This window comes from Crassostrea angulata, chromosome 7, assembly GCF_025612915.1.
Source record: "Crassostrea angulata isolate pt1a10 chromosome 7, ASM2561291v2, whole genome shotgun sequence".
NCBI lineage: Eukaryota > Metazoa > Mollusca > Bivalvia > Ostreida > Ostreidae > Magallana > Magallana angulata.
The window spans coordinates 14,702,339-14,761,586 of record NC_069117.1 but is presented as its reverse complement, the minus strand read 5'-3'; the positions used below and the strand labels follow the sequence as shown (position 1 = coordinate 14,761,586).

The following is a 59,248-nucleotide window of genomic DNA, read 5'->3' as shown; positions in this document are numbered from 1 at the left end:
ATTTATGAGTAGCCGTTTCCATTTTCATGGGATAATTTATAGAGACCGCTGTTCTACAGTGAGTGAGTGAACTACGGCGGCCCTTTCGACACATCTCTTAAACTACTTATGAATTTATATCTGAGGGTGATCCTGGCAGTTTTACCAACTTATAATCGTCAATGCAGATACGTGCTTTGAAAGTTTGATATTTATATAATTTGTGTCATTTGAAAACTTATATTCTGCATATTGAGTTTATTGAAAGAAACCTCCAATCAGCGTGGACGAGGCCATGGTTATTTACATTTCCAAGGAAAACTTTCGTCTAATGAAGCCTCGATAGACCCGTGCAGCATGTGAACTTTCTACATGCACTTCAACTTAGTTCTGGTGGTTGCCGATATACCTAAACCTGACTGTAACCACGTGTTCACCTGAGGGTTCTTCAACACCACGTGCGCCGGAACCGGGCTGACCAAACAGACTTTATTTCTTCATTTCATTATTTAATTTGTATATTTTTGTTTGTTTGGTTTTTTTTTTCTTGTTGAATTTTCTGTTTAATTTTATTTTATTTTGTTATTAAATATTTAGTTAAAAATGTCATACTTGTTCTGTTGATTTATGTACGTTCATCAGGATGCATAATCACACATCCTCACATAAACATATTTTTTACTTAACACATACTTTTACTTTCTTGTCATAGTTTTTTGTTTTGTTTTTCAAAGGAGGTGGTATTTTATTTTTATTTATGTATTTTTTGATCTGTGTTACAGTGCCTTAAATAATAGGCATCCGGTTTTTGGTGGCTTTGTTTATATTTGTAATTTTTTTGCTTTTTTTAAGTTTGGTACAGCTTCTAGTTCACTTTATTTCATTGTTAAATGGGGCAAAGGTTGCCATTTTCAATTAGCCTAAATATTTAAAAAATTTTAGTTGTATTTTTTTTTATTAAGTTTAACTACTCCAACAAGTAGTATTGTGCGTAAGAATGTTATGAATGGATGGTAGCGTATTCACGCAGTTATAAATAAAGCTAGGAATGTTGTAATGCTGTCTCGGCAGACGAAGTATGCAATTAAGAAAAATTCATTTATTATTTCTTTTAAAATGCAACCTGACACGACAATAAATAACCACGACTTGATAGTACGTAGTTACCCAAACAACTGAAGCTTCCCCTTTCTAAAATTACAACCGTGCTTCCCCTTTCGGTAACTTACACGCAATTACCCGAGTCTAACCTCAGTGCATTTGTAATTAGATTGCAGATGATTATCATTTTGTACTAACGTGTCCATTTTTTCTAATTTAAGACATAAGTTTATACATATGAATAAACTACTCCCGTAGACCAAGTGTATTCAAATTAATTCAATTAATTGTTTTGTGGTACAAACGCATTTTAGGAAATAAGCAAAGGGAAATACAGGTATCTGTATTTTGTAAATAAACTTAGACCTTAATATTTAAAAACTACATAAAGTGTGTAGTTATTATGTCAATATGAATACGAGTATGTACCTTCTATAATTAATATACTATCTTTTGTCAGTCTATGATGTATGTACTCATCGTTATTTTAAAAATATACAAAACCATTGTTTTACGGAAATAAAGAACTTGCACTTCATAAGAATATTGTCAACGAATTTATGTATTCTTAAAACATCTCTACTAAATTCGCGAGAAATTGATGCCTACGATTATTAATGAACCTGTAGGGTTTACGTTAGCACTTCGGGGTGTTATACGGTCATTGAACACTTATCATTGTTTACAGAGGGCGCAGCTCGCCTGCGCGAAGCGCCGATGAAACGAAGAATTTTGAACGGGGTTGAAAATTAACCCAGAAGTCATTTTTCCAAATTGAATTCTGAGACCAAAGGTGTTGAATAAAGACCCCAGTCCGTTGAAAATTGATCCACGCCGTGAAATTTTGATAATCAAACCGGTTAAAAATTCTAAACTCAACAACAAATAAACACGTATAAAAGAATTGATATTTATATTTTTGATTTTTCAGTAAAAAATTACAGTTTATTAATGTTTATTCTTGAGATTAATATGTTTTAACACTCTCGAAAACGTCAAACGTTTTCATAATTAGATCTCGAATTATCTGATTTACCCTTCATATATGTACATAGTTTTTTTTAAGTATACTGAACTTTAAGTGTGTAGTCGCTATGTTTTGTGATATTCATATTTGAAAATATGTCTTAAATACTATAGTAATTTTTGTTGGTTTACATGATTACACGAGATAAATGTATTATTTTGTTCAGAAATACCATTTTTCATGAATTTGCTGAAGGGATGATAATACAAAATTTTCATTAGGTTATATCATATAATTCTGTATTTACCCAATAAATTGAAATTGTCATATTATAAATTTTTTGGGGGGATGAAAATACAAAATTTACAGTATACATCAATGTGAATTTTGTTCTTACACCTACTAAGTATTGTCATGTTGTAAATTTCGAATTTAACGGGTGACAGTAAAATACAATATTTACAACATGACAACTTATTTACTGCCACCATGTAAATTTAAAATTTACAACATGACAGTATATCTAAATAGTATTTTTTTTTATATTTTATTTACATCATCCAAATAAATTTACAGCAAAATTTACAATACGGCATATTTACACCCACCCAGTAAACTTTGCGGTATGACAAAAGGCTAACAGTATTGAATTCACTAAAGAAAAAAAGTTTTACAGCAATCATGTTTAAAAGTTCATTTTCCTGAAATTCGTAATTTTATTACATCTATTTTTCGGATACGTTAGTGGTTTAAGGCATGATGCACGTACATTTTCATGCATACTAAGTAATTACTGTACAACACCGTGGCAAATGTACATGTAAGTATCAATATCCATCCTTAAAACCGGAATTTTTCAGTATAAGTAATTTATTTTGTTGTTTAAATGTGCTAATGTGAAAGTTTTGCATGTTACTATAAATATGTAAGATGAACAGGATTAAAAAATAAAAAGTTCATTTTTCTAGAAATAAAAATTCTGCTTAGTGAAATATATATCAACCGTACTGTTGTGCAGGATGATAATTATGTAATTTTGCTTCAATTTAATCTTTAAATAGTTTTTTAATACAAACTTGACAGCAATCACTAAAATTTTTGCCGCTGAATATTCCAGTGTTACAATGTAATGTTTCATTTTACATATGCCACAATATTTCAATAAAATTTAAGCTCTTATTGCTTTGAGTAGATGGTTAATGCGCAAAGGTATAGGTATTGCAGTGTAGGTGCAGTCCCTCCCTGTAGATTTTTGTTCATGAAATTTTATATCTAGTGCTTCGGAAATGTCCAATACCCCCTAACACATCCACAAAAAAGTGTCTGAAAGTTTCAAGCATATTTATTTAAATTGCGTAAAGCAAGTTCCAGTTCAAAGACAGTTCAAAACTTTGTAAATGGGATAAGTTTTTAACATGATCATTTTTCTACGGGTGCAATCAAGCTGTTAAAAAAATGACTCCGGGTATAAATTTGATGGCTTTTGGTTTAAATTTCCAAAGGTGAAAAAGCACCCCCCGATCAATTTTTAACGTTGAAAATGACCCCAGGTCAATTTTGAACCCGGGTCAATATTCTTCGTTAAACCGGCAAGCCCCGCAAGCTCTAACGCCAACGCCTGGGCAAAGAGATATTCAATTTCCCCAACAGGGTCTGACCTACAATTCCATGTATATTGCATATGGCTTCAATTTCGCAAAGATGTACTAAGTATTTCAAGAACATAATGCACTAGAAAAAAATAAACAATTCTATTGCTCGTAGTATATTTTCAGGGGAAGTTTTATTTACTGGGATGAAAGAGTTATGAATAATAAATACAAAACAGAAAATATCCGTCAATTTTGCATCCATTTGGTAATCACGCTGATAAAAAACGGGAGAAAATTTTATTTTCATTTATATTTAACTCTGCATCCATTTGGTTAACCAAGCTTATTTAAAAACGATGCATATGCGCATTTAATAATAGTACAGGTATATGTTCGCTCGCCCCAACATAATTTTTTCAATTTGAGGCCGATAATTTTCACAATTAAAAAACATGCTGGAAATATCTGTGTTTTATAGTTAAGACACTAGTTAGTCGTTAAGAACGACCGCAGTCACCCAGTCAACATAATTAAACTACTACAATGGGATACGTCTAAATAATCACAACATTGTCTGAAAGACCAGATGGGGCACATTTTTAACGATAATGCAATAGGTGGAATGCTTCTTCATACACCTGGGAAATCTGGTGGTGGTGTACATATTGGAACAAAATACCATTCCAGATTTGAAATAAAAACAGGTTCAGTTGTAAGTCGGTAAATTGAAGGAAAAAATCAACTCTTTGAAGCCTTTGTCATTTGCATGATGACTTAACCGCAAATTTGTTTACAAAATTGTGAAAACAATAGTTTTGGCCTTGAACAGAGATCTAATAAACGCCTTCCTAGATTCGTCGACATGACGAATCTCTCCTCCCAAACTGGGATTGACAGCCGAGATGTTTTATTTTCATTGCTTTAATTTTCTTCCCACTGTCAGAAGGCACCCAGATTGCGTTTTATCAGGAAACAATGCGGGGGTGTGAGAATGAAATGACGGAAAAACCATCATCGCACCAAAGTGTCTGTCGAAATGAATCAAGATTTGGCAAAATTGGGGTTTCTCGGGAGGGTTGGACACTTGAAGGGTTTTTTTCTAGGTTAATTGATACGTTTGGCAGTCAAAGTTATAACGATATCTGAAGAATGGAGTGGAAAGAAAAAGAATTTCATGAATCACAGGTTACGCGAGGTGGGGGGGGGGGGGGGGGTATTAAAATTGCATATAGCCCCTGTATTACGAAAGTAAGCTACCACTGTAATGTCTCTCGTGATTTATACTACATTATTTTTTTCATATTTGACAACACGTATCTTAGATATCTTAGAAAATGACCGAAGATTCCTTATTTTACGATTCAACCGGGTTTTTATTTTTATCAAATCGCGAGAATATGAAATTGCGAACGTCGATTTTTATCTAATCATGGTTCATTTAGTTTACGTTTGTCCAAAAATTAATGCGAGATTTTAAGATATTTATCATTTGAAAAATGTAAATTCTCCGCGTTGGATATGGAATCTACAGTATCATCGAGTGTACGTTGCAAAAACGGATGATTGATGCGTAACGTATTAAATACGCTATTACTGTACTTAGATTGTCAGTACAGAACAAAACTATACAGTACAGTATAATGTAGACTCACTAGTATAGTGAAGTATGGTATGGTATGGTATGGTATGGTATGGTACGGTACGGTACAGTATAGTATAGAATAGTATAGACTCGTTAGTATAGTATAGTATAGTATAGTATAGTATAGCATAGCATAGCATAGCAAAGCATAGCATAGTATAGTATAGTATGATATATGGATGGTTCTGCCAGGTATGGTATGCCTCACCAACTATAGCTCTCTCTCTCTCTCTCTCTCTCTCTCTCTCTCTCTCTCTCTCTCTCTCTCTCTCGTGTTGTAGATATAATGTGTACTTTACGTATGATTGTCAGGAGTGTCAAGCGGAATTCTGGGATAGTACAAATCCCCTTGAAGTCTTCCAAACCTATTACTAAAAATGTACGATTCTACTTTAAGGTTAACGATAAAACATCATTAAATATTCAGAACGTTTGGATCACATGGAGATCGGATTAAAAAAAGAACTTCACTGTTGAGCCAAATGCATTTGTCAACTTGTGGAACCTGACATCCAATTACGCCGTTTCCCGAATAACAGGAATTTCGTGAGGAGAAAATATCTTCCCAAAACATTAACGTAATACCTGCCAAAGTCCAATCACATCTATCTGAAATTTCAATTGAATTTCTCAGACTTACCATTAAAATCAAATACTAGTACAATTCATCAAGTATCGTAATCTTTCTACGTTTTCCTTTGACGTATAAAAAAAAGATAAATAATGATGACTGTAAAATTTCAAAAAATGATTCCAGCAATTTTTTTAAAATCCAAAACAAGGTAAGTGGAGGCCGGTGAACATCGTATATATATATTCCAGAAAAATCACTTCAGATGCAAAGAGTATTTCTATGGTATCTGGATAGGGACATTGCAAAATCCCAAAAGCGCATTATGAGTCCCATCATACAACACGCCGTCACACTAACACAAATTTACACTCCATCGCGCTGTCACACAATACGATGCATGTCGCGCTTTACTCAACTTTGCGAATCCCAACATCGCAAGATGTGCTAGCGCGGCGGCGTATTGTGCAAAGTTGTGTTAGCGCAACAGCATTTTATGTGAAGTTGTGTTAGCGTGATGGCGTCACGGCGTGTTGTCTGACAATTTTTTTTTGGATTGTCTTGCCTAGATGGCGGAGTGGTTAGTGCTAGTGGGTTCCAAAGGTTGTGAATTCAAGCCCGGGCGGGGCGGATCGAATTGGAACTCAAACAAGGTGAATTCCTCTGTGCTTTATATATCTTATATCTTCAGTTTGGGCAGGTTTATATTAATTTGAGAAAAGCTAGCTACTTAGATATCCGCATGAACCACCAAAGAATGCAATTTATTATTAAAAACAAAAAAGTAGTGCGTACTTTTTAGATATCTGTACTACATAACACACTTGATTTATACACGGAAGTGGTTCGTACTGAATTACCGAAGTGACCACATGGTTTTGACACAATCTAAAAAAATATATATACATGTATATACAGTGTATAACGTATTCTCTTCCCCCTTTTGTAGTTATCCTGTGGAATTGACGTCCCATGAGAGAGTTCTCTTCTTAGTGCTGGGGTTGTTTATGAATCGCTACATCTGATCTATCAGACTAAACATAGCTTTGTGTAATAGCAAAGAGACACAAAATCGATGCAAATCGGAAGGACGCCCTACTCATGTCCAGAAATACATGCATCAATCCATTTCAAAGTTGTATTGAATCGGAAATGAAGAAGATTGGTAAATATTGTTCCATGTGGAATTTAATGGCGTTGTAAATCAGATTTCGAGTCAATGACATTTCAAGTGTTCAATGCCCTAAAATTGGATAAAATAGCAAAATCGGTGTGTCATCGCTGATGATTGCATGCTTCCAAGTTACGGAGCAAATTGTTTATCGCTTACTTATACCATCCTTCTGTCACTGACATCAAAGATACTACTGTCACTGTCAAACGTTTCTATCCTCAAAGTCAACTGTATCACCGTGAAAACGTTCGTTGTGTCACTGCTACTATGATACTGCCGTGCATCAAACTGTTCAATGTCTCGAACGACGACGCTATGCCATTGATTAGTCAGCGTATTGTTGTCATACATAGATGTACTAGTTATTTACTGCTAATACCTGTCACTGTCAACACCCATGGTTTGTCACTGTCACTGCCATCACCCATGTTTTGTCACTGTCAACACCCGTGTTTTTGTCACTGCCAACAACCACGTATATGTCACTGCCAACTCCCATGCTTTTGTCATTGTCGACATATACTTCTGTCACTGACAATAGTTTTGAAAATGGTCCATTGGATGCACGGTCAGACAGATGAGTTCACAGACCCCTGTCAACCGGTGATCAGTTTCTAAAATGTTGAGCTGTATTCAAAGATTAACGGAGCATTGATCCCGTAACAAATTCTGTTTTACTTCTGGTATCAAATTTCAATTAATGCTTGCTGGTAAATAATGCAAAATAAATTTCATTCAATATATTTAAATGCAATACTTTATTGGTTTATAACATACAACTGTTGTATTAACATAAATTTGCTGCACCCATTTTTGTACATACAAATGTAGAATTTAAAAACCAATTCAGATTTAATTTTATCACGTAAGAAGAACACTTCACTAACAACATTATGTAATAAAGGCAAGCAATGAACAATGCAAACAATGGCCAGCTGAAACAAACAGACGATGATTGCCTCCATCTAAATCCGATACAGAGTTTGTCACATTAATGGAAGCATCAAGCAAATCATGTTCAGCCATGTTAAATCATCGAATGATCTATCACTACGGTAATTGGAGATTTTATCTACAGATACTAAACCATTATCATTTTAAAACTCACAAATACAGTAAATTCAAGGTTTTTTAATGTTTCTATTACACTGGAATATTTATAACTGAGAAAGCACTTTTAGCAACGCTAATATAAATAAACATATAAGCTGGGTTTTTTCTCAATAAGATAATTATACAAAATGTAGAGGATTAATATCTTTGTAATAGTGGTTAATTGTCATAGTAACATACATGAAATACCATTGAAAAGTATTCTATTTTTTATGCACAACCAACTCAATTTCAAGAGATCATTTTGTTGTCTTAAACATGTCTCAAAGTAAGATGACATCTTGAATTTTTCATATATCATCTAAATTTTATAATTAAATAGGTTACAGAGTGACTTTGTGTGTGGTGTTTCTGTTCAAAATAAAACAAGTGTACACAAATTAAACATTAAAAAAAAACAGGACAAAACAACCAACACTGAAACTCGGAATTCCTCGAAACGCAGAAATAGAACAAAAAGTCGGTAAACACGTCACAGTTTTTTGATATTGTCAGATAATTCTTAAAAATCAACTGAAAAAAAAAATTTGAAACCCACAAACCTGTTTATCATGTCAACCTGTTTGTCTTATTTGGAATCCTAATTATAATAATGCCAAAACTATTTTTTATAATGTCATCTGGTGCCTAAGTGCATAATTACTAGTTTACTTAAAATAGAAATTATTGAAGGGCAATCATAATAACTACAAAATTTTCGAATTTCTTCATTTAAAGATATTTTAATTGATCAAAATCAAGTAGATTTGACAGATAATGCACTATTGCATTGCAGTAACTAAACAAGAACAGCTTTCAAAACACAGCAGACCACATTTCTGCTTAAAACAAATGAGTCACAAAATCCATTTTTAGCTACATATACGCATAGTAGTAGTCCTATTACAATCATTGAGGATGACATAACTTTTGTATGTACAAGTAGGCCACTGAGTAAATACAAATAATAACAAAATAATAAGCCAAGGTGGGTGTATATTAAATCCAAGCAGGAAAATTACACTTTCTTTGTTTCTCTATTGTATTTTGCTGACCGTGTATTGCATCATGCCCTTGGTCCAATGACAATTTATTTAGAAACACAAAAAAGCATTTCTAGACATGTGTTTGGTGACTCAGAATGCTCTGAATGTGCAGAAGAAAAAGGAATATTATTTGGAATATATCTGCATTTCTTTTTTAAACTTTGGGTCATATTTTGGACAGAAATGCAACAGAATCTTATAGAGAATCAAAAAAAAGAAAGAGTATTGATAATGTATCATGCCTATAAGAAACTGATACAAATAAAGGAAAAAAGAAAACAAGTTTAATCTTAAAAAATAAACAATAAGAAATAAATAAAATACAAGTAAATATAATAATACATAGTTACACCTCTATACAAAATTAACAAAGAAGTCTGATATGCAATGTTAAAAATAACTTATGCAGCACACAGTCAAGGGGACTGCATTACAGAAACAAAGGCAATACACTGTATGATGATACATGTATTTTATAGCATTGTAAACCCTAAATCTTTACTTTTTTTAAAAACATTCATAATATTGTGAAACAAGATACAATTATGCTTGCATGAATGAAATGTACATGTATTACATGTAGGCATATAGATTTATATTAGATATTTAAAACACTGTCACATTCTTCATTTGGAAAAGCTGTTTGCTACTTTACCATATTGTAAGACTTATCATAATTTGTTCTATGGACATTTACAAGTACATGTAGATAATTTCACACATTCTTAGAATTCAGTCTAGAAAAAAAAACACACTTCAGTAATTGACCAATCAGCTGTCTAATGCATCCAATACTTTGATAATCTGTTGTTTAATGATTTTAGTTGCCTCTGCTGCCTGTGGGAGCAAGAATCTGTCAATGTCTGTCACCTGGATTTCCTCTCCATCAACCGAACCATATTTAAAAGTCACAAAGTCTGGGTGTTTCCTTTTCGATGTTATTTTCACGACACTTCCTAGAGCTCGGCGTGCTTGAATGTGGGCCATGTTCTTTCTGTTTTGAATTTCTCGGAGCACATATAAATGAGTATCTGTTACCAGTAAATGGCTGCAAAAAAAGCATCCAGATTAAAAAATATTATTGTTAAACATCAAACAAGATTTAACAACCTGTGATAACTATATTCAAAATACTTTTAAATAGATAAAAATTTGTCGAAAATGAAAAAACAACCTATTTCAAACTGATGCTTGATGTGTCATAACACCCCAAATGGCCTCGCAGGAGACAAAATTTCAAATGCCAAAGTTAGAACATGTATAACATTTCATTGATTGCAGAATAAGTTATAAATCCCTCAAAATTACTCATTTTCTTTTCAGTTCAAGAGACATAACTCTGTCAAAAATCATGTTCAAACTCAATCTGTATATTCATAAAATACATCCATATATAAAATTTCAGTTGAATGTGTGCAACAGTTGTTTAGATAATGATCAAAAAGTGAATGATGACAGAATGACAGAAGGACAGAATGACATAACAGGGTCACACTATATGCCCTCACCATTTCATGGCGAGGGCATAAAAATAATATAGAATTATAAGTAGTTCTAGCTTTGTACCATTACAACAAAAGGTACTGGTTAATTGCTGATATCTGTCATGGTAATATTTTTAATGTTCTTCCACGATTGGTTGCAGCTAAATTAAATGTTTTACTGTGATTCACTTAACCTTTAGCAACATGACTCAATGAGTCAGGATGACTGACCTTGGAAACATATATCCATTCCCTATGACCTCTTGACATCTACAGGAGTACTTGATGTCCGGTTTCTTCAGCCAGACTTCTACATTTACAACCTCCTTTCTGTCATCATCTGAAGAGTTCTCACCTACGTCATCACCTACAAAACACAAAGAAGCAACCATACTACACAATCATCAGAGACAATTTAAAATTTGTTCTATTGTAAAGTATTTCAATGACTGTAGTGTAAAAATTTTACCATCGTCATCATCTCCAATAGAGAAAACATTTGCCATGTTTCTATATCTCTTGCCCACACGATCTGTATTGCTGACATGCCTGCTGAGAACAATCACAAAACAAAACATGAACTACATGTACAAGTTTTGTCCAAATATGTATCTTATAAGTGTGAAAAGACATTTCCATTCTATATGGACTCATCAGACGTTCAATGCATTTCAACAATACTGATTTTGAATTTTGAAGATCATATATTATCAAACAGATAAATGCTTATCTTGCTACATGTACAATCATTTTCATATTCTGTGGGAACTTAATAAAATCAGACATGTGCTTTGGAGTTACCTTTTTTACCTGCTTGATGGGGACATTAAAGGACTCACCTTTCTTGTGTTTGGTGTTCATTCTTTATATAATCTGTTAGCTTTTGCTTCATTACAGCTGACTTGCTTTTGACAGTAGAGGTTAATTTTCCAAAAAATGATTCCCCATTTTCTTCCTCCTGCAAATTGAGCGATTTGTGTGACACTGTAAGCTCAAGACTCTGCTACACATGTAGACCTCTGATATCATTATTGGCATATTTATATAAGGTTTCACATTGATTTTTATCAAGTAAAAATTTATTAATTTTCATTTTATCAGGAGTTGCATTCTTCATGACATCACATTCTAAATTACATCGTATGCTTTAAAGACATGAAGGTTTATCAAGGAGGAGCTAAGGAGCTTTGCTGTAATTTTTTACCTTTCCTGATCTGTGAAAATCCTCGCCATTCTCCAAATCACTAGAGTTGTGTGATGCATCGGGGTTACAGACTATGCAGTGTTTGGGATTGTGACTGGATAAGCCTTCAGAGAGTCTATCTTTTAGCAGTTCATGTAAACCTGAAAACAGAAATGTTGTGATTGTAATGCTGAATTTCAAGTTTATGATAAGGGAATTTCATGAGTGTGTGTGTATACAGTTTACAAAGATTGTGTGTACAGATTACAGAGATTCTTAAAGTGTTCTCTCTCTCTCTCTCTCTCTCTCTCATTAATGTGAAAACACACTTGAACAAGCAAAACATTTCACCAGTTTTAGTAAAATCACAATGTACCTTGCAACAATAAAAATACAGATAAATCAACTGTAGTCCAAAAATATGCAAATTTTTCACATTGTGCAAATTTTTAAACATGCAAACTTTTGAGAGAAGTTGCACATACAAAGTAGGATAAAAAAGACTTGAAGATGAGTGCAAAATTTTCATCTGTATTAATAAGATGCAAATCAACTTTAATCTAAAAGTAAATATAGTCATACATTTAAGAACTTAAACTCATGGTTAAACGATAGGGAAAATTCTTCATCTTCTGCAGTATATACCCATACCAATTCACATGCAGCATAGTAAAGTGTTTGAAACTTGTCAGAAAACTTGCTTGATATCCAGGGATGACATCTAATAAAAGTTGTCAGCCTTGCCAAAGATGAAATGTTCTGAGCAAACAGCATTCAGATTTCTTTAAAAATTTGTATTTAAGGCACACTGACAAATTTAATGCTTAAAGGCTCTATTGATTTGTTTAAATGCTTGCTTATTACTTTTTTAGGGCTAAGATTGCCTGGCATATGTTGAGCGACAAACTTTTCAATATTTTTCCCCTCATAAAAATGGGCAAAAAATAGACTTGAGTGAAAAATATCTTAGCTCTCATTCACATACATGTATAAAACTTCACCAAAAATAAAGAATCAAAATTCCTTCCTTTATAAGTTACATGTATAAGGAAGTTTAAAGGTTGTGAACAGAATGACAGATGGTCAGACAGGAAGTTAACAATATACTCCTTGAATATACTCCTCGATCATTGATCAAAACACTGACACATCTGGTGTTAAATTCGCATACTGTACATGACTGTGTAGGATTTACACCCTTTTTTGTATACTTGACATATTGTTGCTGTGCATACTTTGATAGCCTCCCTTTGCAAAGCTGACATACTGGTAGTGTTTCTGCAGGAAGTTGGCTATAACCATATGAACATACTGGTCCTCCTCCTCCCTCCCACTGCCGATAAAACACAGGTGTTCCCCTCCCGCAGCAGAGCCTGAAGTAACGAAAATCCAAGGTCAACCACCAAATAAAGCAGAAATATCAATACCATACACCTCTATTCTATCAGTATTACTATATCAAGATGTTATACTTTGATTCTGTTGCTTAAGTATAGAAGCCCTATGACTTGAGATGATATGTGATTTTTTTTCCTTAAGTTACCGTAAGTGTTTTCTATTCCTGAGCATTGGGGAAGGGATTAGAAACACATTGTGTTGGAGAAAAAACTATATACTAGTATCATTACAAACAGTAAGAGGCTCTTTACCCTTGCATATACAAATTGAATTTCATGTTAAATATTTACATTTTCCAGTGTCTTTATCTGTGATAACACTGTGAACTGATTTTGTACTATGTAGTCCAATTAATTTAAAAGACGTATTGTTGGGGCGCAAGCACGGTTTGCATACTAAATATTCTAATTTGAATTGTACAACTGCTGAAATTTATATAAATATAAGTAATAAGGAATCATTCTTTGAATATTATGAGGTGATAATTTTGGTCGGGGTGTGATCAAATCTATAATAAAGCCTTTCAGGCTTTGTTGGATTAGATCAAGCCCCAACCAAAATTATCACCTCATAATACTCAAAGAATGATTCCTTAAATAAAAATTGCTAATTGGTAGGCATAAAGCTGCAAAACTATTAGAATTTATTGATGAAATATCTCTTACTCATAAAATATTGTCCTGTACTCCAGTGAAGTTTCCTTAAACAAAGTCATAAGAAGGGGGGCATTTACAATATGTCCCCTCTCTATATCTATTTAGGCACTGACCTGAAGAGATGGACTGTTGCTTGGCAGCAAGTAATGCCTGTACTGCAGTGCTGAACTCCTTTGGGTTTTGTAGCATCTAATTGTATAAATCATCTAATTGTATAAATCAAACAAGATAACAAATCAAATCCATTAAGAATTATATCTACCGTAATACAAAATATAACATTTTTTTAAGAAATTCATTTTCATGACATCCTCTGAAAAAAAGATTGCAATCTTCTTCCTCTGACAAAGAAATCAATTTTTAAATTATAGAAAACCAATCTGCAAGTCATTAAAAAATAAACAAATCACTTACAAGGTTAGCATCCAGATGAAATGCGGTGGACAAATGTCCACTGTTGTACTGGTCAGCGGGACGACAGTCCACCACGAAATACCGAACACCATCACCCTGAACCAAAAATAACTCATTTTATTTTTATTGAATTACCAGTACTTCTTTGGGAGTTATCACCTCCACAACATACATAAAATTTTTCAAAAAATTATAAATATCAAAATTTTAATTACTTTTCACCTATTGTTTGAATTTCAAGAAGCATAATTCTGAGCTGTCATGTACCGATAACTAATCATTTTAGAAATTAGAAATTCATGTAAACAAATAGTTTTTAAGATAAAACATGTACTTACCCCTGCGAGGTTGTTGTTTTGGAGAAGTTCTGCCACAGACACAGGTAAACACAATGCCTGTGAAACTTGTAGATCCTCTTTTTTTCCAGGTATCAAATTATTACCAAATAATGGACTCTGGTAATCCTGCAAAACAAAATCCATTATCTGTACAGGTTACTCATTTTATCAACATCCACAAATGAGCTAAATATTATATAGAATGCATGTGAAAATGATCTAAATGTATCTTGAGAATAAATCAAACTGAGAAAACTATGGCATGTCCAATTCACAAAAATGAGCTAAACATAGTTTAACAGTTGATTAACTACATGTATGTTTATCAACAGTAAACTACAGTTTACAAAGCATAAACTATGTAAACCACATAGTTAATGATTTGTTCTCTCTAGTTTTCACCAGTAACACCATATTTAATGTTGGAAACTATAGTTTATGAATGCTAATCTACATGTATGTTTATCTGTCTGTAAATAAACATTTATGATAGATTTTGCTGATAAATATAGACAAACACCTGTAAACTATAGTCTCATTCCTTAACTATAGTTAGGAGCTGTTAATCTTAATTTAATCATGTATATCAGGCATAATGTTAATTACAGTTTTGAATTGTTAACTGTAGTTTACAAATGGTGAAACCATATATATCAGATAAACTACATGTATGTTTTGCAATTGCAAAGGATTGTTTTCAGTGTTAATAATAGTATACTCTTCTGAAACAGATTACTGGTAACAATGGTCTACTGATATGAAATATAGATTAACATCATTAACTATGGTTTACAGTCCATACACTGTGAAACTTATGTTTAGCTAATTTTTGCAAATTTGGCATGCCATATTACACATATCATTTTATAATATACTGTATATTGTGGTCTGGTTAATATTTCTAAACATAACTTTAAGTAGGAAAACTGTTTCATACACAAAATAAATCCATGATTAAAAACTCAGAAAAATAATTCATTCATTGTAGTAATCTTTACCCTTCTAAACGACTGTGGGGTTTTAGAAGCGTAGTATTGTGCTAAAGCACAGAAGTCCTCAATGTCTTCAGCCTCCAGTCCTGATGGAAAGGATGCCAGCATTTCTGTATGAAAGGGGAAAATATTATACTACATGTATCATGTAGGTTAAGTTTTATTCATACAGGTAATGGTATTGTTGAATTCAGTCTTCTGTTACCTGCAATTGATTGTTTGGACTCCAATTCTCCAGTCAATATCTGATCTCTGAAAAAGATAGTGATACCAATATAACAGACAAGTGAATGAATAAATGAAAAATTATATTTTTTTGGGGAGACCTAGACAAACTTGTTCTGCTACAAAAAAGGTTCACCAGATTCTGAGTACCAACCTTGCATTTACCAAAATGACAAGAGCCATGAAAAAAGTTAGAAACTGGTCCCCATGTTGAAAGTACACATCCCACATCACTTGTATAACTTGTAGGTCGCATGGTGCAGAAAACAAACTTCTGAACTACAAAGCAATTTAAATAAAAATTAATAATATGAAAAATATATTTTCTCTTTCTCAGCACTAATGAAATACATGAAACTACATGTATAAATGCTCAATCTGCTTTTGAAATGTTAGGCAATGATTTGTACATGTATATGAATTTTCATATCTATAACCTATATTATACTGTGTATATTGAATCTAGTTTAAAGGGGCACGGTCACGATTTTGGTCAAAAATTATTTTTTCAATTTGAATGTTTACAATGCTTCAGTTAAGCATTTTCAATAGGCAACCAAAAGTTGAGTGTCGTTTGTTAAGTTATAAGCGAGTTGCAGAGCTTATAATTCTCCGCTATGTAAACAAAGCTTTTGTTTACATTTTGAATGTTGAAGTGAAAATTCCAGTCTTAGACCTAAAATGAATTTGTTTATCGTAAGGAACTGTTTATTTATGCTTAAAATGAATAAGAAGATAGAAAAATCAGCTTGAAAAAGATTTTTTACCGGTATATTGAACCTATGTAAACAAAAACAGGGCACGAGCCTTGTTTACATGACAAAGAATTGTGAGCCCTGTATCTTGCTTAAAACTCCTCAACTGGCACCCAAATTTCATTTGATCATTATAAATGCATTCCTATAGCATTGTAAATAATAAAAACAAAAAAATAAAATTTGATCAAAATCGTGACCATGCCCCTTTAAAGTTCTTTATCATATTGATTTTTACTTCTTTATTTTGTAACAGTGTGTTCTTCTTTGTAAATCAACTAATCAATAAAAGAATCAAGGAAATCATGACACAGAAAAACCAAAGTTTGTGACCACTATACATACATTAAATAATTCTTCTGACAACACAAGCACTTAGTCTAACAAAATCACTGCCTTAGGCTAAACACTATGCAATGGAGAAATAACATTTCACAATAACATGTTACATGCACAAAAACATGTAACATGCACTAGTTACCCAGGAGTGACAGTAGAGGTCGGGTAGTATCCTCTTCGTGTCCAGGAAAGAGCTCAGCTCGGGGTCATGGTACTGTAGAAGCAAGCGAAACAGGTGGAAAGGTTTTCCTCCCTTCACACAATCTCTGTCAAAATAAAATCAATCTTTGATCTTCCTTAAAACTAGATTTGTCGTAATGCCATGAATATCACCACAGGCAACAAAATTGTCAAATGTCATATTTAGTTTAACATTTATTTGCACAGAAGATTGTTGTTTGCTTTTTTTTTTGGTTCAAAGGGCATAATTCTACTAAAAATCATCAGACTTGTACAAAATTTGAACTTGACCAGTATTTTCTTGTAAAATACAGTTATATCTGCATATGTAATTTCAACTTTATAAATAGTTCAAAAGTTAGTGCAGGAAAACTGGAAAATTCTTCTTTTTTTCTAAGTTCAAGGGGAATAACTCTGTCAAGAATCATCAGAGCTAGACCCAATTTAAAATTGACCGGCATATTACTATGACATATCCATATATCAAATTTGAGTTGAATGTGTGCAACAGTTGCCGACATCATGAACACAAATAATGGAAATGATGCCCCAGGCAATTATATGTTGGAGGCATAAAAATCTATGCAAAGTATCTTTGCTCTTATTTTGCATAGATCACATTTTTAAATCTCTAGTGCTGTTAAAATTGAAATTGAAGGACTACTGGTATGCAAAAAACGTTGGCTTTACATGTAATTGTTTACCCTAAAAAGGAGCCATATTCAAATTTTGTTTGTATCATATACCTGGTTGTCTAGATGCAATTTTATACTAACAAGAATAGAATTCCTGGGTCCCCCGCCGGTCAGGCAAACTAGTATCAAGTCTATCGACCAAGGCTGGTTTTCGAACTTGACCAAGGTATTAGTGGTATAAACATTTGGTATAAATTTAATGAAAATCTGTCAAAATTTGTAGGCATGAGAGCGCTTACAAGGTCAATTTTTGGATAAAACGGAGTCATTATTGTGGTCAAAGTCCCATAACTACAACAGAAAGTATCGACCAATGCTGATTTTCAAACTTGACCAAGGTATTAGTGGTATAAACATTTGGTATAAATTTGATGAAAATCCGTCAAAATTTGTAGGCATGAGAGCGCTTACAAGGTCAATTTTTGGATAAAACGGGGTCATGATTGTGGTCAAAGTCCCATAACTCCAACAAAAAGTATCGACCAATGCTGATTTTCGAACTTGACCAAGGTATTAGTGGTATAAACATTTGGTATAAATTTGATGAAAATCCGTCAAAATTTGTAGGCATGAGAGCGCTTACAAGGTCAATTTTTTGATAAAACGAAGTCATTATTGTGGTCAAAGTCCCATAACTCCTACAAAAAGTATCGACCAATGCTGATGTTCGAACTTGACCAAGGTATTAGTGGTATAAACATTTGGTATAAATTTAATGAAAATCCGTCAAAATTTGTAGGCATGAGAGCGCTTACAAGGTCAATTTTTTGATAAAACGGAGTCATTATTGTGGTCATAGTCCCATAACTCCAACAAAAAGTATCGACCAATGCTGATTTTCGAACTCGACCAAGGTATTAGTGGTATAAACATTTGGTATAAATTTAATGAAAATCCTTCAAAATTTGTAGGCATGAGAGCGCTTACAAGGTCAATTTTTTGATAAAACGGAGTCATTATTGTGGTCAAAGTCCCATAACTCCAACAAAAAGTATCGACCAATGCTGATTTTCGAACTTGACCAAGATAATAGTGATATAAACATTTGGTATAAATTTAATGAAAATCCGGCAAAATTTGTTGGCATGAGAGCGCTTACAAAAAAGTGTGACGGACGGACGCACGGACACACGGACGCACGGACCCACGGACACACGGACCCACGGACCCACGAACACACGGACCCACGGACACACGGACGGACGCCCGGCATTTCTATGTCCCCGCACCGCGTTGCGGCGGGGGACAAAAAGAGATGTTATTTTACTACATCTCTCCATCTTCCCTTTGAATTAAAAGTCTATAGGGATTTTGCTATGCAACAGACATAAAAGTACCCGGACAATATCGTTGAAAAAACTGTGAAGTATTCCAAGTGACTTCTGAGTGGAGAAAAATTGTCAACATTTCCCATCATAAATTTCTGGAAAAAATTTGTTTTCATTTGTGTGAATTTCTCTAGGTGAAAATGTAGATGAGCCAGAGGTGTCAATGAAGGAATCTTTCATTTTTTCTCGTTCATTGGTTTCAATTGTACATCTTTCACAGGTATTTTTGTAAAAATTGAAAAGAAAAAAAGTGGCGGAAACATTAACTTTGGGCACAGCATAGACTCATGTAACATTTATCCTTGAAATATTATTCAAAACCTTCATATTTACCTAGGAATGAACTTGTTCACTATGGAATAAAAGCAGTTGTAAATCTGGGCTCTTCTTAATTTAAGAGCTAACAGTGGCTGTATGACTTCAAGCCATCCATTCTCTGATGAATATTTTTCATTTCTGGATTTTGAAAAAAATGTCACAATAGATTCTAGATCACTGACTATTGACACCTTGTCTTCCTCTTCATTGCCCAGCTTGTCTGTAACAAATAAAGCAAAAAATACTGTAACTATTTCATTCTATCAATTTTCTTTAATCTGGAAGGTGCCATCTTTGCTAGCTAAGGGTTTTCAGTCCATGTTTATGGGGAGTGGTGTGGACTGAAAAAAATTGGCTAGCAAAGATGGGAAGGTGCTAATTATCTTGTATAAATTTAGTAAAATCTGACATGTTCCTCAATATAATATAATTACTACGCCAGTTTGAAATTTTTGGTATCTTTGGTTTTTTTGTTTGATAATAAAGTTACAAAAGTAACTGTCACATTATGACCATACCAACTAGAGCTCTGCAATCTTCTCTGATAATTCCTTGTTCATCCAGATCATACAGTCCATCAAATGCACTGAGAGCATCCCCTTTATTTTGGACATTAAGGCAGATCTGAAATGACCAATATAATATTGTATGTTATAAAAAAGAATGACCAACTTTAGTTTGATTTGACCCACCATTAAGTCTTAAACCTAAAAAAAAATTTCTACGTATCGATAGTTGTAAAAATGTACTATAACTTCCAGGCTTAGGTTATTTGTGTTTGTACCAATGAAATCTATGATATCAAAATACAGTCAAACACAGTTATAGTGAACACGCTTATAATATATTGACGTTTACAGCAAAGTGATTTTCATTCCTTGTGAATTAATTACGTTTTAACTTTTATACTTGACAGATATAATGAATTACGTTTATAATGAAGCAAAATTGCCTGTCCCTGGCATTTCGTTATAAGCGTGTTTTACTGTATTTAATCATGTAATGTAATTTGCAACAAACATATCACAAAGAAGACCGTCTCCTAAAATATTTCTAAAATGTCACAAGGTTTTAAAGAAAGATACTTAAACAAATTGCACAATTTTTCACACTGTCTCAAGCCACATTACAGTCAATAAACTACCGGTAATAAATATTCATTACCTGCCAAACCTCTGCTCTCAGATGATCAGGAACAGTCCGACATTTACAGATATTTCTTATAGTTCCAAAATCACAGCTTTCAACTAGTGCTGTTTCAAGGTCTGTTACCCTATAAACAATAAGAAATAATTCAGCATACAATACTTATCAACATAGCCAATTTTTTAAGGGACATAGACAAGACATGAGCTCAAAAATTTTTAATATTTTTTCCTTTTATTTTTAATTATAGAATGTTTAACATTGGCATTTCCAATGCTTCAGCAAAACATGACTGTCATTAGACAAGAAGTTACATGTGTGAAACAGAGTTCAGAATTGTTTGTTTCATTGGACACAAATGTTTGAGTCTTCTTTGTATTTACATATGTGTTACATTGGTAAAAGTTTCATTCAAATCTTGCTTATTCTTGTTTACCAGCATAAAGTTTTATGAACATGAAGACTTTATCTTGTTTGTCACAATTAAGTTATTTTGTTTAAGGCATGGTTATAGCTGTACTTATTATTTGTAAACAAAAATAAGTTAACATAAAAGAGAATTACAAGCTTTGTATCTTGCTTGTAACTTGACTTCTGGCATAGAAATTTTTGTAACGCAATTGAAATGTCCAAGGTCATCTTACTAGACATTACCACTAATTATTGAAAATAAGATTTTTAAAATTTGAGCTAAAAGTGCATCTAACTATGTTCCCTTTAGGTACTATTAACATTAAAGGGTGATCTAAAAGAAGCATGGGACGTATTGCCTGTGATGTCTTGCTTTACCTTTTCACAGATATTTTATTATCCAAACAGTTATTTGAGAAATTATTCATGAAATAATTAGGGCTGCTTATTACAAGTAAGCTGAATAAAATGTGCAAAACAATAACTCCAATGAAGTTTTAATTATCTATTAAATCCCTTTCTTAAAGGGGCATGGTCAGGATTTTAGTCAAATTCAATTTTACTGTTTTTATTATTTTATACAATGCTTTACTTTAGGAATGTATTTCTAATGATCATGTGAGATTTGAGAGTCAAGGATAAAGTTATAAGCAAGATACAAGGCTCAGAATTCTTTATCATGTAAACAAGGCTTGCGCCCTGTTTTTGTTTACATGTCCCACATTGTTTATAATATATAAAACATCCGAAAATAAGGTAATATCTCTATAATAAAACATATATAATAAAACATAGGCTGAAACAGCTAAGGACGTAACTACTAAGGGCCGTAGCTACTAGGGTCCGAACATATCGAGGGTTAAACGTGGGAAAGGCCGAAACGACTAAAAATCTTTTAATAGGCAACCAAAATTTGAGTATCATCTGTTGAGTTATAAGTCAGTTACAGAGTTAACAATTCTTTGCTATGTAAACAAAGCTTTAATTTGTTTGTTTATAACATTTTGAATACTGAAGTACAAATTCCAGATACAGACCTAAAACGAATGAGTGAAACATTAGGAACTGTTTATTTGTGCTTAAAATGAATAAAAAGATAGACAAATCAGCTTGAAAAAGATTTTTTACTGGTATTTTGAACCTACGTCCTGTGAGATTATTGAACAATTTTGTGAAATTTTTGGAAGGTGGTGTGAAGCAGTCAAGGTTTGTTTTCAGAAGAGCAGATAATTGATTTTTTTTTAAAATAAATCTTGACAATGTTTTAATTATCCTACATCATATAAGTACATGTATTAATCAGCTCGTTAAATTTTATTGTATGTCGTTTCTGTATGTATTTTGTTAGAGTCATATTTCTTTGTAAGGATTTTAAAATTTGCTATTCTCGTTGCCTTTTTACCGATGATTTCAATACACTTGCATGGACAGAGATGTTTATTATTCATTTTTTGATAACATAATTGCACTCAACACGCAATGATCCGAAACACAGGTAACGGGTAAACTAATGAAGCTACTGCTCCAGACACATGTGTATCTGGGGTATGTATACACATGGTATATGGGTCTGGTGAACAAAAGGGGAGGTTCACACCTCTTGACTGGTAAATTGATTTCTGTATAATTAACTACTCGAATATTATCAGATAAAACCAAAAAATAAATGAGACTGTGTAAAATCAGGCGTTTATTATACCTAATTCATGTGTATAGTCCATCAATCAATGTTTAAAGAAACAAGCATTTGACTTTATCGAAAAGTAATTAATGTTCAAATGTTCAAAATAAATGTGTTTGATACTGTTTTTTTTTAATGGAGTGTGTGCCCCATATATTCAAAAAAGCAAATTTGAAATAATGGTATATGTAAAGTATATTGGAAATTCTTTAAAATACCTGGGACGTTTATAACTTTATACTTATATATTATATCCATGATTTTACCAGATATATCGTTATAAAACCTATCTTGAAATTATTCTAGAATTGTTATTTGTACTTAATAACCCTGATCTGATCATATTTACGACAGAGTTCTTAAAACCCCGAGACCCGTTTTTGACCGGCCATTTCCGAGAGTATGTAAAAATCAATGTTTATTTTCTTTAAATCTAAATTTTAAAAATGCCTTACTGAAGCATCGTAAACATTAAAATCGGACAAGTAATTTTAGACCAAAATCGTGATCATGCCCCTTTAAAGACCACAGAAATTGACTCTGATTTTTTTATTTTCTGGGTTTTTTACTGTTGCTTTTCTTTTGATATGTTACTTCATGATAAAATTGTATTAAAGTAAATTTAAACACCTTTCTATGCCGGAATTCTCACTTCACAATAAAAGTAAATATTTGGAGGAGACACACAAATATAACAATTTTTAGAGAAACAAACCACCAAAGATGGGACAGAATTTCTGAGCATGATTTATAAAGAACTGCCCAAAAATTTAGTGAAGTCAGAATATCAAGTTCATTAGTTTGGCCGAATCTGAACCAAGACTTATTGGTCCCTTGTATATCTAAAGAATATCAGTTGGCCTATATCCATCGGTTGTACAGGAAGCATATATGTATATCAAGAATGGAATCGTATTTAATTGACTGACAAATATTTAATAAATCCCGATTAAATTAATTGATTCATTTATAACACCTATTTATAAAGTTTATTGGAAAAAATGTAACTGGTCACATGATCAAACAGACCTGTCAAAATTTGCATGACCAATAAGCTTAAAGCTATGCGTGAAAAAATAATTAGGTTGTTTCAAATTTTACAAAGACTGCTTTGAAGAGATATTCTGTGATATATTGGGGGTTTGATCAAAGAAAACGATGAAAAATCACAGTTAACCACTTTACCAGCTAGTGTCATCAATTCCGTCCGCCATGTTTTTGACGTGTTGTCGTAAATTGAAATGTAAGGTGTCGTAAAATATTTCTATTTCCTTTATCAAATAAAATATACGTAAAAATATTCAAATAATGCATCTTAAGTGATAAGTGTTATAGATATATATGTTTGTTCTATTTTCAGTTCTTATCAGCTCTTTATTTACCCCATTACCACATGACCGTACAACGGAAACTAGGAACATAAAATGTGAGAATGAGGTATTGAACCAGGAAGCTGCCCCAGCAAAATGGCGATGGGACCCAAAGATCGGAATCGTAACGCCCCGAGTAAGAATTTTGGGGGTATGATCGGATCAATTCTTCAGGGAGTACTCGCCACACCCAAACTTGTTGTTGATAAAAAGACGATCGAAAAATCATGGAAATTGATGGACAGAGTAGTGAAATTGTGTCAACATCCAAGAATGAATCTGAGAAACAGTCCTCCTTTCATTTTGGATTTATTACCAGATACTTACCAACATCTTCGATTAATTTACAATAAACACGACGATAAACTAAATACTTTGAATGAAAATGACTACTTCCGAGTGTTTATAGAAAATCTCATGAACAAGTGCAAAGCCACAATAAAACTTTTCAAGGAAGGGAAAGAGAAAATGTTTGATGAAAATTCACATTACAGACGAAATTTAACCAAACTATCATTGGTGTTTTCTCACATGCTAGCAGAGCTTAAGGCAATATATCCAAATGGACAATTTGCAGGGGACAATTTTCGCATAACAAAGAGTGATGCAGCAGAGTGGTGGCGAAAATCATTTGGAGATCGGTAAGGCTGGGTTTATTCTCTCAGGGAGCAAATGATAGTGACAGTCAGACCAGTTCGAATAATGGTGCAGTGCCATATAGCTCAGTTGGTAGAGCACCTGACCAAAGATTCAGGGGGCCTGGGTTTGAATTCCAGACTGGTCCGTCATTATTTTCCCACCCCTTTACAGATGGAGCTGTAAATGGTTATTTCTTTTAATCTTAGGCTTGGTAAACCATATAGAGAGTGGTCATTTTAAGGAAGTAGTTAGTATTGAGAATTCATTAGATGTTATCATGGTTATAGGCATTGACATGAGATCCTCCAAACCTTAAGGAGACTAGTAACTGTTAAAACATGAATGCACAGAGGTGTTGACACATTATACATGCTCACTTGTAGTTGCAAAACTGTAGCTCTATGAGAAAAAGGTTGACAGATTGTAATGTAGATGTACAATTCCATTCAGAGCCTGCAATTTATGTTTTACTGAAAAGGGCATTAGTTTTAGACTCATATTAGCCAAGTTTCTTAACACATTCAGTGGAAATATTATTTGATACCAAAGTATTCTTTAGACAATTTACTGCTGAATTTGTACCTTCTCTTGCCTTGTGCTTTCTCGTAAAACATTCTCACCAACTTTAGAAAATTAAGAGTGTTTGATTTTGATCCAGTCACCATTTTTACCTGTAAACAAACTGCATATCACTTAATTGGGCTAGTAAGGGTTTTTAAAAAGAATTTCAGAGGCAGATCAATTTACATCAGTGGTAAAATTAGCCATGTGCAAAGAGCACATTTTTTAAGTACACTGTAACATTAAGATGTTTAGCATGCATAAAACTGTAGTTCTGTGGTCTATCAATTTTCCTGTAGAGCTACAGTTGTCTAGCTATAGCCTCCTAGCAATAACAATCACTTAAAGGTAGGTGAATCTCTGTATCAGGCTTTGTAGCTACATTTGCAAAATATAATACTTCACATTTAACACACACAGTATATTATATAACTATACAGTACACAGATACAATATACTACCAACTAGAATACAGGGACAATGGTTTATTAAGTATTATTTTGACACTACTCTGGCATTGCACACAAAGGTACATCCCTGTACACTTTGGAGTCAGGTTGAGGACCATAAGGGATTGATAAGAGCTAAAACAATTGTGTCATTGTGGTAAAGGATAAGTTGTTCTGTTTTACATGTACAGAGGGCCTCTATCTAATCTCATGACACACTGGGTGACTTGAGGAATAACTCCTGGGCAACTATCTGAATCCACCAACTTTATGTATCTAAAATATATATTTATCTCATTCTGCAATAACCTACTGGTACCAGGGTATTTAAATTCAGATCTAATTTTCTATTTTTGCAAGGAAATGAAATTAAATATTACTTAGTTTTACCTCGATTAGCTTGATAGAATGTATAAAAAAAATATTTGATTTTGAAAAATTTATACATGTTATCTGCTAAAGACTTCTTCTTTTCTGAATGATTCCTTGTTGGTTAAAAGTGCCCTCTTATGGGTCTATCTAGTAAACTGTATCAAAACATGTTACATGGAATGGCCTTCTATTCAGTGTAAAAGTAACATTGTAAATTATATATTTATTAAAGTTTGACCATTGGATAGATTTACTAAAAAAAAATAAAAAATTGAGTGTGTAACATTCTCTTCATTTTTATTTTCATTTTACTTCATGAACCTTTTATCAAAATTTCTTCTAGATGTCGCATCTTAGATCATGACATCAAATTCAATATTTGGAATCTATTCACCCAGAAAATGTTAGCATGCTCACAAATTTCTTTTAAATATTTTAAACAAAACTGTTTATTGAAAAATCATTTTTCAATAAACATGTGCATGTTTTATGCACATATATACACTTGCTGAGCTAACTGAATTCACAGAATTTGTTAATTAGCCGATGACTCAGTACCAACTATTTTAATTTTTTATACTGATACTGAAACTTGATTATCAAGTACTGGTTCAGAACTTCTTTGAATCACCCTCGTTGTTTTTATGATGAAGTATACTGTTTCAAAATTTGAGAATATTTAAAATAATAATGAAGATATCTGTTTAGTATGTATACATATTTTAAAGAATCTTATAAGAAAAGTACACAATGTTATGTATAGTTTGCTTTTCACCAGTAACTAAGTACATAATTATAATTACTTATATGCACAACAATAGCAGAGAAATTGTCATGCACAGACCTATCTGTACCAGTTATTTTGCATCAGATCTTTAAATATTAGTGTGTATAGATTTGTTAACCATTATTACAGTGTCCACTTTTTGTGGATGTGGGACAGTAAAGTAAGTAATTGTGTATGTATATTGAATACATGTACAGAAGTGTATTGTTGTAAACAAAATCACTGATATCATACAAGGAAGCTCAGTTTGGAGATGTGTTGATGTCTAGACTTGTTTCTCTCTGAGTTACATCTAAATGACTTATACATAAGTATATACTGGCACATATTCACCTCTAAAATGTTTCTATAGGTTAGAGTGTATATTATTTTTTAAAAAGTCTAATTCTATTTTAACAGATAGCTTTATTTTATACGAAATGTTAGCCCAAGCTCTACGTTTAAATTTGCATGTACTAGTTTTTCAATATCTTCCTGGTCTTTCAAAGGATTCGATGTGTGAAATCACTTGTTTTTATTGATTCTATTATAATTGATATCTTTTCAAGCATGGTCTAGAAGTAAAAAAAAAAAGAGAGAGAAAGAAGTGTAATAATAATTGCTCGGCCATTTGTAGACACAATCAAGTGGAGGAATCAGGATATAGGCTCTTACAATGGTAGAAAAAAGGAGAATGTACACACACAGTACTTGATAACACAGTTTTGTTTTCTTAAATGTCAATGAGGTAGAAAGTCTGCTTGTGATGTGATAGAAGAATACAGGTCCATAAATTACCACTACTTATTTTGGTTGATATATATATATATATAATAAATTCCCCTACAAGAATTGGCCGTAAATCTTAGTCACCTCCAAAGAATTACCTCAGAGACTCTAAAGTTACCCAGGCATTATCATACTATGAAATTAAATATATAGTTGCAGTTAAATAAAAAAAAAGTTGGGCAAAAAATATCTTCATAAATTTGAATATATAGAGTAAATGAAATAATAAACCTTCCTTCTTCAGCAAATTCATGATTGAGTCATGTCTGCAAGAACCTTGAAAGTATAAAAGGATTATAAAGTGTACCTATATGAATTAAGAGTTAAAAAGAGATGTCTGTCGATAAAAGCTGGGTTTGGTTCTCATTAAGCTTTTTCCTCTACATTGTGTACACACACTTAATAATTCATTGGTTTTTCTGATGCTGAGGCCCAAGAGCCCGAGACAACACACATAATTCCTGCTTAATGATGAATTACTCAGCGGATTCACAGGGAGTGGCCCGGGTTGCCGCCACTGCCACACTGAGCACTTCTTTCTTTGAACCAATCAAAAGTATAGCAGGCTCTGCATCAAGTCCGTCTGATTATACTTACATAACTTTGGTGTAGATGCTGAACATCTTCCCACCATTCATCTCATTCAGAAACTCTTCCAAGAATTTTTTTTGGTTAATATGCATTTTTATTTACATTGATTTATTTTTTGGTTTACATTCTGCAAAGCTGATTGATATTTCCTACTGTAGGGTTTTTTTTTTCAGTTGGAAGAATATAGTAATGTATTGGAATTGATTTTAATGAGTGACAAATGTAGAAAGTTCCTGATTTTCATTTCCATGACAGAATTAGAGATATAGAAAAAGATATTCGGTATCTATTTATCTACATTAATCAACTTCCTGTGTTAAAAATGTGTGGGCATTTACAGGGTTGCTCAAAATTCTGATAAAATTTCAGATCACTGCATCAGTAATCTTTAATTTTCTTGCATGTCTTTATCTATAATCAAGCCCTAGAATTTTGCAGAGAATTTATGAACATTCATGCAGATTATCGTGATAAACTATATATCATGTACCACGGTATATCGAAAAGATTATAAAAAGGCCATTTAAACATAAATTTTGATTTAGAATTATGCAGCATGATTGTATTTATCAATGAAAGAGATATATAAAATTTTAATTCTTAATAAATCAAATATCTGAAGAATTAGACATTTAATATTTGTTTTGTCTGAAAACTCTACCACTTCTTCTGGTCACCATCACCCATCTAAAAACCAAGAAAAGTATACATACAGGATTACAGGTACATCTTGTTAGAGAGATCACACTGTTTGCCTTAGTTGACAGAAAAATTGAATATCTGTATACTAACAACTAAGAAAAGTCATAAATGCTGTCAAGCAAACAAGACCAGTGTTGCATTTGTTGGTTGATTAAACTATAGAGACAAACAGGGCCAGGTCTTGATGTACCGTCCCATTGTTGTCCCTCCTGTGTACCCTTAGTTTCATGTCTTTGTTCTCATTTTTAGGACCATTGTATCATGGAAGATGTTCCGACAGACCCTGCACGAGGCGCACCCAATAAGTTCTCCACTGGAGGCTATGGCATTGAAATCCACCATTGATCTGACCTGCAATGACTATATCTCGGTCTTTGACTTCGATGTATTCACAAGGTATGAAGAAAACTAATGCATTCAATTAAAGAATTAGACTATAGATCATGGCATATTTGTCAATTAATGTCTGATTATTAATTGCGTAAGAGCTACAATGAAATTATGGTATAATATTTTTATATTGATTAGATCCACCATTGATCCCAGTTGTATTAGAACCATTTTAACAAGGCCTTGGACTTTCAGTAGGACGTAACTATCTATTTCTTGCGTCAAAACAAGTTAAAAATGATGCTGGCTTCAAGTGAAATATACACCGATTGAGTAGTCTTAGCTCAAAAGCCAGACAAATCTTGATTTCAAAGAGGAATGGCTGAGTGGCCTACAATGAAAAAGACAGGCCTAGTCACATTGCAGTTTGACACCAACTACCCAAAGTCCAAGCTCTTGTTAAAATGGTTCTAAATGACTATATCTAGGTCTTTGTGTTCGATTTATGAACAAGGTATGACTGAGAATAGTGCATTCACTTAGACTTTAAAATATGGCATTTATTGACAAATATGATGATTTAAAATATTAATTGTTCAAGAGCTACATGGAAATTATTGATAAAGACTTTTTTTTTGTACTGCATAAGTTTCCTTTTCAACTTAAACATGATGCATAACAGATCATTTTTAAATGAGATTTTAAGTTCCATTTAGATGATTACGTCATTAATTTTAAGAGCAGGAAACTCTGAATTTCTTCCTCTCTCTCGATAAATTTGTAAGGTTGGTCATTAAAAAGGTAGTTGACTCATACTTAGACAGTAATTATACTTTGAAATAATAATTTGACATTATTGCCTGCCTAATAAAACCTTACAGATTATACATTTCAGCATAAATTTTACTGTTGGTTTTTTATTTTTTTTCAGACTTTTCCAGCCGTGGGTCAATTTACTACGGAACTGGAATGTATTGGCAGTTACCCACCCTGGTTACGTAGCATTTTTAACATATGATGAAGTCAAAGCTAGACTTCAGAAATATGTCACCAAGCCAGGAAGGTATGCATCCATTACTCTCTGTCCTGGAATGAAGTTCATTGTAGAATGAAGCCTAATATTGTATAAGCTCTTTTAACAAAGAGGAAGAGGAAACTCTTTTTTCAGATGATATATATGTACACGACCAAAGTTGCATGGTCCCAGTCTGTGCTATATAATAGTGTGCATTGTCAACATTTTATAAAAGAGGTTATAGAACACAGAATATTTTAAATAGATATTTGACAAATGTTTCATGGAATGTTATTTTTATAAGAAATGATGAATAAACGAACACTACTATACAAACATGACACTATGTTAATACTTGTTAGCTCTGATGCTTTGAAACTACCATACATATATTTATAGTTTCATCATAGATATAAAAGATACAACAATATTATAGCTTTCTGATTCATTTTATGGAAGTACTTGTGTACATGTATAAACCTTTGTACTGTCGTTTTGATACAGTTACGTCTTTCGACTGAGCTGCACAAGACTAGGGCAGTGGGCCATTGGCTATGTGACAGTAGAGGGCCAAATCTTACAGACCATTCCTCAGAACAAGTCTCTCTGTCAGGCTCTGCTGGACGGCCAGAGGGAAGGATTGTAAGTTATCTCCCCTTTTTCTAGAACAGATTGACCATTATCTTAGGTTGTCACAATTTTTACAATTTTATAAATTCATTCTCAATGTAGAGTTGTTTCCCTTTTTGCAAAACTTTTAAAATTATCCAAGTCCTCAAAATTACTTAAGATAAAATTGCTAAACTTACAGCTCTGATAGAAGAAAATTAATTGTACAAATTGTAAATTTCCCATCTTTTCTGGACAAATAGACCCATTTTTAGAGGTTGTCACACATTTTGCAGAATTTCAAAAATGCATTCTTAATGTAGTCCAGAGTTCTTTCCCTTTGTGCAAGATATGAATACCGGGTAGTATCCAAGTCCTTAACTGAGTATGAAAATTAAAATGATTTTTCACACTTTAATTGTAAAATCCCATACAGGATAAAGTATTTAGAGGCCTCTAAAGCATTTTTCTTCATCTTGAGTATAACAAATACATTATTCTGCCATTTATAATATTGCAGCTTCAAGTATCCCGATGGACGCTCCATTAACCCTGACCTGAGTTTCCTTGTCCAGGATTGTGAAGAGGATCACATTAAAGTTACTCAGGAGCAGTACGAGTTGTATTGCGAAATGGGGTCCACTTTCCAGCTTTGCAAAATCTGTGCTGAAAATGACAAGGATATTCGAATAGAACCCTGCGGTCATCTCCTCTGCACACCATGCTTAACACAGTGGCAGGTAATGCATTTTGCAGCGTCACACGTTTGAGAGTTTAGTGGTGATTTTTATACATGTATCAGGCTTTGGAAGGAAACAAATAGTCTGGTTGAGGTTTCTTTTAATACATATTATGGCAAAGTTCTCATTTAAGAGTATGCTGCTTAATAGTTTTTTTTATCAAAAAGTTTTTTATATTGGTTTCTTTAAAGACCTTTTAGTAAAGATGTCTACGAAGTAGATCTTCTGTCACAAAAATTTATATCCTTTTAAGTTTTTATTCTGAATAAATTTTGAAGGATTAAGTTTACTCAGAATGAAAAAAAATTCCACTGATGAGAATGATAAACCATTTATTGTGTGTTATATATATAAATGAAAAAGTATGATAAAACCAACAGAAAGCATGCAGAATTATGTTAACTAACAAATAAAATCTGAACTTTTAATATTATAGTACTGTCAAAAATATTTAAGTAAAAAACAAAATATGAAAAAATTAGTCCAAATTTCCCCTATTTTGCTTAAAGTCCAATATTATTTGAGCCCAATTCCATAATATAGTAAAAATATCGAATGTTATATCAATAATAATTCATTTCAATAATACTTTCTGGTTTAAGAACAAATTTTATTCATGACATTGAACTTGAAACTTCAATCCAAATTTGAAAACTCAAACCCTGAGTAAACAACGTGCTTAAGACACATCCTGTTAAATTTAGAAGGAAGGATGTAGCATGCATATGATAGGAAAACTGTTTGCAAAAATGGCTAGAATTTTTTTTTTAAAAAATTGAAGGCTTGGATGAATTGGTTTTTTACAGTTAGGGGTATATATGAGATTATTTACGCTTTGTATTTATGCCCAGTTACCGGTAAACTTTAGAAGAAAAATAGCCAAATACATTTTGGTGTTAACAAGTTTAACTTACCAGAATCTTTTCGAATTAACCCTTTTTCAAAATTGTCCACTGACTAAAGGGCAACTGGTACAAATTAAAATTGGACAAGTAGTTCTTAGTTTCTTAATGGTACCCCGGTATATCTTTTAGATAAAAGGTTTTTGATTGGACTTTTTAGTGAGGATGTGTAATGTACAAAATAGCAAAACCTACTGTTTTATTTATTAGAGATAATGTCCAACACTGTTTAAACATGGTCTTATCCTATGAGGAAATAAATGTTCGAATTTACAGTGGTTAATCTCTAAGTAGACTATCTCAGTAGTATAACAGGTAGACAGAATCTTTGCTATACCTGTTGATACCTTTTGCCAGGCATCAGAAAACTCAGCTGTTAGGAGTGACAAGATATATGTAGCCATGGAATATATTAACTGTACATATACATAGACAAGGAATTATTGATATCTTCAAAGAAATACTGTAATTACCTTTCAGATACATGTATCAATTGCATTGAGATTTTCTGGAGGCAGATGCAGAATTAGCATTTGATTTTAAACTTTATGAATTCAAAGTAAATTAAAAGTTTTCTGTTTTCATTTAATAAAAGTGTATCAAATTATTTAAAGAGAAATTTTGAAAAATATCTATATTTTTTTGAACTTTTTCTAATAACATACTAAATGAAATGTGCAGTTATTGTGGTTGCATGAATACCAGTAAGTAAAGGCCACTCAGTAACAATAATTATTAAGTCAATTTAAGCAGCCATTAAACAAGAGTCATAATTGGGTTTGGCCTTTTACTTGAAGGGAAATATTGTTCATTAGGTCATTATTTATAGATGATATGTAGGCCACTGAAACTGCAGAATATTATTAGCTCATTTTTTACTTTCATTACCTTATTAAAAAAATTAGTTAATAGCATTTTGTGATATGAAAATGCAAATTGCATGAAGTCAACATGTATATAAACTTTGCCAAAAAATAATGAGTTTAGCTATTATATATATTTATACACATATTTAGTTATGTGATGATGCTAACTGATGCTACCAGGTCTCTGTAAAAATGAGTCTGACCTAGTTTTTAACTAAAAAAAACTTATTACATACAAAGTGGAAACTTCCTTTTGGCACACTGTCAGGATATACTGGCTGTATTACCGTACGCGGCATCGAATGTCACTCAAGTGTCTTTTTTAAGATTACACAATACAGTATTGTGATTCAACCATTTTACTGACTGCATTTTCATGTTAATCTGTGAATAAATTCACACTGCCATAAATAGAATTCAAATGCATATGCATATTCCAAATACATGATAAGTGATTGTAGTTACCAATGTTTAACCCCCAACCTAACAGCCCTCCATTAAGCTTAATATTTTTATGCTTGAAGCACACATTTATTTTCATTCTCAAACTTCAGGACTCAGATGGACAAGGATGTCCATTCTGTCGCTGTGAAATCAAAGGCACCGAGCAAGTTGTTGTAGATCCTTTCAACGAACACCACGAAAGAGTCAAACATGTGGAACCCAAGAGAAAGCGATGTTCTCGTCACATGTTTGAGGATGACATTGCCGATGATGTGAGTTCTTCCTACACTGCCTGATACTGCTTCAACAAGTTCCTGTTCTGTGTAGTATCGTATTTCTGCACTGAATTTTCAGACAAAAAAAATTATTGATTTTAAATTTCTGTCTGGAGTTTAATAAATTATTCATTTTTTCATTTTGACTTTTAAAGGACTTTCATTTATAGAATTCAGAAATTGTAGTTCAAAAAATAATGCAGTATCAAACAGGACTAAAATCTGTATCTCTGATTTTTTAAAAATTGGCACTTAATTGTATTTTTTTTTTTTTTTTATCACAAAGTAACTCTTGAAAAATAAAATAAGTTTATTTATTTTAAATTCAGTGGAGAAGAAAGTTCTAGATTAGTAAATGACTATTTTTTTTTCTTTCTATTTATGCTAGAATTAGATAAATTCTGCAACCCAATTAACTCCTTGATGATAATCTCGCAAAAATTGGGTTAATGAGCTGTTGTCCATCCATACAAAAAACTGTATAATTATTGTGCACAAAAAGTTGCGCATGGTTTTGTACTTATTAACCTAATTTAGGAAAATATTTTGTAAAATTTTACCATCAATATCAAATTCTTGACACATTTTACTTAAGATGTCATATCTTTACTTGCATCTTATATCTTTTAACACCCTCACTAGTCCCAGAAGGTGAAGTGGTAATCTTTGTTTACTGGTAAAAATGGCGACTCTCGATCTCGATGTGAATTTAATGTACTTCACTCTCTGAGGTCAGTTAGGGTGTTTAGGAAAATGTTTAAAACAAGTAAAGTGGTGAATCAGTAGAAAATATCTCAACAATTTTTCGGTATGAAAGTATTTAAAGAATAAATTCCTTAATTAGTTTAATAAGTCTAAAACCATCTGCAACTTTTTGTGGACAATAATAATATAGTTTTTTGTATGAATGGGAATTACCCATGGAGGTACAGCTCTACAGCTATTTGATAATCTGATATGTGGTGAAGGATGATGCATGCTAGTATGTTCTAATTTGAAAATAAATTTGATCTTAGCTAGTCCTGTGGTTTTCTGTCAGAAATATCTGTACTTGTATGTACATGTACTTCTCTTTCTGTCATGGTTATTGAAAAAGAAAACGTGTCTCAGACATACAGATTTTATTGGAAGAGTCTTACATCTTATTGTTACATTAACTATAAAGTTGATTAATTTTCCTTATTTTCCACACAAATTTGTCATAGTTTGCTGCCAACTTCAAAGACCCATAATCCATAGTGTGTGAAAGATTTGAACAATTTAAACTCTAAATGAGTTACCTCCCTTTGTATGTTGATGAGTATTAATAATCTTATTTACTGCTGTCACTAACACAATAGATTTTTTTTTCATTTATGTTTCTTTGTTCCTTATCACTTTAATTATATAAAAGAGCCCAATATGTACATTTATATTTGCTCTTTCATGACATGTAACCATGGTCACTATATGCTTGTACAGCAGTCAAAATATAATGAATATTTTTAGGTCACCTGAGTGACCTCTTGCAATTGGTCTTCGTCCGTGGTTGTGCGTTAACAATTTTACATTTTTAACTTCTTCTTGGAAACTACCAGGTCAATCTTTACCATTTTTGGTGTGAAGCATCTCTATGGTGAAAAAAATCTAAATTGTGAAATTCATGGCTCTACCACCCCTGGGGTGCCATGGGCGGGGCCAAATATGCAAAAAAAAAGCCAAATTTGCAAAAATCTTCTTCTCTACTCCCACGCATGTGAGGAAAAAACTGGTTGCATGGTTATGATGTCCATGAAGCCCTCTACCAAAATTGTGAAATTTATGGCCCCTGGATCAGGGGTTCTGGCTCTAGGGTGGGGCCAATATGGCCATATAGTAAAAATGTATTAAATCTTAGAAAATCTTCTTCTCTACTACCATATATATTTTTTAAAAACTAAATGCATGATTATGATGTCCATGAATCCCTCTACCAAAATTGTGAAATTCATGACCCCTTTGTTAGGTGTTCAGGCTCTAGGGTGGGGCCAATATGGCCATTTAGTAAAAGTGTTTTAAATCTTAAAAAATCTTCTTCTCTACTCCCACACAAGTGAGCAAAAAAACTGAATAACATGGTTATGATGTCCATGAGGGCCTCTACTAAAATTGAGAAATTTATGACCCCTGGGTCAGGGGCTCAGGCTCTAGGGTAGGGCCAATATGGCCATATAGTAAAAATGTATTAAATCTTAGAAAATCTTCTTCTCTACTATCATACATATTTGTTAAAAACTAAATGCATGATAATGATGTCCATGAAGCCCTCAACCTAAATTGTGAAATTCATGACCCCTTGGTCAGGGGTTCAGGCTCTAGGGTGGGGCCAATATGGCCATATAGTAAAAATGTATTAAATCTTAGAAAATCTTCTCTACTCCCATATATATTTTGTTAAAAACTAAATGCATGATTATGATGTCCATGAGGCCCTCTATCAAAATTGTGAAATTCATGACCCCTGGGTCAGGGGTTCAGGCTCTAGGGTGGGGCCAATATGGCCAAATAGTAAAAATGTTTTAAATCTTAGAAAATCTTCTTCTCTACTCCCATAAATATTTGTTAAAAACTAAATGCATGGTTATGATGTCCATGAATCCCTCTACCAAAATTGTGAAATTCATGACCCCTTTGTTAGGTGTTCAGGCTCTAGGGTGGGGCCAATATGGCCATATAGTAAAAATGTTTTAAATCTTAAAAAATCTTCTTCTCTACTCCCACACATGTGAGCAAAAAACTGAATACATGGTTATGATGTCCATGAGGGCCTCTACTAAAATTGAGAAATTCATGACCCCTGGGTCAGGGGTTCAGGCTCTAGGGTAGGGCCAATATGGCCATATAGTAAAAATGTTTTAAATCTTAAAAAATCTTCTTCTCTACTCCCACACATGTGGGCAAAAAACTGAATACATGGTTATGATATCCACAATCTCCTTTACCTAAATTGTGAAATTCATGGCCCCTGGGTAAGGGGTTCAGGACATGGGGGGGGGGGCAATATAGTGTTAATGCATATAATGTTTAAAAATCTTCTTCTCTATTCTCACACATCTGTATAAAAAATCTGACGAATAATTATGTTTACCAGGAAGTCCTCTAGATTTTAATTTTCAGGTCGATCCCTCAAGGATGGGTTTTGACTCTAGGGCAGGGCCAAAATGGATGTATAGATGTTAATACATATAATGTTAAAAAATTATCTTCTTTACTCCCACACACCTGAAAGGAAAACTGAATTCATGACTTTGTAGACCAGATCTTTTAGTTTTTCACCAAAATTATAGATTTCACAGTTCTTTTTGAAATGTGGTCTTCATTACAAATTTATAATTTTTCCACTCCAGTATGAAACCTAATTAATTAGATGCATATATGAGACTCCATGACAAGTTTATGTATGGGATATATGCTACTCAGGTGACCATTAAGGCCAATTGGCCTCTTGTTCATTTTCTTAGAATATTTGTATTTATTGTAATGAAACATAAATTCAACATTGACCAATAGGACTGTGAACACAAATTGTTGAACCTTGCCTTCATTTTTCACCCATGTATTAGTATTGCTGTCCAATTTTCTATGAAAGTTGTGTTTTAAATAAAGAAGAATTTATGAATTATTGATATGTAGTTTAATGCAATTGTTGGTTTGAACATATTTTATTAAGTTATTATTATTCTAGTTAAGAAATCCATTACCTTTTTATTATTTAATTTTTAATTTTCACAATTTTTTTGGAAATAGGACTCAGATGGTCAAGGATGTCCATTTTGTCGAGCAGAAATCAAAGGGACAGACTCAGTGGTAGTGGACCCATTTAGTGCCCAGCTGACCTCGAGATCAGACTCGTTCAAAGCCCATAACAGCACGCCCACTGCTGTCCACTCTATCAACGAGGATCAGGAAGATTCTGATGTAAGGCTCAGAATTTGTTATAGCATCTCTTGGGACGAAACGGTTACTTGCTAGTCTTAAGATATTGTTAAGTTTTTTGGGGGGTAGATTTCTATATTATGAGAGCAATATATTTTGATAGGAAACCACATTTACCAGTATATTACATTATATGTAACAAAACTCCATATACTTTTTTTTGCTCTCTGTTGCAATTGTCAACGCTTATTGTCTTCTAGTAATCGGTATTCACAATGTCATTTATCTTCAAACAAATATTGACCTTTAAAACCCTTTCAGAGTTCAGACCCTTTTTTTAGCTCACCGAGATGAAGTCAGGGGGAGCTTATGCTATACCCCCCGGCGTCCGGACCTGGTTAAAGTTTTTGTTGCAGGTCCTGTATCTAAGTAATTACTTGTCCTATCTTCACTAAACTTGCATGGATGATGCATCTGGACCTACTAATGGACTTGAAAAAGTTGGATGCTGAATCTGAATCCTGAAATTCAGATGCTGGAGGAGGTTAAGGTTTTTGGAGCAGGTTAAATTTTTTGGTGCAGGTGCCCTTTGATAGCACCAAACTTGCATTAATGTGTGTCTTATGATACTGATGCACCAGACAGGATTGAATTCTGAATCTGAGCCATAGGTTTCAGATGCTGCAGGAGGTTAGTGTTTAAAGACCTGGTTAAAGTTTTTGAAACAGCTGCCCTCTGATGATGAAATCTTACTTATTACTGGTCCTAACTTCACTAAACTTGCATGGATGATGTGTCTTATGATACTGATGCACCTGACAGGCTTGAATGCTGAATCTGAGCATTAGGTTTCGGATGCTTGATGAGGTTTAGTTTTTTGGAACAGGTCACATGTTTTATAGATAATAGCTTGTATAGTTGATTTAACTATAATATAAATGATTTGAAGAGGTAGCTTCAGATGCAAAGCCTGATCTTCATTATCAAGGATGCTAAAAATATCTCCTACCTCACTCAAACCTGCTTGATAGATGTGTTTGCTGTTAAATGATAAACATGATACCTGTGATATAGTATGTATGATATGAAACACTATTGTTTAAAATGATAAAATATTATATCAGATGTTATATTGTTAAAAGTTATATGATACGATATGATCATGTATCAATTATTTTAACATTTTATGATATGATATTGTTTCATGATATTGTTATGAATAGTTTTGTATATTATGATACAATGTTGTATAATATGATATTGTATCATTGATATATTGTTTGATCACATGACACTGTAACATATGATATTGCAATATATAATATTATATCATGTGATACGATATTGTATTTTATATAATATCGTATCATACAATATTGTATAAATGATATTGGTTAATATAATATATTATTATATCCCATTAAATGTATTATATTATATTGTAATATATAATATTGTATCATATGATACAATATGTATTATATGATATTATATTATATAGAATTTTACTTTTTCACATGATATTGTATCATATGATATGATACAATGTTGTATCAAATTATATTGTATCATATGATACAATATCATATTATGTATCAAATATGATACAGTATCATACAGTACAATATCTTACTATAATATACTTTATGATATCATGATATACAATATTGTGATGTATTTTGTGATATGATATTGTATCATATAATTCTATATTTTATCATATATTATGTATTATGATAGTGTATAATGTGATCAAATGCAATAATGTAAAACACAATACAATGTCATATCATGTTTTACAATATCATATCTCATCATTATTTATTACGGTATTTTATTGTATTATATGATATATATTGTTAGTATGATAGGATGCAATATTGTATTTGATATTATTGTATTGATAAACATTGTATCTTATAATATCAAATGAAATGAACATATGATTATCATACAATTTTTAACAGATGATATACGATATTGTGTCAAAACAGTATCCATGAATATCCAAGATCATAGAGTTTGATTTTCATATAATATAATAAAGGTGGTCTCATAAAGGTGATGCCTCGTCTCGGTGAGCATTGTAATCTGTGATTACCTATGTTTTTGAAAAAAATTGTTGTTAAATATTAGTGTGATAGCTGGAGTATATTTAATAAAGTGTGACATTGAAGAGTTTATGATGAATCACTATCCTAATTTTTGTTGTTGAATAAGTACTCTACTTTAAAACATAATTTTGATACATGAACTTTAATGAGTTTTTATTTTCAACCATTGGGTGCAGAAATGTAATTTTATCCTGAATAAAAATTAAGATTAATCTTTTACATGTACATCAAGTTCAATCTGGTGTTTAAAATGCCTAATTCTGAAACAGTCTGTTGTCCCAGATTAATCAAATTTGAGATAATTAAGTTAACTAAATATAAAAGTAAATTCTGACATTTGGACGACTTGCTCACCAGGTTTTTTTTACAAATTTTCAAATGCCTCTCTAAGCGGTTCTCTCCGTATTTTTTTTCCTTAGCATGGTGAACTTGACAAAGATCATCAGTGGATCTCTAATAACCTGCATGCCCAGGTAGTTCTTAATCAATGTCTGAATCATGTAAGTTATGTACAGTACTGGGGTGTAGTGTTGTCCATGTCATCATCATGTGCTGTCTCGCATTTATTCCACCAAACTCAACTCTTTTTCACTCTCTGTGGCATAACTTACAAGTTTTGCTTACTAATACAGTACTTTACTGATGTGCCTCACACACATTTTCTAACTATTTGTCCATGTTTTCTCAAGTCTTGATGTATTTAATTGTACGTGGAGAAGAAAAAATTACTATTATACTTAATAACACGACCTAATTCTAGAGCTGCTCTATAAGACATTGACTGCATGAATCCCTAACCATGTGTTGTTTAATTCAGATTTAGAAAAATATTTTCAAACCTCTGTCAATGATCTAAGAAGTCTAACTTGATGACCCAAGTATTGGTTTCCTCTTTCTTGTCTGTTTCAGTACAAAGCTTGAATGTCATACAAGAATGAGTCTTTATACTTAGTACAAGTATTTAAACACTTGGTGACAATTTAAGGTTTAGTTAACAATGAATTTCAATATTGATCAGAACTTTGAGATAGTATCAGCATTTATTCTTGTGGTGGTCCAAGAGTTAAAAGTTATTGGTGAATGACAATTAAAAACCTTTCTTTAAAATATCTACATGACACTGTAAAAACAAAATCATCATTTTTTACAGGTGTTATATTTACATTTACTGCCATAAGTGGGTTTTTCTGACGGATCAGACCTGGCATCTTTGGACCTTTTATCATGTAGCTCTGAGCAAACTTTATTAAAACAATTTGCTGAGTGAAGGGGCTCAAATATGTTCAAATAAATAGGAGCAACCCCTTTAAATAGCAGATATGAGCAAGATAGTTTAAATAGGCTGTTATGATGTTATTTTTTTTGTTAGATTGATATATTCTGAAGTAGTTGGCTGACTTGCACAAGTTTTTTTCTAATATAAGATAAATTCATAGGTGCATGGTCATTTTTTCTCAGGTTAGAATTGTGGTCCATTGGACCTTTTGTTTGAGGAATAGTTACAAAAGGTACAGGTCTTCAGATGACATTATAGCTTAGTAAAGATATAATGATGTACAACTTATTCACATACCGATAAACATATATAACGTGAGTTAAAAACGAATTAAGACCTCTTTTGTTTTTTAAGGAGAGAGATTGGCAAGTAATTGGCAATATTCATTTTTTTAGTTGAATTACATTTACTGGTCATTCTAATCTTATACCTACCAGATATATATGGAATGTTTCTCATGAATTTATTTTCTTTTAAATGTAGTTGCAGTAAGCCTGCAATTTCTCATTTTTGATGAGATGGACATTAAATGGGAAATGATTTAGAGATCTTTTCTTTTTATATGTAGTTAGTTCCAAGTATACACATATTTCAGATTTTTTTATGACTTGTTCAATTATTCATTGCACTAAACTAATAACAACATGTAGCTGGCATTTGAATATGAAGTCTCTGTGACATATAAAATGAATTTATTTTAAGTTTTTAATGTTTATTGTATATTTTATGTAAGACATTCATCAAAAGTTCTTAATAAAGCAAATTTATATTGATTCTGATGCAAGTAAAATGAGTTCATTTTATCCATGTGTATGTAGTTAATTTGAGCACATCTTTTATTTCAGTCAAGAGATTCTCCCACAATTCCAAAAAGAGATTTACCTCCACCAGTCCCTCCTAGAAGATCCTCTCCAGTGCCATCCCCCAGTGTCTCACCAACATCATCCCCCAAACCACCCAGGTAAGAACAGCATCCCCCAAACCACCAATCCAAGAGCATCATCCCACAAACCACCCAGGTAAGAACATCATCCCCCAAACCACCCAGGTAAGAACATCATCCCCCAAACCACCAATCCGAGAGCATCATCCCACAAACCACCCTGGTAAAAACGCCATCCCCCAAAACCACCAATCCAAGAGCATCATCCCACAAACCACCCAGGTAAGAACATCATCCCCCAAACCACCCAGGTAAGAACATCATCCCCCAAACCACCAATCCGAGAGCATCATCCCACAAACCACCCTGGTAAAAATGCCATCCCCCAAAACCACCAATCCAAGAGCATCATCCCACAAACCACCCAGGTAAGAACATCATCCCCCAAACAACCCAGGTAAGAACATCATCCCCCAAACCACCAATCCAAGAGCATCATCCCACAAACCACCCAGGTAAGAACATCATCCCCCAAACCACCCAGGTAAAAACGCTGTCCCCCAAACCACAAAGAGAGAATCATCCCCAAACCACTAATCTGAGAGTATCATCCCCACACCACCCAGGTAAGAGCATCATTCCCCACATTATCCAGGTAAAATATAAAGTACATATACAGAAATTAAGTTGTACGTGTGAATAATGTGCGTAAAACTAGAGATAACAACAGAGAACATTGCAAATAAGGAAGAATTAGAGAAAGTTCTTTTGATAATTATATGAACCTGCAGAAATGTATATGATAGTGTGGATAATTGTTAAACAAGAGTATATTTTGGATATTGATTTTTGAGAGGGGACATGTTTTTGATAACTCTGGCTAATAGAGATACTGTGGATAAAAACAGCTCAAGTTATTTTGCATGATAAACAGTTACAGGTAGAAGAGGTTATCAAGGACTTTTCTTGAAAGTTATGAAGTCATTGTTTTCCAAGATTCAAAAGATATGTGATTAACATTGCCTTATATGGACACTGTTAAGGGACTTAGCAGACTTTATAACACTACGCATTGTTACCCAGTTCAAAACTATTGATTTTCAATAAAAAAATTAGGAAATAGATATGCATATTGTACAAACATTCATTTTCATAAGATATATATTGGCTGAATTTCCCCATTTTATTAAAAATTGGTTTTATTATTTATCACAGATTTGCAAACTATCATGAGCAGTGGTAAAATCATTAGCACGTTTTATGTCTCATGAGAAAACTGTTGACAACAAACTTCCCACCCTAGTCTACTGCATGCCTACTGTAATTAAAACGTGTGATCAATCCTTATCTTGTGTAAGACTTTCCAGTCAGTTTCTAAGATGATGATTTGTTTGAACTCTACGAACAACAAATCAGTGGTGCTGATGGATATTTAAAACAGTATATTTTTTTGTAATTGTTTCCGTGTGGGTTATGAAGTCATTGGAAAATAAAATGGACACAGAGTGCTTCTGACGTGTCCTAATGTTTCTGGTTGTGAACATTTTTAGACACCTTGAGATGTCAATGTGGACATCAGTACATCATATCATTGCTTGAAAAATTTTTAATTTTGCAATATTTGACCATATTAGAAATTCATTTAAAAAAATTAATTAGATCAAACATGATCAGTAGTTAAGGACAGATGCGACGTTCCTCAGTTTAAGAGAATTTTCTTTCATAGACTAAATTTGGCTTTGTATTCTATTTAGCGCTTTTGATGGAATGTGGCTTAATTCCCCTATATCAAGTAAATTGCTAAATGTCATAAATATATGTAGAAGAATACTGGTAGTCATGTTCAGGAATACGCTAATTCATATCTACGCAAACTTGTCCAAAATCTAATTTCCACCAAATATCGTGTACGCCCAACATGAAAAGTTTACAGTATTATTTCTTCATGTGCATTGAAACCGGTTCATGTCCAAAAATTTAGGGTGCATTAATTACCAGGTTATTTTTGGAGTTTTTTCCTTTAATAGCATGCAAAATGCAATTGGACATTTATTGATAAAGTCATAGTATATATTTTCAGTTGAAACTATATATCCAAATAGAAATATCATATGACCTGAAAATATGATGCTTTAAGGATGACGTTTACTTAGCATGAAAAAAAATTCCACTGATGATAATGAAAAACCAACTATTGTGTGTTATAGACCTTACCTGGTAGTGTTATTCTTCACTTTCAAAAAAGTAGGTCAATTGAGTTAATGGCCATTGAATATTTTTTGAAAATTTAAGAAAAATCTATAAAAATTTTACACTATGATTGAGATTTTCTTAATTGTGAAAATATTACAAATTGCTTAACTCTTTAACAAATGAAATACACTTTATGAATGGTAGTGACATTAAATGGATACAAAGCATAAAATTTTCATTCACAATTTTTATAGATATTCTAGTCCGAATTTCCTCTATCAGTTTTCAAATTACTACCCATTTTTGATTCAATATAACAAAAAACTGAATGAGGATAGTGCTAAAACATTTATAGTATTAAGCTGATTATATTGACCTTTCTCTGCTGGCATAACATTTATATGAGGTCAATGATCAAAATTAATTTTGAGATATGGTGTCTTTTATCATTTTTCAATATTTTTGTAGTTTGTGCCATACGATTATCTAAAGGAAAAAGCAAGATAAAACCAACAGAAAATATGCAAAATTATGTTGACTAAAAAGTAAAATCTTAACTTTAAATATCATAGTACTACCAAATATATTTCAGTGGAAAAATCTGAAAAATTTGCCCGAATTTTCTCTGTTTTGCTAAAAGCACAAACTTTGTCAGAGCCTATTTTCATAATTTAGTAAAAATATTGATAGTTATGTCAATAATAATTCATTTCATAAACACTTTTTGTATTTAAAACAAAATTTACTCATAAAATTGAACTTTTGAACAATCCGGATTTGAGAACTCAAACCCTGAGTAAACAACATCCTTAATTCATTGCTCTGCTCTGTTAGACATCAAGATCATGAATGAAAAAAGAGTGTAAAGTTACCGAATGATATTTTTATTGTATATTTCGAAAGAAAATGTGACTCAATATACCCCATAACTCTTTAAGAAATTTTACATTGATTCCTTAATTGGTATGTACATGTTTCAGATTTAGAGTAATTAAATGCATACGTAAAACATATGCAATACTTCTTCCTGTCCACAGATTTGATTGAAGACTGTATTGTATGTAACTTAGACTCCTATTAAGTCAACGTTAAGTATTTTTATCAGGGTAAAATTGTGAGAAGCAACCTTCATGTGTATTCTTGCAATTATTTTTCAGATAGTTGTATATTATATGAAATAATTATAAAAGTTTGATGCTCATTATTTTAAAATCTCCAAAGCATGAAACTTCTTTTTAACTTTGTAATGAAACAAGACAAAGATTCCATACAACCAGTTTAGATATAAGGTCTTGATATTTTTTTTTTACTGTAAATTAAAGTATCTAACAATTATTCATGACAACCTTCAAATAATTCAAACTTATTAAATTCACATAGTAAAATGGCTGAAAATAGGCCAATATCATATATTTATCAATGAAGCCATTGTCAGGGATACAGTGTTTGGCATTTTACATATGACACCTTACATGTATTATACTATAATGCAGTTTTCTCTTTTACTTAGTCGCAGACAGCTACCACCCACTCCGCCGGTTGACCCCTCTCAAATTCCGCAACCTGTGTCAAAAGCTATTTGTACAGACGTTGTTGATGGAGTAGGTCAGTATACGCCCGAAGATGCTTTTTTTCATTCATAATCCAACTTCATATGAATTATATTTTGTTATCCTTATAATCATATTTTCTTTTCAATAAATTTGAAAATAACATATTAAATCCTTCTTGTAATATTTTTTATCATACCGGTACATATTTTTTTCATCAGGTACATATATTTCCAGTATTTACACACACAATTATAGTGGCTTACATATATTTTGAAAAAATATTTATGGTACAGTGTATTAAATTTCTTTTCTTGAAAATGATTTTCAAATTTACACATTTCCCTATTAATCTCCTGTTATGCTCCCATGTGTGGCTTTATTTTTCAACTTAAAATTAATTGAAATTTACAGTTTTTTATCAATTTATTTTTCTCCATGATTAGCTGCAGGTCTGTAGCTCCCAGTCTGAAAAAATTTGGATGGACGACGTGGGAGCTACAGTGCCTCCCATAGTAAAAAACTGCAATTTACGGCGCACCAAAAATTGCGCTAGTTTAGGACAGATTAACCTTATTTTCACTCAAATTCTGTGAAAATAATTAGAACCATTAAATTCTTCAGACAATTTACTACTGATATTGTTACTTTACTTGCCTCAGACTTTCTTTGAAACATGCTAACCGACCTCGGAAAATAAAGTATATTAATTCACGTCGAGATCGAGAGCCGCCATTTTTAGATGTAAACAAACTGCACCACTTCACTTTACAGGGCTGGTGATCGTGTTTAAAAGAACATCAGAGGCAAGTGAAGTGATGATATCTGTAGTAAATTGTCCGAGGAATTTTTTGGAATCAAATATTTGTACAGAATATGTTAGGAAATGAAATTAATCAGTCCCAAACTAGCGCATTTTTTTGTGCGCCGTAAATTGCAGATTTTTACTATGGGAGGCACTGTAGCTCCCAGGTCCTCCATCCGAAATTTTTCAGACCAGGTGCTACAAACCTGCAGCTACTCCATGATGTGACTCGTTGAGATTATATGTGTCATGAGATGAAAATACTCATCCCATAATTTTATACATATCATATCATTTTTGATATCTCAAGTTTTTTTTACCATGCCTTAATATTGTATGCCATTTGCTGTATATTGAATGGACTGCAAAACCAAAACATTTCAAATCCATGAACATATTGTGATGGTATGGTCTATTTGTTCATAATTTCAGCTCGAAATCACACAGGTAAAATGCTGTTTAGTAAAGTTTCATTTCATCTTTGAATTGAAATGATAGGAGAATTTTATCTCAAATGTAATTCGATGAAAATAAAAAAAACCAAACACTAGCAGATATGCATTGATGTGATGGATACACACTTTAATTGGCAGTCAAGAGGTGTTGTCTCCCTTCCTTGCACTGAATGGCTTTAGTGTATGATACAATATATACTTAGTGCGTTGTATTATTATTCACTAGCTGCGCTTACCATTCCCTCCCCTGTATATACATGTACCAACAAACTTGCACCCACGTACGTGCTGCACTGCTGCCTCTATACAAACTGTTGTACAATTCATAGTAATCATTTATTTTTATGCAGTATAAATGGATGTTAAATTCAATTAGTTTAATTATTTGCACAAAAAAAATAAACATCATGTTTTTGTTTGATGATTAATTATTTTATAAAATTAAATTTCAAAATTAACTGTGACCTAGATCTTATATATTAATTGGCATTATAAAAAAAAGTTAACTAGGTCTTTGAAAGATGTACATGTACTTGTACATGTATCACCATATTGATTAAAGTAAAAGAGTACAAGAATGAGGTTAATACAATGTCCTTGTCTTGATTTAATCAAATCTTAAATACCAGTACATGTATCGGCTGAAAGGCAGCCATGCAGTGATATAAGCACGTTATCCAGGTGCCACTCGGATACATGCATCATTACTTGCGTGAGTTCAACATGTGACTCATGGTTAGATAAGCAGGAATTAATATGTAAAACTTTTTTTTTTTTCTTTGTGCAATACATACAACAAAACATTATGGACACCTGAATAAAGTTAACACAATTATGATTTTATACAACTGTATTTACGTATCTGCAATGTCTGATGTCTGATGTGTGTAGTAGTTATGATTATAAGTTGTAATAAAAGCTAAACCTCCTTATGAATGATTGGTCAATACAGTAAAACATGGTTATAGCAAACACGCTTATAATGAAATGACGCTTACAGCAAAGTGATTTTTATTCTTTGAAACTTTATTACATGTTTTAAAACTTGACGGATATAACGATTTACTCTTACAATGAAGTAAATTCGCGTGCCTTGGGACTTCGTTTTAAGCGTGTTTTACTGTAGTTTAATTGTAATGTGCTAGTTATTTCAGAATTTCTTTAAAGTAGACTCAAGAGTACAGTTTTTATAGATCAACAAAAGCAAAAATCCCTGATTTCTGAAAATGATAAATACATGTATTAGTATTTATGATACTGTGAAAAGTTATCTTGCTATAGCAAAAATCAAACTTTTTGTAGGAAATGTAAAATATGCATGTAAAAATCCAGACATTAAATTCTGTATAAGGTATACCAGTAGTTTAAAATACATGTACTAGTATAGCTGTTTAAATGTATCAACATATTGATATATATATATTGCCACAGGAATTTTTTGTATTGCATAGTGAAATTAAACACAGTATTTTAATACTACCAGTATTCTACTTTTACAGAATACAGTATGTCAAGGTTATTGTACCAAATAAAAAACTACACTGTATATTGTTTTTACTTCCTGTCAATATACATGTACCCTGTCGTTACATATACATGTATGTGCCATTGGAATTTAAATCATTTGATACCTGCTGTTAGCAAAAAGTATATATTTTGATATATATTCGTATTACATGTATAAATTACGTTTACTTTATGTATAAGACCGCTTTACTTGAGTTATACATGAAACAGAATTGCAGAGAGATTATTGAAAAATACAGTACAGTTGTACATGTACAAACATAAAGATTAGCTAATAAGCTTGGAATTTCTAACCACAAAATTTTCCATTCTTTTATTCCTTAATTTGGGGGTTTTCATTTTAACTTAATTCACAACCTGATATGGTAATCTAACATTTCATACAATTAATGCTCACAGCAGATACTGTTGAAAACAATTCTTTTTTTCTTCTTGTTTGCGGGACTACAAGATCATTGTTTTTGATTGAATTGACATTCTAATAGCATGTGGAAGAGTTTGAAGTTCTTACTCCTAACTAGCTTTCAATGGTCTTGCTATCTTCTGATGCTATGTTCCTGTGATCTTTCTCTCTAGGAATTTCCTATGCTGAACTTCGGTATGATGTTCCATCCAATATTTCTACGGTTGGCTCTGAACCTTCTGCATCCGTAAATTCTTTTGAATGCAACAATCTTTCTAATGATCACAAGGAGGCAGAATCAGCTAATCACAAAGGAGGTAGGCTTTTCTCTTAATTTCTGTATGCCCATTATCATTTTATAAATCTAAATATCAGGGGTTAGTTTCACAGTGCATCTATTGAAGCTTGGACACATTCAATGACCACCTTTTATCATGCCCATATTGCATTTTATATTGGCTAAAGGGTGATGTTAACTACATTTCCATTGATTTGACAGTTTTTGTTTCAATTTGGATTCAATACTATATACTCTCAAAAATAATTATACCATGCAGCTAGATTATATCAGATATGAGCTTAAAGGAAGTGGCACATTATAGCATTTCAGATATGACAGACAGCTTTGCCCTGATTTTATGTGCTTGCTACTTCAAGCATCTATGCTTTTTTAATCAAAAAATTCTCTTAATAAGCTAATTTCTTAAGCTTTATTAATGCAGATTTTCCTTGTTTTCATCACTGAATATTTGATAGGTGAAATTTCTATCTATTTCCACAAAAAAATGTAAAATATGTACACGTAGTGTTAGGTACATAAAATGCTTTTTAGCACAGGTACAGAATGATATTCTTGTGAAAAAGCTTGCATGCTTATCCTAGCTATTTAATCATGCAGCATTACATGGCAAAATCAAAATTCATGTAGGATGTACATGTATATATACTTTCACAGCATCATTACTTGTTACATGTATGTGTGGAGCTTCCAGAATTGCATTGCTTTTGCTTAATTATATAATATGCCGACATATTTGCATTTACAGGGACACTTTTCTCTGTCACAGGTAACAGTAAGCCCCCTCTGAGGCGCACACCCACAGACTACGACCTACCCCCCTTGCCAGCACCAAGGAAACAACCAGGAGAAAAGTAAGTACAGCATATGTAAATTACTTATTTCATAAACTGGATAAAAAGTGACCTAGTTGATAAATCATTAAGTTAATGCATACAAGAAAATAATTGCCCCGTTTGTTTTTGCCCCTCTTGTCCTCACTGCTAGCAGTCGAATTTAAGACAGTGTGAATTCAAAACAATTTTTGAAAAACTGCATGTGCCTGATTATTAAAATTCTGTGTCTGGGCAAATTCAAGACAAGGCAAAAAGTGTAGAAGAGCAAACAAAACACAAAGCAATTATAACCCCGTATACACTACTAGTATATCATATTACGTAACAAAGGTCAGGTAAAGTTTGTTGAGTACAAAGAATTAAAATTGGATAGAATATATTCAAACAGGGTTGTCTCTAAGACCCAGGAGCGGGAAATTTTCCCACCTTCAGTGACGTAATTACCTGGCTATATTATAATATTGCATTTCAAACACAATCTAGCTATAAGCTAAACCCCTAGACCCCCTTCTACTTTAATTTTTAGAGACAACTCTGTCAAAAGTTGTGTATTGTTATTTTTTTAGACCTCATTTGTCTTTTAGTTTTGGTTATACACTATTGTTGATGTTCCTGTCCAATCATTTATTAAAACTCACAAACTAGCTGTTAAAAAAGACAACAGTCCACTTTTGTATCTTTATAAACAAACATGAAGTCCATGATTTTCTTCAAATTTATCTACAAGGTTATATTGATATTTGTAGAAAATAGTGTTAGAAAAGTTAAACCAGGTGAATCTAAAATCCATCTATAACTTTAGTTCCATTTACTGGCAGTAAAACAATTTGCAGTTATAGTGGATAAAATTAAGTATCAGTACTGTAATTTTGCTAAATGTATTGGTAGTCTAAGTTTATGCATGGTGCACTGTATATTTAAAGGGGCATGGTCACGATTTTGGTCAAAAATTATTTTTCCGATTTTAATGTTTGCAATGCTTTAGTAAGGAATTTTTAATAGGTAACCAAAATCTGAGTGTCATTCGTTGAGTTATAAGCGAGTTAAAGAGCTTACAATTCTTTGATACGTAAACAAAGCTTTTGTTTACATTTTGAATATTGACGTGAACATTTCAATTTTAGACCTAAAATGAATGAGTTAAATGTTAGGAACTGTTTATTTATGGAAAATGAATAAGAAGATAGCCAAGACAACTTAACACTGATATATTGAACCTATGTAAACAAAAACAGGGCACGAGCCTTGTTTACATGAAAAAGAATTTTAAGCACTGTGTTTTGCTTATAACTCTACTACTGACTCTCAAATTTCAAATGAACATTAGAAATGCATTCCTTATTAATTGTTAATAATAAAAACAGAAAAATAGAATTTGACCAAAATCGTGACCATACCCCTTAAAAACAAAGTGAAAATTTCCGATCATCTCTAATGTACTTGTATTTTTATATGTACATGTACCTGTGTGTTTTTAATATGCTAAAAAAAAAACCAAAATCTAAAGTTATTTAGAAATTTGATGAAAAAATGAATTATGTAACCACTTTTATGCAACCAAGCTTTTAATTACCAGTACATGATAATTGCAAATAATGTCTTATTGAATTATTTGTTCAGTAACAGGCTGTCTGACCAAGAGTTAGGCAACATAATCAATTGTTTGTGAAATTTGACAGCAAGAATTAATTCATATTTGAGAGATGTGAATTAATTTTCACTTGATTTATCAAAAACTAGTGATAAATATGTATAAGAAAATGGGATTCCAAGACTGAGGCATTTTCAGGGGTTATTTTATTCTTGCGTCAGTGGGACAGCCTTTTAAAAAAAATGAATTAAAAACACTATATGCTGCAAGCTGATCAGGAAAATTGTATAATGCTAGTTATAGCTATTGTTAGAAGGAAAGTACGTTTGAAAGCTACATGTAGTTCACGTTATGCATGATTGCTAGAAGCTTTTAATGTGTGTTTCAATGTTCATATGATCATATTTAAGTAAGAAATAAATTGAGAATTAATTATATATTCAAAATGAAAACTGCAAGCTAGCTGTTACTGTTACATCTTATATTAATTATGATGTATTAAATATGTAATTGGTCTAATCACTGTATTCTTGTTAAAGTTTTTCTTAGAACTTTGAGCTGACTCATTTTCTTTCTCGCTTAGAAAACTATCTGATCCTACTCATGATGACAACAAGGATATACAACTTCCTGTTCGGAATCGTTTACGAGAGACAAATGATAACAATAAGGAAAACAGTATAGATGAAGTTCAGGTGGACCATCTCGTTGCCAAGGGCTACGACCGTTTACGAGTGGTGGATGCTCTGAGAGTGGCGAGAAATAACATGACCATGGCTGAGGAAATTCTGGAAACATTTGTCAGGCATTGAGGGTTTATGCTTGGGTTATTTTATATCAGGCTTTCAAGTGCTCAGTTCTATGAATTTTACTTCCTGCAGACAGTATGTTAATATAAGGACTTGCTTTGGTGCTCCATTCATGTGACAGGCGTGTACAGACGTCGTCTGTGAAGTACATATGTAATTATCTCCCTTTACCATGTTTACCTTGGAGACTATTATAGGCTCTTGACTTCTGTTTTGAATTTTTGAATTTTTTTTTTAAAATTACCAAAATGTATTGCTTGAATATTTGTGCATATAACTTAATTTATACAATATCATGTACCTATGAATGGAAGTTAACTTCCTTAGATTTACCAAGTACATTGTATATTTATGAATGTGATGATAAGCTATTTTCAAATATGTAATATGTATTCTGGCAAACTTAAAGTTTATGTGTACATTTACAAGAAGTATTAAAAGGGTGTTTTATAGGATATTTATCAGCATTTTTAATCAAAGCCAAGATATACAGGAATACTTGATTTTTTTTTTTGGCCTTTCTTTATGGCTTAATAATACTGTAACAGGAGAAGCCAAGTTTGTCCCAATTTGTACCTACCGGGTATTCAAGCTAACGATTGGTCTATAATTGTCAATTTCTCTAAATTTTTAAAATTTATATAAGTTATGAAATTATCCTAGTATTAATACAAAGAAGAGAAATAGAGTAGAATATATTTTCCAAATTAACGTCTCATCGGGCATGTCAATATAAAGTATTCCATTCGATGATCACAGCAAAAAGGAAAAATCCGAGGCTTGTTAATCTAATGAAGAAGCAGCCATTGATTGGTTAACTAGGGGCAGCTTATAGTTTTATGAAACCTTAACAAGTTGATCTTGTTGTGAAAATTAAATAATTCAGGTACTGTGATACCGACAAATTATTTTGTGTCTTGGCTTGTCTTAAATTTGCACTCTACATGTATACTTATAAAGAATTATTTATTTTGTGTCTATTGTGCATGCAGATTATTTAATACTGTACATACAAAGCATTTTGTGGGTATGTATATCTATCTATATATTTTTTGTTACTAGTAGGTCCCAAGGACCAGCGATTGGCTGACTTAGTTATATTTGGTTGCTTGTGTATTACAGGGTTGACCCCATTAGCAAACCAATTTTTTTTTCTCTCAATGAAAAAGTTTATAAAATGTACAGGATATATTGGCCAAGTTGGTTATTTTCAAGATTTGTTTTTGTTTTTTTTTTGCCTTTTACAGTGCACAGCGATGCATAGTAATCGGTCAATTCATCATTTATCAAGTTCATTTCCTGTCTTCCCATATTCCAGTTACTAGTATTTAAAGAGTCTGGCCATCTTGTTTTGTGTGCAATGATATTTGAATTTAGAAGGGTTGTACCAATCTGAATGTACCAATATATAAACATTTATTTCAACATGATGTGAGTTAAATCATGGGAATTTAATTAACAAGAGTATTAATTGGAAAGGGGTAATGATTTCAAGAATTTTTTTAAGACACCATATTTTGATGCATGTACATAATACATAGTTCTTGCCATCCGACAAAGTTTTTTGTAAATATAACAATGCAAATATTGACCACTTCATATTTCTTGGCCTGGACACTGAATCTCTCAATCACTGTGAACCTGCTATTCATTGTTTTATTATCAACTATAATACATGGTATATTTACTTTTTCATAGATTAATTGCTTTTTCCCACAACAGTTTTCTAGCAGTATATAGTTTATTTCTCCCTTCCTGTGCATTGAATTGTGGCAATTTGGATTACATTTTACTTTTTTCACCATCAATGCAATTTGATTGTACCCATATTAGCAATTGGTCCAAAATCATGATTAAGGGTGTTGTTTACTCAGGGTTTGAGTTCTCAAATTCGGATTGTTAAAAAGTTCAATGTAATGAGTAAAATTTGTTCTAAACAAAAAAAGTATTAATAAAATGAATTATTATTGACAAAACATTTGATATTTTTACTTTATTACGTAATTAGGCTCAAACAAAAATAGACTTTAAGCCAAACAGAGGAAATTCGGACTAAATTTTGCAGATTTTGTTTTCCACTAAAACATTTTTGGCAGTACTCTAATATTGAAAGTTAAGATTATATATTTTAGTCTAATTTTTCAAATTTTCAGCTGGTTTTACCTCACTTATTCACTGAAATAATTGTATGGCAAGAATTGCGAAAATATTAAAAAATGCTTAAAAACGATAAAAGACACCATATCTCAAAATTTTGATCATTGACCTCATATAAATTATATGCCAACAGAATAAGGTCAATATAAGTAGTTCAATACTATAAATCTTTTTGTATTATCATCATTCAATTTTTTGTAAACTTAGATCAAAAATGGGTAGGAATTTGAAAACTGATAGAGGAAATTCGGACTGGAATATTTTTTCAAATTGTAGCTAAAATCTTAATGTTTTGTACCTATTTAGTGCCACTGCCATTCATAAAATGTATTTAATTATTTAAAGTGTTTTATTATTTGAAAAATATTTACAATTAAGAAAATTTCAATTGTAGTGTAAAATTTTATGGGATTTTTCTTGATTTTTCCAAAAATATTCAATGGCCATTTACCCAAAAAGTAGGTCATTGACCTACTTTTTTGAAAGTGAAAAATAACACTACAATCAAAGGTCTATAACATACAATAGATGGGGTTTCATTATCATCAGTGGAATTTTTTTCAATCTGAGTAAACGTCATCCTTAAATCACATTTGCAGAGATCAAACAAGTTAATTAATTTCTAACTTAATTATTCCTAGTTAAGAGAATCATGACTCAGGTTTATTCCAAATGGTTAGATCTATTTTTTGGTGATAACACATGAAAAAATAACAGGCATTTTAGGATGGTTGGGATCTGAAACTATTAATAGGATAATGGCTGCCTCTTGATATACCATGCACCCCCTTTCCCATTCAGAGTTCTAAGATTTCATTTTTTTTATCTGATTTCAGTGTACGTTTTTGGTCATAATTACAATGTTTATGAATGTATGAAGTGGCATGAGGTATGATAATTGTACTTACATGTATATTGCGATATTACCTTTTTCACTAGGCAAGAATAATGCAAGATTTACTGCAATATGTGTAGTGTGGAAGTCTAGTAACAGGTAATCGTCATTTTAAAGTATTCATTAAAGCAACAGTCCCGGTTTACAATAGGTTGAAAGTTTCTTTGCAAAGAAATACACGTAATCCTAAAAAGATCACAATTTTCAATAAATAAGCATCTGTCCTTTCATTTCCATTTGATGTATTGCTCTACATAAACTGTACGTACAAAATTCAGTGTTGAAAACGGGTAGCTTTTAAATCAGTGAGATGATGTCTATAATGTGTGGCAAAAATGATATTGAAACATTACTTCTGTAAACAGAAGAAAAACTAGGAATAGCAAAAACCAAAAAAGGATGTTTAAGTTTAAATTCAGGTAAACTGTCGGTGTTACGGACTTTTTTTCACTGTGACAAAGCTATATTAATAGCAAATGCTACATGTAATCACCATATCACCATGCTCTTAGAGCAGTCCAATTTTTTATAGAGGTTTAAAATTAAGGTAGTTCTCAATATTTCCTGGTCTAATTATTTTACAAAATAAAGCAAATCAAAATAGTTTAAGTGGCAACATGTCATATGCTTATGATTTTTGTCTCATGCATGTCTAATTATTATCAATCCCCAATGTAGCTCTGTTTTGTAGACTCAAACCTTCCATGAAGGTAACTAGGGGTGCCGGGTAACTAGCATGCAGTCGAATTATCAGGGAGATTGTGGCTCCTGAAGGTTTTTTTTTTTTTGTAATATATTCTGCAATGACATTTTAATTGCAATTTTGAAAGTTTGGTCAGACATGCATACTGTGATAGCTGTGTGTTTAAAGTGCATGCTGTACTTAAACCATCTGATGGGTACACTCCGCAGAGAGTGGGGGGATATAACATACATGTACAATTTCAACAGATTTTTTTTTTATTGGAGACTTTGTTATTAATTTAGTTGTATGCGAGAGTATGTATGTATTGTTTCTTCATTGTTATTTGTTCCATTATGACATCAAGACCAGTCAGGTCCTATTAAAAACTTAAGAAAAACACCTGGTGTTTTTGTTATTTGTGATGTACATGTATTGTTTTCTAAGAAACCATAAACACACAATGGGGAAAAAAACACAATGGGAAAAAATGTTTTTAATTTTTTCTCATTTTATAAGTACAGTCCTCATGCTTTAGTTGTTCTGCTTGTACACAGGGACATATACAAAGGACAATTTGGTCACGAATACGCTGAATGATTATCAGCCCAATCCATTTAGATAGGTTAATAGAGATGTTAATAGATATGAATTTAATGATCAACCCTTTAATTGTATGAAGCAGGATAAGTGAATTAAGGAAATGTAATTAGAAAATACTTTAAACATATTTAGTTTAGTGGTATTCATATTTTGGCACACGTATATCCCAATCATGTCAATATCCCACTAAAAAAAACTTGGGTGTCCAAATACACTTTCTGGCAGCACTTATCACATGAAGATATAGTAATACTTAAGTTTGAGAACATTTATGTCCATTGGTGCCTACAATAGTAAAAATCATGAAATTGAACCCTAATATGTGAAGTGTGCATAACCAGCCAGCTATTGATGTTAATTATGTTAACAGTACATATAACACAATGAAATAGTGGATCAGTAACTTTTCAGGACTTATGGTACTTAGATTTGTCCATCTTTAAATTTTAATCTGGTACAGCAAAAAGGGATTTGAAAACTACTGTGCATGTACCTCATCTATTCTATTGTTTGCATATCATATGTACATGTACTGTGTAAGCAATTCATTCTAAATCTACAACAGTTGGGGCATAGTCATCAGGCTCTGATGTAAAATCCCATTTGAATTTTTGTGTTAAGTAGTCTCTAAATTTAAGTCCTCTTTTCTTTAGATCACTGTCCGATGACATATTTTCTAGATTAGAAAAAAATTCTTGAAGGGTTGATGTAAGAAAATTGTTTGCTGATAGGATGTCTATGAAAAAATCCTCTGGTGTTTCTTGAATATGGTAATGAATTACACTTATGAAGTTCAAGAACAAAGAAGCCTGATTCTGTAGGGCTTCCTCACTAGTACACATGACATGCACAAGATTTTTCCATTGTTCAAAAGCATCCAGCACCTGGCCAATCAGAAAGCATATGAAGGCAAACTGGATTTCTCCCAGAATCTTCGCTTCATTGTCCTTGTAATTTGAACAAAGTATGCTCTCTAAAGCATAGCTTGAGTCAATGCTGTATTTAGTCATTTCTGCTGGGGAACATCCAGGAGGGTATTTCTGCTTGGGTATTTTACTAAACTGAATTTTACTCTCTTCTCTCACTTTCATATCTGGCAATCTGGATTCTGCATCTTTAAGAGAAGTTGGCTCGGCATTTTCTTCTTTGTTATCTTGCAAGTCCTTCTCCTTGGACACCTTGGTTTCATCCTGGTCTTCCGAAGTCTTTGTGCTACCAGAAGTTTTTTTCAATTTTCGACTTTGTGTGTTGCTGACCTCAGAAACAAAGTCTGTGACAGAGCATATTCTTTTACTTGGAGGCTGCAGCTTGTCCAACAACTCTGGAGTAATGAAGTTGCTCAGGGATACCCATTTTTTGTACCTAAAATTCAATAAAAAAAATTTATACCGATACATTCGTATATATTCGTACTGCCAAATGGCAAAAATAATAAAACAATCAAACCAACAAGCTTTCCATAGGGTAAATGATGACCTCTTTGAAATTCTTTTTTTCTTATCCACCTCCGACATGAATAATATTATTATTATTTTATTATTATTTATTTCAACTTTGAGCAATAAGCTCATCAGCATTAAACATAATAACATTTATAAACATATGCGAGGCACGCAAAATGCGAAGCCAGTAGGCTTCAGAGTCTCTGCAGAGCGTGCACTCTCACTATGGAGAACAACATACAGCTTTCATATATGTTTACATCATATAAGATATTGAGAGATACAATAAATATATATAATACTGAAATTATGATTTACCAATTGTAATAGAAAAAAAAACATAGGTAATCATAGATTACTAAGCTCACCGAGACGGAGCATCACCCTTATGAGACATCACTTTCATAAGACCACCTTTATCATTTTATATGAAAATCATACTTTATGATCTTGGATATTCATGGATTCTGTTTTGACAAAATATCGTATATCATCTGATAAATTTTTTTATGATAATCATATGTTCATATGTTAATCAATACAATGATATAAAATTAAATATTGCATCATGTCATATTTCTAATATAATATATATCATATAATAAATAAAATACCGTAATAAACAATAATGAGATTTGATATTGTAACGTATGATATGACATTGTATTGTGTTATACCTTATTGTATTTGATCACATAATACAATATC

The 59,248-nt window shown here is 32.3% G+C and overlaps 3 protein-coding genes and 1 long non-coding RNA gene across 14 annotated transcripts; 2 read left to right on the top strand and 2 right to left on the bottom strand.

The window, feature by feature from the left end:
* Window positions 1–6,259: 6,259 nt before the first annotated feature.
* Window positions 6,260–9,384, top strand: LOC128155473 (uncharacterized). Its single transcript, XR_008239607.1, has 2 exons — window positions 6,260–6,505; window positions 6,802–9,384. It is a non-coding gene; the product is annotated as an uncharacterized LOC128155473 (long non-coding RNA).
* Window positions 8,138–23,965, bottom strand: LOC128155470 (TBC1 domain family member 23-like). Of its 2 annotated transcripts, none has more exons than XM_052817185.1 (17): window positions 23,893–23,965; window positions 20,634–20,742; window positions 19,988–20,093; window positions 19,485–19,689; window positions 17,091–17,214; window positions 16,009–16,133; window positions 15,835–15,881; window positions 15,636–15,739; window positions 14,638–14,763; window positions 14,300–14,395; window positions 13,999–14,074; window positions 13,067–13,204; window positions 11,853–11,992; window positions 11,488–11,606; window positions 11,118–11,200; window positions 10,880–11,015; window positions 8,138–10,212 (listed from the first exon to the last, which is right to left on the bottom strand). In XM_052817185.1, the coding sequence occupies exons 1-17, from the start codon at window positions 23,919–23,921 to the stop codon at window positions 9,936–9,938; spliced, it is 2,040 nt and encodes a 679-aa protein (XP_052673145.1). In that variant the 5' UTR covers window positions 23,922–23,965; the 3' UTR covers window positions 8,138–9,935. The 2 variants fall into 2 exon arrangements, with proteins under 2 accessions (XP_052673145.1, XP_052673146.1); XM_052817186.1 differs by having other exon boundaries at window positions 11,118–11,197.
* On the top strand, window positions 23,066–56,897 carry LOC128155468 (E3 ubiquitin-protein ligase CBL-B-like). 10 transcript variants are annotated; one of them, XM_052817178.1, is made up of 15 exons: window positions 23,072–23,950; window positions 24,068–24,718; window positions 29,196–29,342; window positions 30,208–30,339; window positions 30,796–30,933; window positions 31,421–31,640; window positions 33,963–34,124; window positions 37,893–38,063; window positions 40,555–40,608; window positions 42,257–42,372; window positions 45,998–46,092; window positions 47,275–47,289; window positions 49,401–49,544; window positions 50,274–50,379; window positions 52,536–56,897. In XM_052817178.1, the coding sequence occupies exons 2-15, from the start codon at window positions 24,174–24,176 to the stop codon at window positions 52,762–52,764; spliced, it is 2,274 nt and encodes a 757-aa protein (XP_052673138.1). In that variant the 5' UTR covers window positions 23,072–23,950; window positions 24,068–24,173; the 3' UTR covers window positions 52,765–56,897. The 10 variants fall into 10 exon arrangements, with proteins under 10 accessions (XP_052673142.1, XP_052673138.1, XP_052673135.1 ...); XM_052817175.1 differs by having other exon boundaries at window positions 40,555–40,635; XM_052817177.1 differs by having other exon boundaries at window positions 23,073–23,950; window positions 40,555–40,635; window positions 50,295–50,379.
* A 432-nt stretch (window positions 56,898–57,329) lies between these two features.
* Window positions 57,330–58,612, bottom strand: LOC128156800 (protein AAR2 homolog). Its single transcript, XM_052819098.1, has 3 exons — window positions 58,575–58,612; window positions 57,881–58,460; window positions 57,330–57,383 (listed from the first exon to the last, which is right to left on the bottom strand). The coding sequence occupies exons 1-3, from the start codon at window positions 58,610–58,612 to the stop codon at window positions 57,330–57,332; spliced, it is 672 nt and encodes a 223-aa protein (XP_052675058.1).
* Between the last annotated feature and the right edge of the window lie 636 nt (window positions 58,613–59,248).

Excerpts from the sequence above, each read along its gene's own strand:
- LOC128155470 (XM_052817185.1), bottom strand. The coding sequence starts at position 23,921 with ATGGCGGACGGAATTGATGACACTAGCTG. Across the intron at positions 14,396-14,637 it reads AAAACAACAACCTCGCAGGG|GGTGATGGTGTTCGGTATTT; the intron begins GTAAGTACATGT and ends TTTTTGGTTCAG. Across the intron at positions 11,201-11,487 it reads GAACACCAAACACAAGAAAG|CAGGCATGTCAGCAATACAG; the intron begins GTGAGTCCTTTA and ends GATTGTTCTCAG.
- LOC128155468 (XM_052817175.1), top strand. The coding sequence starts at position 24,174 with ATGGCGATGGGACCCAAAGATCGGAATCGTAACGCCCCGAGTAAGAAT. Across the intron at positions 49,545-50,273 it reads ATCAGCTAATCACAAAGGAG|GGACACTTTTCTCTGTCACA; the intron begins GTAGGCTTTTCT and ends TTGCATTTACAG. Across the intron at positions 50,380-52,535 it reads AGGAAACAACCAGGAGAAAA|AAAACTATCTGATCCTACTC; the intron begins GTAAGTACAGCA and ends TTTCTCGCTTAG.
- LOC128156800 (XM_052819098.1), bottom strand. The coding sequence starts at position 58,612 with ATGTCGGAGGTGGATAAGAAAAAAAGAATTTCAAAGAG. Across the intron at positions 58,461-58,574 it reads AAAAAAAGAATTTCAAAGAG|GTACAAAAAATGGGTATCCC; the intron begins GTCATCATTTAC and ends ATTGAATTTTAG. Across the intron at positions 57,384-57,880 it reads TGTTCTTGAACTTCATAAGT|GCACCAATGGACATAAATGT; the intron begins GTAATTCATTAC and ends TTACTATTGTAG.